Here is a 72,089-nt window from a genome sequence, read left to right as displayed (position 1 = left end):
TCTGAGGGATATTTGGAGGGATATGAACCCTAAGGTCTTAAAATACTCCTGCTATTCACATACACATAAATCATACTCGCGTATTGATTACTTTTTAGTTTCTGCCAATTTGAGCTATAAAATAAAGGACTGTCACTACGATAATATTTTAATATCTGACCACTCGCCAAACTCGTTAATATATGAAGATCTGAGACTGAAGAGAGATCCCCCTAGGTGGAGATTTAAACAAAAGTGGCTCCTAGACTCAGAATTTACACCTTTCATAGATAACCAAATAAACATTTTTTTTGATACTAATAGGGATGAAACATCACCCTGCTCAAGATGGGAAGCTTTTAAGGCCTACATAAGGGGTCAGATTATTAGCTTCACAAGTTATAGAGCAAAGCAAACTTATCAGAAAACAAAAAAGTTGGAGGCAGAGATTGAGGTGCTTGAGGGAGAATATTTTCAAAGTTTTTGTCCAAGAGTCCATCAAAAGCTTCTGTTACTAAGAACACAGTATAATGAACTTTCTGCTTCTAAGGCAGCCTCACATCTTTTGCGTCTTAAACAGACATTCTATGATCAAGGGGAAAAGCCCGGGAAATTATTAGCCTGGCGCCTCCGCCAATTACAGAATGAGAAAAACATTGCCTCAGTTGAAAACAGTGATGGACAGGTTATTGTCGACCCTCTAGGAATTAATGAAACTTTTAAGGTTTTTTTTGAAAAATTATATAACTCAGACATAACACACATGGGACAAGAGCAAGATCTCTTCTTGAATACCCTTCAGTTGCCCAGCATTTCAGGACTAATGAGCGCAGATCTTGATACACCTATAACAAAGGAGGAGATATCTATAGCAATAGACCATTTGAAAACAGGTAAAGCCCCAGGCCCAGATGGGCTGCCGATAGAAATTTACAGGGAATTTAAAACTAAACTGCTGTCCCCTCTTTTTGACATGTTTTCGGATTCATTTGAAAAGGGAATCCTTCCGGTTTCATTAAGAGGGGCCCTGATAACTTTATTGCCCAAACCTGGTAAACCATGCAATAAATGTGGTAACCTAAGACCAATAAGTCTTCTTAATGTGGATCTAAAGATACTTTGCAAAATTTTGGCTCGAAGACTGGAGAGATCTTTACCTGACCTAATTACCTGTGATCAGAATGGGTTTATTGCGGGCAGACAGGGATTTCACAATGTGAGGAGAGTGTTGGGTATTCTTCATAGTCAGGAGGGAAAACCAGACACTGCTCTACTATCATTAGATGCCGAAAAGGCCTTTGATAGAGTTGAGTGGCCCTATCTATTTGAAATATTAAAAAGATTTGGCTGTGGGGATAATTTCTGTCGGTGGATTAGACTTTTATATAATGAGCCTTATGCTGAAATACTGACAAATGGAATTATATCTAAGCCGTTTGAAATTAAACGGGGCTGTAGGCAAGGGTGCCCTTTTTCTCCTTTATTGTTTATTTTAGCAATTGAACAGTTTGCCATTGCGGTGCGGTCCCATAAGAGCATAACTGGCCTATCGGTAAACCAACAGGAACACAGAATTGCTTTGTTTGCAGATGATGTTATTCTTTTCTTGGAAAAGCTGAAGGAGTCTATCCCAGCCTTGTTGGATCTACTACACATATTTGGACGGATATCAGGATATAAAGTGAACAAAGAAAAATCTTCACTAATGATACTTAACTCAGGAGAGAGAGAGGGTGCTGGAAATCCCTTCCAATTCAAAATGGTAGACTGTTTTACTTATCTGGGGATTAAGATAGTGCCATGTTTGAGAGATATTGTTGGGGTTAACTACACCCCTATGGTAGACTCAATCACCTCATCCCTAGATAGATGGAAGCCCTTGCCCTTGTCACTTATAGCGAGAATTAATGTTCTCAAATTAAACATAATGCCCAAACTTTTGTACCTGTTCCAGAACATCCCATTGTCACCCCCTGCTAACCTATTTTTACACCTGAAGACAATTTTTGTACGTTTTTTGTGGAATGATAGACGACCAAGGCTCCGTTTATCACTCTTGTACTTACCGTATGACAGAGGAGGCCTCAAATGTCCCAATCCACTTTGGTACTATTGGGCAGCCCAATTGAGGACTATGATGTATTATTTTACAGATAAATCCCCCCCGCCTTGGACAAATATGGAAAACAGTTCAGTACCTCTTCCCCTTCCCCAGTATCTATACTCAGCGAAAGTCAAAATGTTGAAAAAAAAGACAAAAAATCCTATAGTCAGAAATATGATTATGGTCTGGTATCAGGTTAAAAAATACCTGGGTGAACCCACCTCCTTCGCACGCTTTAACCCAATATGGGGTAATCAATTTTTCCCTCCAGGCAGAGCAGACCCTGGTTTTAGGAAGTGGGCTGACAAAGGCTTAAAGACAATAGGGGATCTCGCGGGATCAGAGGGTGAGATTTTGATGTCATTTGAGGAGTTGATTTCCAAGTATGATATCCCATGCAAACATCGATTTAAATATCTACAAGTGAGAAACTTTATTAGATCATCTCAAAATCAGTGTTTGTCAATCCCTCCGTTTTCCATTTTGGAAACAGAAATGAAAAGAGATTGCTTTGGAAAAGGAATAATCTCCAAATTATATAATATGTTAGTAGAGGGTTCCCCTGAATCTTCTTTAGGAAAACTTAATGCTTGGAGGGAAGATTTACGGGAGGACTTACCCTCCGAAGACTGGGAGACGGCATGTGCTGAAGCGCAAACACAAACTACCAGTACTCATCTCAAAGTATTACAATATAATTGGCTAATGAGGACGTATGTGACTCCAGAAAAGCTTAATAAGTATAATGGTGATACCCCAGACCTGTGTTTCAGGTGCGGTGAGGAGAAAGGGACGTTTTTTCACTGTGTCTGGGAATGCAATAAAGTACAACGGTTTTGGAAAGAGATTAAACAAGCTCTGGATATTATATTGGGTACACAACTAGCTCTTGACCCTAAACTTTTTATTTTAGGGTTATATCCTGATGGACATCTTATGTCTAGAAAGGTAATTACCGCCCTGGACCTATGTCTACTGCTGGCAAAAAGAGTCATAGCACTCTCATGGAGGAAGACCAGTAAACCAAAATATATTAACTGGATTAAGGAATTGTCCACAACTTTGCCTATGGAAAAAATTACTTACATTATCAAGGGGAAACTACCACTTTTTCAAAACATATGGGGTCCCTTTATGCAATATATGAGAAATATGGATCTTGGTAGTATGGTGGATGGGGCAGATGGGGTGTAAATGTTGGTGGTCCTCTGCAGTTTCCTAAATTAATCTCTTTTATACTTGATCTTTAATGCTGTGTGACTTATACATTTGAGTCTGTAACTTTGAACCATGCACAATAGTGTAACCGAGTTGGTGTTGAGCAACCCTTGGAAATAGAGAAGCTTATTATTATTATTATTGTTATTATTATATGTTTTTTTTTTTCTTTCTTCTTTTTTGGGGGGGGTTTGTGTTTTCTTTTTTCTTTTTCCTTTGTTTGACTGAGTTATTATTTACGGGTCATATAGTTTGTACTTCCACTTAACTGTTGCTCTCTAACATCTTACAGGTGTCTGATTTGCAAGGGAGGGCGAGTGACTGTTGTACAATAACTTAGTTGCCCTGGATGTCTCCTTTGCTGTGGAAGTACTCCAATTTCTGTATGTAATTTTGAAATGCAATAAAGATATTGTTGGAAAAAAAAAAAAAAGAACCATTGGGTTTTCAGTTAATACAAATATTCAAAACGTTTGATTTTATTTTAAATCCAACTCTTTCTTTTTCAAAGTTCACTCTAAAAATGTGACTTTTGCTTTCAGTTTGCATATTTTCGATTTCAAATTTTTCTTTTAACTACACAAACATTATGGCCCTGATTTAACTCCATACTTTTCTAGGGCTTGTTGAGTTGGAGGGAGGAGATGCCAGATCTGAAAACTGAAACTGAACTGAAACTGATCTATAGCTCGTGTTGTTGTGGGTTTCCTTGAGAAGTGTTGTCTTAAAAAAGACAATCTCTTGGGGATAGGAACCGACAATGCATCTGTGATGACAGGGATTAACAATGGGTCCATAAAGTGCTGAAGGAGGAGTATGGCCTCAAAGATCTTGTTCTTATTCGCTGTGTATGCCACTCTCTGCGGCTTGCTGTAAGTCATGCTTCCAATGACACCATACCCCGTAGTGTGGAGTACTTGGTACGAGAGACTTACAACTGGTTTTCAGTGTCTCCAAAGCGCAGGGAGGCCTACAAGGCCATTTATGAGACTATCAACTGTGGGGAGAAACCTTTACAGATAACCAAGGTGTATGCCACATGTTGGCTCTCCATTGAGCCTGTGGTTTCACGCATTTTGGACCAGTGGGATGAGCTTAGGCTGCATTTTGCAGTCACCAAGTCCAGTGAACACTGCTACATGGCTGAAGTTTTATACTCCATGTACAATGACCCTCAAAATATCTTGTACATGACTTTTCTGAAGTCAGTGCTGGGAGAGGTACAGACCGCCATCAAGGCTTTTGAAGGAGAACAGGTAGATCCTCTTAAACTACTTTACAGCTTGGTTAGCCTGATCAAGTCTGTGAGCAGCAGGGTGCTGAATCCACTGGCAAATGTTGATGTACTCAAAGAGCCAATAGAGGGATACATCAGTTCCAAACCATACCTTGGTTACCTTTTTGAGTCAAAAGCAGCTGAGTTGCACCTTGCACCTGAGGATGAAAAAAATGTCAGAAAGCGGTGTGTAGCCTTTACCATATCCCTTACTAATGAGTTGAGGGTGAGACTGCCGGACAATATTGAAGCATTGCAGTACATGTCAGTTTTCAATGTGGAGGAAACTCTAAAGCACAACAAGAGCCCTGGAGAAATAGAAAAAATTGCTAAACTCCTTGGCTTCTCCCCTGAAGCGATAGATAAGATTGTCCACCAATGGCGTACCATCCATCTTAGTAAATGGAATGAGACAAAAAACACAATGGACTTCTGGAGTGAGATTTGGAAGTACAGGGATGCAGCTGATATCAACCCATTTCAAGAACTTGCCATGGCTGCTGTGTCTGTGTTGTCCTTGCCACACTCAAATGCTGAAGTTGAGAGAGTATTCAGCCAGATGAGTGTGGTAAAAAGCAAACTTAGAAATCAGATTTCCTTGCAGAGCCTTAACTCCATCCTGTACATCCGATATGGACTGAAGCTGTCTGGTGAGGCTTGCTATGAGCACCAGCTGCCTGACAATGTTTTGCAGCTTTTTGGCACATCAGCTGCGTACTCATTTAAGTCAAGTGCTACAGTTGCTGAACCTGCAGTAGAGAATCTTGACAAAAATGAGGATGACCCACTCTTTCTGTGAGCCAGCACAGCCTGGATCTGGAAAAACAAAAAAAACCAAACCCAATCAGCCTGAACTAGGACCAGACTAGTCCCCAGCATTTTTTCACATTGCCACTGTTTATTTCTACTGTCTGTTTTTGGGCCATTTAGATTGCTAATGTAGTTTGTTAACAACATTATGGTTAAAAATGTTCTTCTTTTACCCTTATTCTTGTGTGGTTAAAAAGGAAAAAAACAAAAAAAAGCCAAAAAAAAAAGCCAAAAAAAAAAAGGAAATCCGCCAGAGTGCCTATTTTGGGTCACTTTTGCCGGTCCCAAGCCCGGATAAAGGAGGAGGGTGGGAATTATGATATTAAAACAATAATTACTAAAAGAAATGTAACTTGTAGTTGTAAATATAAATGCCTAAATGCATTTAGGATGTTTTTTACTCACTTTATGTCTCGTCCATGGTGCTATTTCTCTCTCCTACAGCGTAGTTTACGAGCATGACCAATTATGCAAATTAGACAATGACGTCATTTAGCGACTTCTAGCGACTTTTAGGACAGCCAATAGCGATTTTCCTTACTGAGGAGTTGGCAACACTGTGTTGGAGTAGCATTCAGGTAGCTGCTCTTCTCTGTGTTGGTACAGGGCATTGAAGATGGTAACAGTGGGAGAATCTTATTCTTAAACTTTGTTACAGCACTTTCAGAAAGACATCTACTGTGATGAAGTCTACTCCCCACTGCTGTGTAATTCATTATTGTCCTTATTGGTGGCGCTGTCACTTGGTGTTTGCTTGCTCTGCGGTAGAGTATCACTTCCTGTTCCTGCTCAAACACAGTGGTGTTTCTGAGTAGCTTATCTGCTTAGCAATTTAATTAAAAACTTTTAAATACATTCTTTTTTCATAGTATAATCTTCACGTGCTTCATCCGAAGCACACTTTCTGTGTACTCACTACTGAATTTATAGCCAAAGTATTCACTCACTGTCTCTGTACTGTTTCGCTAGCTTAGCTTAGCTCGTAGCTGACTCGTTAGCACCATGGCTACTTCACCTGTCCCTCCTGCACTTTCCTGCTCATTGTGTCAGATGTTAAGCTACTCCTCGGCCTCCTTTAGCAGTAATGATACCTGTAACAAATGTAGCATATTTGCAGCTCTGGAGGCCAGGATTACTGAATTGGAGACTCGGCTTCGCACCCTTCATTCACCCATAGCTAGCCAGGCCCCTGTAGCTGCTGCAGCCAAAGATAGCGTAGGCCCCGTTAGCTGTTCCCCGGCAGACCCCAAGCAGCTGGGGAAAGAGGGTGGCTGGGTGACGGTGAGGAGGAAGCATAGTCCTAAACAGGAGTCCCAGGTACACCACCAACCTATTCATGTGTCTAACCGTTTTCCCCCACTCGACGACACATCCGCCGGGGGTCAAACTCTGGGAATTGGTGATTCTGTTCTCAGACATGTGAAGCGAGAGACACCGGCAACCATAGTCAATTGTCTTCCAGGGGCCAGAGCAGGTGACATTGAAGGAAATTTAAAACTGCTGGCTAAGGGTAAACGTAAATTCAGTAAAATCATAATTCACGTCGGCAGTAATGACATCCGGTTACGCCAATCGGAGGTCACTAAAATCAATATTGAATCGGTGTGTAACTTTGCCAAAACAATGTCAGACTCTGTAGTTTTCTCTGGTCCCCTCCCCAATCAGACCAGGAGTGGCATGTTTAGCTGCATGTTCTCCTTAAATTGCTGGCTGTCTGAGTGGTGTCCCAGAAACGATGTGGGCTTCATAGATAATTGGCAAACCTTCTGGAGGAAACCTGGTCTTGTTAGGAGAGACGGCATCCATCCCACTTTGGATGGAGCAGCTCTCATTTCTAGAAATATGGACCAATTTATTAAACCCCCCAAAATATGACTATCCAGAGTTGGGACCAGGAAGCAGAGTTGCAGTCTTACACGCCTCTCTGCAGCTTCTCTCCTCCTGCTACCCCCCCAAAAACCCATCTCCATTGAGACTGTGTCAGCTCCCAAACAGACAAAAAACAAACTAAAAACGAGCAATAAACAACTTAAACATAAAAAATCACAAAGAAAGAACAATACAGTATCCACATCTGAACCAAAGAGTAAAACAGTGAAATGTGGATTATTAAACATTAGGTCTCTATACTCCAAGTCTCTGTTAGTACATGACTTAATAATTGATCAACAAATCGATTTACTCTGCCTTACAGAAACCTGTTTGCAGCTGTTAAATGAATCAACACCCCCGAGTCATTCTAACTACCAGAAATCTCGAAGCACAGGCCGAGGGGGTGGTGTGGCAGCAATCTTTCACACCAGCCTATTAATTAACGAAAGACCAAGACAGACTTTTAATTTATTTGAAAGCCTGATGCTTAACCTTGTCCATCCCAGCTGTAAAACTCAGAAACCAGTCTTACTTGTTATCATATATCGTCCACCTGGGCCTTACACAGAGTTTCTCTCTGATTTCTCAGACTTTTTATCTGATTTAGTTCTCAGCTCAGATAAAATAATTATTGTGGGTGATTTTAACATCCATGTAGATGCTAAAAATGACAGCCTCAACATGGCATTTAATCTGTTATTAGACTCAATTGGCTTCTCTCAAAATGTAAAAGAACCCACCCACCACTTTAATCACACTCTAGATCAGGGGTAGGCAACCTTTCTGATGGCGAGTGCCATTTAAAATTTCCTCAGAATTCAGCGTGCCATATGATTGCATTAGCAATAAATTTAATAACGCTCTATATTAACAGTTACACATTATATAGAACCACTTTATAGAATTATATTTGTTTGCAAATGTTGGCAGCTATCAGCGAATAGTTATCAGCTATTTTGAAACAAAAAAAAGACACTTTTTATTCATAACAAGAACTCCATAACAGCAAATGAACTGTACAACAGAAAATACAAATGCTATTTATGGTCTCCTCACAACAATGATAAGAAAAATAAACTGGGCCAATATGGCATGTTTGTTAATACAGAGACACACATGTTAATGTGATCTCTGGTCTCCCACTCAGAGACACAGGTCTCCGAGTGTCCAGCATTCAGACGGCTACCTGAGGACACTCATGTGAGAGAAAATCTGCTCACACAGATATGTAGAGCCAAATACTGTCAATAAGGCCTCTGCAATGTTCTCAAGACAGTTAAACTTGTCAGGTAGTGATGTCCGGCCTGTGAAAATGCAAGCTCCATGAACACGCACAGCTGTGGATTCCAGCTGCTTCGATGTCACATTAACTGGCATTAACTCAGCCAGTTAACGCGAGACAAATCTAGCTGCTCATTAAAGATTTCTGGTTTAATCAGAAAATAAAACATTGGTCCATACACCTGAAAGTCCTAAAAATGCATTGTGTCTCGAGTCTCTGGATGCATTTTGACTAAAGACCGGCCCCCCAGATATTAAAGCCATAAAGCCTTTGAATGAAAACAAACGCTGTTGTGACAGTGATGAACACTGTCTTGTTGGTAAATGTATGATTTCTATTCATTTTACGTCAGATAAAAACTTTGGTTGTAAGCTTCAGATAATTATTTAATAACAGCCAGACATTTTAAATGAGAATAAGAAAGTATTTCTTTGTGCCCCCCTTTCCCTGTTAATGCCCTACCTGGCCCCCTGGCAAAACTTTGCTAGATCTGCCCCTGCACAGTTACCAGCTGTCAGCTACATAGAAAAGGATCCTGGTGTTATTTGTCTCTCAGAAACAGTTCATAACTTCCCTTCAACTCATTCATGTCACCTAAAAGGTAAACCTGTTTCTCCATCACCTGTTCAGCTCTGATGATTCAGTAAGGACATCTCCTGGTTTCATCTGCATGTTTCCCTCTCACCAGATATACAAACCATCATGACCAGCAGCTTTACAGCTGTGGCTCCAGAAAACCTCAGCTGATACTAGAAATTAATATGAAATAAATTCTAACAACAGCTGATCAAGCTTAAACGTGCTGCTGTTGTTTAGTGCGACATCCGGCGGTTTCCTCTTTGTGGCGCAAAGTGAGCGATAAACAAACAAGAGAGAAAAGCTGATCAGCTGATCATTGATCAGTTTCATGATTGAAGTAGCAACAGGAGAGGGAGGGGGGAGAATGAGAGGAGAAGAAGATGCAGCTGTGCAGCAAAGACACAGGATAACTCCAGCTTTGTGTCTTTTTCCATCCTGGCAGAAGTCCGGGACAAACTGTGTTCCTTCTCAGCTCAACACGAAACGCGTAATAATTTCTCTGAATGCCGGACGATTCCGTTTGTACTGGACGGTTGGCAACTCTACTAATAATGAATAAAATAAAATTCACTATCAATAAAATCATAGCACCCGCCCAGCAGTACATAAACTCCGTCATGCTAGCTAGCACGCAGTACGAGTTATTGTAACTGACTGTAAAACGTCAGCACAACGAAAATAAACTCCACCTAAACTTGGTTTATATCTGACCCAGATAGACTGCAGGTCATAACTTCTTACCTGAAGTTTAGTTCACCTGACGCTCCGACCGGCGGCTTCCTCGGGTCTCTCCTCCTCCTGTCTCCCCTTCCCTCATCCACCTGCTGGCCTCCTCCACTTGTTAATTTTACTGAATCTGTGGAAGCTCCGCCATGGCCAACACCAAACAACTGAGTTATTTTTACACACCGACCAGCGTCTGGCCAATCCACCACCAAAAAAAAAAAAAAAAAAAAAAAAAAAAAATCATCGGGCCACCGAGCAAATGTCCGGTATGCCCGATGGCCAGTCCAGCTATGGTCGTGCGTGCCATCAGTTAACCCTTCGCGTGCCAACGGTGGCACGCGTGCCTAGGGTTGCCGACCCCTGCTCTAGATCTTGTTTTAACATATGGCATAGAAACTGAACATTTAACAGTGTTTCCTGAAAACCCTCTCCTGTCTGATCATTTCCTGATAACATTTACATTTACAATAATTGATTACACAGCAGTGGAGAGTAGACTTTATCACAGTAGATGTCTTTCTGAAAGTGCTGTAACTAAGTTTAAGAATATAATCCACCCACTGTTATCATCTTCAATGGCCTGTACCAACATAGAGCAGAGCAGCTATCTGAACGCTACCCCAACCGAGGTCGATTATCTTGTCAATAATTTTACCTCCTCACTACGTATGACTCTGGATACTGTAGCTCCTGTGAAAACTAAGGTCTCAAATCCGAAGTACCTGACTCCGTGGTATAATTCTCAAACACGTAGCCTAAAGCAGATAACTCGTCAGCTGGAGAGGAAATGGCGTGTCACAAATTTAGAGGATCATCATTTAGCCTGGCGAAATAGTTTGCTGATTTATAAGAAAGCCCTCCGCAAAGCCAGAACATCTTACTATTTGTCACTGATTGAAGAAAATAAGAACAATATGGGCAGAAATCTGTGCCATCAGAAACTGAATTTGAATGAGTTAAATTTGAATTTGAATTGCTCGGATTGAATCTGAATTGTAACTTGAATAAATGCTTTTAAAAACTGAATATGAATGAGCCTAATTTGAAATTCAATTTATTGGTTTGAAAATGATCATCACTAAATTGAAATTGAATTTTATTTTTGAAAATGAATTCATTTGCTTTGAAACTGTATTTTGTCCTTTAAAAAATTAGCTCTCAAATAATTTCAGATTCACTTCTCACCATTCAATTTCAGTTCCAAAATTCAGTTTTTTGGGACTTACAGCTTTGACAAACAAATATGATCAACTGTTTCTAGTAGAATTCCAAAGTTGTCATCTTGTACCCTGTCAGAGCCCCGTATGCTTGCAGAGACCCCTACAGTAGGGAAACATGCAAAACAGTGTCCAAACCTTTGTATTTTAGCTTTATTTATGTCTTACACAGCATCCCAACTCTTTAGCTAACTTAATAACTTTAGCTAAAGTGAATAGTTAGTCTAATTCATTAGTGCAGCATTACTGGATCACCTCTGTTTGAAGTGATATAATATGATATACAACTATCACCGAAACAGCAAACTTTGTAAATAAACAAACAACACTTCTCATTCTCTAAACGTTTGGCCACAGCTGTAGATTACACTATCAGTGCTTGTTCACTCTTGACAATAATTACATTTCTAAATTCTCTTTGTGCATTTACAGGTAAACAATATCTAATATTTTATCTAAATGACTGCTTTGTCTTTGAAAAGGTGAAGAGCCTGAGACCGGTGACAGTCCAGTTCTACTCTAAGTACATCCTTACGGTGGCTCACAGGACAAGGCCACATTCCTGTCCTCCAAGAAGAGAAACTTCCGAGTCTTCATGCAGTTCAACCACACCTGTCATATTCCATATGACAGGGGTCTCAAACTCCAGTCCTCGAGGGCTGGTGTCATACAACTTTTTCATGTTTCCCTGGTGCAACACACCTGAATACAATTAGTAGGTCATTAGCAAGAGTATAGAACTTGACTGCATGCTGAGGTGGCAACCCCTAACCCTACCTACTCAAGTAAATTAAAGTAAATGTATGTATTTGGAAACATATACTTCTAAAAATACTTTTATTGCACCATGTTCATTCACTCATGAGCTGCTGTAACATGAATCAAATGGCTGAATTGCCAACTCAGCATGCAGTCAAGTTCTATAGTCTTGCTAATGACCTACTAGGTGTGTTGCAACAGGGACATATGGAAAAGTTGCAGGACAGCGGCCCTCGAGGACTGGAGTTTAAGACCCCTGCCGTATGGTGTTCATGCAGTTTTCTACCCCACAGTTACAGCATGTTCAGCATATGCAAAAATATATGAGTTTAAGCATGTGATGACAACGGCCTTCCATTATGGTGTTTGTCATCACATGTCACAGACATCTGGATGATCATTTGGAATAAACTAAAAACTAAAAACTTGTTACTTCATCTTTTATCTTTATTATTATTATTGTTCTTATTTTACATTTTTCATTGTTAGGCATTAGGTTTATTTGTAGTAGTCCTTTCCAACTTCTTTCCCTCTTCCATGTTACTGTGTCAGCATCTATTTGGGGTTGGGAGTGGAACAGAAAGTAAGGAAATCCAAAGTGCCATTAAAACCAGGAGAGGTTCTTATATTTCAGAAGAAGGGATTAATTCAAAAGAAATGACCTCAATGCCATATTTTATTTAGGAACCCTAGAGAGCACTTTGCAAAATAACACATTCTTATAATTTCACCGTCAGATGAGCCAAGGTATGACTGTCAGGGAAGGTGATGTAGGTACAGAGCATGTGAGAGTGGTTAAGTTAATGTCTCTGGTCTAGATGAAGGCACAAGAGGGATCAATGGCAAGGCGTAGAGATTCAGTATCTTCAGTCTTCAGTGGACACTCCATTTCTGGCACAAAACACCTATAAAGGTGGTCGATTTAGGAGGTGACCAGCAAACTTCAGCCTGTCAAACATAGCAATGGAACAGTATGTTAAAAAATAAAACTAATTAAGCATGCACTCAGTACCCTAAGAATTATTATGGCAGTTAAACACAGTGATAGTCACATATATCACTTCAAACAGAGGTGATCCAGTAATGCTGCACTAATGAATTAGACTAACTATTCACTTTAGCTAAAGTTATTAAGTTAGCTAAATAGTTGGGATGCTGTGTAAGACATAAATAAAGTTAAAATACAAAGGTTTGGACACTGTTTTGCATGTTTCCCTACTGTAGGGGTCTCTGCAAGCATACAGGGCTCTGACAGGGTACAAGATGACAACTTTGGAATTCTACTAGAAACAGTCGATCATATTTGTTTGTCAAAGCTAAATCCAGGGCAAACTAGGCTAAATTAGCGTTTTTAGCTAACAGCTACAATAAGCATAAAAGTTACTGTACGGCTATCATTTGTTAACATGACGCTTGTTCTTATACATGTAATACATTTATTACCAACCTGAGAGTTTATCCGCTGATCATTCGACATGACGAATGACTTCTGAAGTCTTATTCAGCTCAAGATGCTGTAGATTCCCGTCAGTAACACTTTCGGTCCGCTAGTAAAAAGTAGTTCTATTAATCTGCGCTCGATTACTCTTGAACCGGAACCGGATGTAAGTCCCAAAAAACTGAATTTTGGAACTGAAATTGAATTGTAGAACTGAAACTGAATGGTGAAGTGAATCTGAAATTATTCGAGAGTTAAATTTTTAAAGGATAAAATACAGTTTCAAAGCAAATGAATTCATTTTCAAAAATAAAATTCAAGTTCAATTTAGTGACGATCATTTTCAAACCAATAAATTGAATTTCAAATTAGACTAATTCATATTCAGTTTTTAAAAGCATTTATTCAAGTTACAATTCAGATTCAATCCGAGCAATTCAAATTCAAATTTAACTTATTCAAATTCAGTTTCTGATGGCACAGATTTCTGCCCATAGAACAACCTCAGGTTTCTCTTCAGCACTGTAGCCAGGCTGACAAAAAGTCAGAGCTCTTTTGAGCCAACCATCTCTTTAACGCTAACTAGTAATGACTTCATGAACTTCTTCACAAACAAAATTCTTATCATTACAGAAAAAATGACTCATAATCATCCCACAGATGTAATATCGTCTACAGCTACTCTTAGTACCATTGATGTTAAGTTAGACTCTTTTTCTCCAATTGATCTTTCTGAGTTAACTTCAATAATTACTTCCTCCAAACCATCAACGTGTCTTTTAGACCCCATTCCTACAAAACTGCTCAAAGAAGTCCTGCCATTAATTAATTCTTCGATCTTAAATATGATCAACCTATCTCTAATAATCGGCTATGTACCACAGGCCTTCAAGCTGGCTGTAGTTAAACCTTTACTCAAAAAGCCATCTCTAGACCCAGCAGTCTTAGCTAATTATAGGCCAATCTCCAACCTTCCTTTCATATCAAACATCCTTGAAAGAGTAGTTGTCAAACAGCTAACAGATCATCTGCAGAGGAATGGCTTATTTGAAGCGTTTCAGTCAGGTTTCAGAGCTCATCACAGCACAGAAACAGCTTTAGTGAAGGTTACAAATGATCTTCTTATGGCCTCTGACAGTGGACTCATCTCTGTGCTTGTCCTGCTAGACCTCAGTGCTGCGTTCGATACTGTTGACCATAAAATCCTATTAGAGCGATTAGAACATGCTGTAGGTATTACAGGTACTGCACTGCAGTGGTTTGTATCATATCTATCTAATAGACTCCAATTTGTGCATGTAAATGGAGAGTCTTCTTCACACACTAAGGTCAATTATGGTGTTCCACAGGGTTCAGTGCTAGGACCAATTCTGTTTACATTATACATGCTTCCCCTAGGCAGCATCATTAGAAGACATAGCATAAATTTTCACTGCTATGCAGATGACACGCAGCTCTATCTATCCATGAAGCCAGGTAACACACACCAATTAGTTAAACTGCAGGAATGTCTTAAAGACATAAAGACCTGGATGGCCGCTAACTTTCTGCTTCTTAATTCAGATCAAACTGAGGTTATTGTACTCGGCCCTGAAAATCTTAGAAATATGGTATCTAACCAGATTCTTACTCTGGATGGCATTACCTTGGCCTCCAGTAATGCTGTGAGGAACCTTGGAGTCATTTTTGACCAGGACATGTCCTTCAACGCACATATTAAATAAATATGTAGGACTGCTTTCTTCCATTTGCGCAACATCTCTAAAATTAGAAATATCCTGTCTCAGAGTGACGCTGAAAAACTAGTTCATGCATTTATTACTTCCAGGCTGGACTACTGTAATTCATTATTATCAGGATGTCCTAAAAACTCGCTGAAAAGCCTTCAGATAATCTAAAATGCTGCAGCAAGAGTAGTGACAGGGACTAGAAAGAGAGAGCAGATTTCTCCTGTTTTGGCTTCCCTTCATTGGCTTCCTGTTAAATACAGAATTGAATTCAAAATCCTGCTCCTCACATACAAGGTCTTAAATAATCAGGCCCCATCTTATCTTAATGACCTTGTAGTACCATATCACCCTATTAGAGCACTTCGCTCTCGCTCTGCAGGCCTACTTGTTGTTCCTAGAGTATTTAAAAGTAGAATGGGAGGAAGAGCCTTCAGATTTCAGGCCCCTCTTCTGTGGAACCAGCTTCCAGTTTGGATTCAGGAGACAGACACTATCTCTACTTTCAAGATTAGGCTTAAAACTTTCCTTTTTCCTAAAGCATATAGTTAGGGCTGGACCAGGTGACCCTGAATCCTCCCTTAGTTATGCTGCAATAGACGTAGGCTGCCGGGGATTCCCATGATGCATTGAGTTTTTCCTTTCCAGTCACCTTTCTCACTCACTATGTGTTAATAGACCTCTCTGCATTGAATCATATCTGTTATTAACCTCTGTCTCTCTTCCACAGCATGTCTTTCATGCTATTTTCCTTCTCTCACCCCAACCGGTCGCAGCAGATGGCCCCGCCCCTCACTGAGCCTGGTTCTGCCGGAGGTTTCTTCCTGTTAAAAGGGAGTTTTTCCTTCCCACTGTCGCCAAAGTGCTTGCTCATAGGGGGTCATATGATTGTTGGGTTTTTCTCTGTACCTATGAAGCACCTTGAGGCGACTTTTGTTGTGATTTGGCACTATATAAATAAAATTGAACTGAACTGAATTAAAAGTCAATTTATGAGGAAGCCACTGAATGCATTGGAGAAGCAATGGAGAGCGATAAAACAGGAGAGATCAACTGGATCTTTGCTGTCACATGAAATCCTGCCAGAAGGGGGCAATATTTCATGTGCACAAACACAGACTTTGCTATAAACAGAGTTTTGGCTCGGAATAGAACACAAACATTTGAAGAAGAAGAAACATAAGCTGACAGAGAAAGAGGCAGTCAGACAGTTTCTTGGAGAGTGGCCCTATTCACAGGCATATGCAACAAAAGACAAGTCAAGGAAAATTGCAGCCAAAAAACTCTTTGATGACTATATTATGCATTTTGATTTCCCCTTCAAGATACATCCCGATCAAGGAAAAGAGTTTGAAAATGCTCTGTTTCACAAATGCTGTGGCATTTGTCAGTCACTAAATTCCCCAGAGAGAGAGATATTATACCCCTTATGTCAAACTGAGTGATTTGTGGCCCCAATAAGTTATTCATGAGCTCAGGAAGTAAAGGAAGTAATAAAGGAAGTAATAAAAATATGATATTCATAAAAAATATGATATTAATAAAATTATGATTTTCATAAAATTATGATATTAATCCAAAATATGCTAGTTCATAGCTCATTGCTCCCCCCCCCCCCAAAAAAGAACTAATGATTATTTAAAAAAGTTTTTTATATCAAATAGCATTCTTTTATTTTTAAGCCATTAAAAAAAGTTTTATGCTTAAAAAACGCCATCTGGTGGTGGGTCAGCGCGTGAGCGCACACAGCACGCGCACCCCCCGCGCCTGTGTCTGTGCGCGCTGGACCGTGCACGGTCCAGTCTCGGGACCGTGCTTGTGTCTCGGGCTCTGTGTTTATGTATGAAAATGTGTTAAATCATAGTATAAGTGCTTAGTTAAACTTGTGCTTTTTGTAACGTTCAGTATGGCCAGACATACAGGGTGCATGCCTTGGGAGAAAACTTTGTTTCAATTTATATGCATTTGTTTAATCCGAACAAAGAAATTTAAAATCAAACTCAGAGTCACAAAAAACTCTTTCGATCCCCCCGAGCATAAACGCACCGCGGCTCCCAGCAAAAAAAACTTCCTGAAAAAAACTCTTTTCTCCAAAAACGCACCACAAAAAAACCCCCCTACAATAACTCGATAAAACTCTCTCTGCTCCCACCCAACCCTTAGGCAAATAAGCAGGGAAAAACTCCTGAAAAAACCCTCCGTATTTCTCCAAAAACGCACAACAAAAAACCCTAGAATAACTTGTAGGGACCCCTCTACCCCCAAGCCTTGGGTGCAATAACAGGGGAAATCCTGAAAAAATCCTTAGTCTTTTTTCTTCAGAAACCAGCCCTCTCACTAGCTCCGTCTAAAATTCAGCGCAGAGTCTAAGTTCTACCTCGCTCTTAATCGCACCGACCCGCAACCGCTGCCAGCGTACAATTTTTCCTTCTTGTTCGCTCCGTATCTGATCCTTAATGATTCGGGCTCTTCGTTCGAAATTTGCGCCGGAGACCAACTCCGCCTAACTTCGCCCCGCTGCCAATCACATAACATAGGGGGGCCGCCCCTCGCACCCCGGTTAGCCAATCGGCTGCAGGTCCGATGGAGGAGAGATTCAGGCTCAACACCGGTGGGTTTTGGGGCTATGCTTTCAGCCTTAGAGAAATCTATTTCTACCAGCTACAAGCAGGTGAAAGTTTTGGCCCGCTAACACCGCGGATCGCCTTTACTTCATCTGATTGGGGTGTTTTGAGCCTCATCGCTACGCCCGAAGTGCAGAAGAGCCTGCGGGGACGAGCTCGCAACAACCGCGAACCAGGGATCAACAACAACTCGCCTCGCTTTCCCTATGTGCATATCACTCGGTAAGTGTTAATCTTCCTCTCTAACTACATTTTTGCATTTTCCTTTTTACCATTCTGTCAATCCTTTCATTTAAAAAAATATCACAATGGTTTGTAACACGTACAATACACCATCCGTCCATCCATTCGCTTCCGCTTATCCTTTTTTCAGGCTCGCGCGGGGGCGCTGGAGCCTATCCCACGTACAATACACTTTAAAAATATATATAAGCTCGACTTTAACTCCCGTAAAAGTTTATACATTACATGTCTACATCACCTATCATGGCCTCATCAGGTATCTCATATCATCTTGTTATTGTTATGTTATGCTCCTTTGATATTTTGCTAGTTTGCGTGTTTTAAAACTCTTTTTGTTTTTCTTTATATTTTTAGACTCTGATTTAAGCCAGATGTGTTAACCTGATCGCTGCGAAACACCAGCTCTGCGTGGATTTTGACCGCGAGTGACCGGATGTTGTTTCCGGCCTGAGGTTGCCTGAAATGCCGTGAGGCTCGTTTGAAAGATTGCGCCCGAGACCAACTCCGCCTCCAAGGCGTGCCTACCTTTAGCTGCCACCAGTGAGATATCAGAGCCGGGCTCCACATATCCAATCGGGAGCACGAGCAAGACAGCTTTTGCAGACTCTCCAGAAATATACAAGTCCTTACCAACTGCTCTGCAACCCAGTGTTTCTGGTCCCCTCACTAACATCGCTTTTCGAGATATTTTTTATGAACCACCAAAAAGAGACATTTTACCCCCCAGTACAGAAGACTGGATCTGAGGGCAGTAGCGGGGACAAATGATCGTAATGAAGCGACGGACATTTCATGGCTGGTCTTAGATAATCATGAGTTATTGTGTCTTATGGTGAAAAGTACATAGTTTTGCGAGAGGCATACAAGCACTGTGGAAAAAGTCATCGTAAAACTGTCTTTGTGAACACTTTGCTCCCTACGTTATGCTTTAAAATATGTGATACATGTAATGTGATCATCAAAGAACATGATTTTTTTTAAAAAACTTTTATTCTTATGCTTTTAAAACTATGTCAGATTATCATAAAACACTTATTTGTATGTTATAATGTTTTTCTTACACCATGTGTAATTTTTATAGACACCTTGTTCATTGTATCAATGTGTAATTATGTATCTTTGATAAATAAATGAAACATTTAATCTTGTATTTGTGTACTTTCTGGTGATTCAATAAAAAAAATTAGTCACATATCGCTCTGATAAACACAGAAGTCACCATGGTTTAAATGAGAAAATGCCACTAGGAAACTAGCAGCCCTAAGTCTTTATGTAAAACATGAAAAACTCCATATCAGTGATATCTACAAAGGTGTACTCATTTCTTTGTTATGGTACTTTACTGGTCCAATGAAACAAAAACAAAATCTCCTTTTAAAGTACATTTTTCGGCCATCCTGACCTATTTTCAGGGGCAAGAATGTTGATGTTAGACTGTGTTTTAAATCAGGTTTTGATCTTAAACTAACTATCACAGCACTGATTTTACTGATTACAGTTGTAATCTCAATTAAAGCTGCAAGCAGCGTTATGAGGGCCCTCGCACCCCCGGCGTGTCGAGCCACGCCCAACTCCTACAACCAGCACGTCCAATCTGATGTCAGATTGATGGAATTCATGCATTTAACCACCAGCTAACATTTCATGTCATTCAGTCATGATTATAGTCGTCCCACTAGGTGGCGCTCTAACCATTACTGACAAATGGCATAACAAACATTTCCGAGCTCGAGTCTCATCATGCCTGCGACCTCTGGGAGAGATTGGACATTGTGTTTTTGAGTAGACAGCAGATTACTGCTTTTTGGCGAGTGATTGAAACTCCACGTGCCGCCATGACCACCTTGTTTCCCTGAACATAAAAAGCTTTGCAATTTAACATCACAAAGGTCTTTAAATTTCAAACACTGGAGATCGCGTAAATCTAATGAAATCCCTTGGAGGAGTTCGTCAAAGAACGGTGCCTGAAAGGAGGGGAAAATGGCGCCAAAATTACACATTAATTTTAAAATGGCTGACTTCCTGTTGGATTTGGGATATTGCTCCAAGAGACTTTTTTGTACATCTTCATATCTCCTATAAGCTTACCAGGTTTCAGACTCATAGATAAAAACACAGAGCAGGGGCTGTTGTTTTGAAATTTTGTAGGGGGCGCTGTGGAGCCATTTTGCACTATTCAAGGAAAGTGATTGCATAACAAGAAAGCGTTCATCACATTGGAGGTGTGGGCCAAATTTCAAGACATTTTAAACTTTCCAAGCCCCTCAAAAGTCACTTAATTTTTCATGGTGAACCGCCTTGCCACCAGGGTGCGCCGTTCAATTTAAAGTCACAATTTTCTCACTGAAGCATCATGAGGGACTGATGGTGACATTCACCGCTCTTCAGGTGGCCACGATGGACCCGTGAAAATCAGTACAACAAAGTGAAAGACATGACATTTCCTGTTGCCACTAGGTGGCGCTCTTCGTATTCTTGACAATGGGCACATCAATCTGTTCAGGGCGGGTCTGACATCATGCATTTAAAGTCTGGTACTGATCAGACTGAATTTCATTGAGTTATACTCATTTGTTTCTGCATGGCGAGACATCAATGTTCGCCATGCTGCTGGGGTCACACCCTTTCGCGAAAAGTCACAGTTTTCACTGTAACCCAAGACCAACTCCTTAAGGCTTTCCTGGAGAAATTTGAGGCTGCAGATGTCACCCATCACAATACTGTACCCCAAAGTGTAAAACATGACATTTCCTGTTCCCACTAGGTGGCGCTGTCCCTGGTGTCAAATATGGCAGTTGAAATATGTTCAGGGGTGTAGAGCCTTATCGTATGTGTGCTCTTTGGTCCACGTCGGACCATGTATGACAGAATGAGAGGCAATAATATTTTCATGGCGAGTCGTCCAAATTCGCCATGACGCCACGGCCTCACCGTATTGTGAAAACTCAAAAGCTCCACAATTTAACATGGCCCAGGTGTGTAGTTGACACTGACCAAATATGAATCTTATACGACCAAATCCCAAGGAGGAGTTTGAAAAAGTTCGAGGCATGGAAATGGCAAAATTAGAGCCAAAATGTCACCTTCACTTCGGAATGGCGGACTTCCTGTTGGGTCTGCGTCAATGGTCCCATTGACTTTTTTGTTCGTCTTGGCATGATACACATGTGTGCCAAATTTCATACATGTAGCTCAAAAGATGTGTTCGTAGGGCTGCATTTAAGATAAGATAAGATAAGATAAGATAACCTTTATTAGTCCCACATGTGGGAAATTTGTTTTGTCACAGCAGGAAGTGGACAGTGCAAAAGTTATGAAGCAAAAATTAGAATAAAATAAAATAAGAATAAATACAGTACACAACTGTACAGAATAGAATAAAATAAAATACTATATACAGTAGAATAAAATAGAATAGAATATACAATAAGATAAAAATAGAATACAAATGCTATATACAACTGAGTAAAAAATACAACGATGCCAGGAAGATTATTGCACTTAGTGTTATTGCACATGTGTGTGTTTGATCAGTTGAAGTCTTTGTTGTGGAGTCTGACAGCAGTGGGGAGGAAAGACCTGCAAAATCTCTCCGTCCCACATCGTGGGTACCACAGTCTCCCACTGAAGGAGCTGCTCAGTGCTGTCACAGTCTCATGCATGGGGTGGGAGATGTTGTCCAACAGGGATGACAGCTTAGCCGCCATTCTCCTGTCACTCACCACCTCCACTGGGTCCAGAGGGCATCCTAGAACAGAGCTGACCCTTCGGATCAGCCTGTTCAGTCTCTTCCTGTCCCCAGCAGAGATGCTGCCACCCCAGCAGACCACACCGTAAAAGATGGCTGAGGCCACCACAGAGTCATAGAAGGTCTTCAGGAGTGGGCCCTCTACTCCAAAACGACCTGAGTCTCCGCAGCAGGTACAGTCTGCTCAGCCCTTTCCTGTAGAGGGCGTCTGAGTTATGAGTCCAGTCCAGTTTGTTGTTCAGATGAACACCAAGGTACCTGTAGCTGTCCACAGCCTCAATGTCGATACCTTGGATGTTCAGTGGTTGCAGTGGAGGATGTTTGTGCCTGCGGAAGTCTACCACCAGCTCCTTGGTTTTACTGGCATTGATCTGGAGGTAGTTCAGCTGGCACCAGTCCACAAAGTCCTGAGTCAGTCCTCTGTACTCCTTGTCGTCCCCATCAGTGATGAGGCCGACTATTGCAGAGTCATCAGAGAACTTCTGCAGGAAGCACTGGGTGGAGTTGTGGGAGAAGTCTGCAGTGTAGATGGTGAAGAGGAACGGAGCCAGAACCATTCCCTGTGGGGCCCCCGTACTGCAGACGACCCTGTCCGACACACAGCCCTGAGTCCTCACATACTGTGGTCGGTCGGTGAGGTAGTCCAAAATCCAGGTAGTGAGGTGATGGTCCACTCCATTTAACAACGCATAGGTGGCGCTACAGAGCCATTTCCCAGTGCTCATATATAAAACCATTAAAATACAAAATTTTTCACCAGACCTGGCATGTGTGCAAAATTTCATGAGTTTTTGAGCATGTTAAAGCCCTCAAAAAGGCAATTCATTTCAATGAAAAATAATAATAATAATAATAATAATAATAATAATAAACAGAGCAGATACAATAGGGCCTTCGCACTCTCGGTGCTCGGGCCCTAATTAGATTCCCAAACTGGCTTTTCTCTAGTCGGTGTTATGGTAAAATTTAATTGTTCTTTTGTGTAATTGCACATGGCCCATCACAGGACCCCTTAGTAAGCTGTACAGCATAAGTTTTCAATTCACTTTTGTCAGAAAACTTCACAGTATGAGAAGTTACAGCACAGTTTCTCCAAATGTGTGCTTCTTTTTCAGTCACCGTGCTTTTAGAGCATCTACATTAGCTCATGCAGTAAAAGTACAATCAGTAAGTGTACTTTAACATTTGAGATTCCGAGTGACTCTTGCTTAGATCATGTGAACTATTTCATCAACCTTTTTTTTTGTATAATGCATCAAACCTGTTCAAATCAGTTTATTTTCAATTTATTTCAACTAATCTAGAGACAAGGAACTCCTTTTCAGCTTCTGTGATGCATTTACTTCTCACACCTTAATCTAGATGTTAGTGTTCTCAAAGTTAACATGTCTTATGTTACCATCATGTATTTCTAAAACCCAGCCTCAGTCTATGCCCTATAGACTCTCACAAGGAAACACCATTGATCTAGATATTCACAAATTTCATCAGGACATCTCTAACATCTAAAGTTTTTGTTGCTTTTATGTTTTACATAAAAAAAAACTTTAGATTTTCAAATGAAAGCAAAGTGGCATGCAAGGATATTTTTCTTTTGTGATGTTGCTTCAGCAATCTCAAACACTAATTATTCTGGGAATTTTTATGGTCAAACTATGTGATTTTCCAAAGGTGTGTGTGTGTGTGTGTGTGTGTGTGTGTGTGTGTGTGTGTGTGGAGTAAAATGACCTTCTTCTTATGATGTTGTCACCACGAATCATTCAGGATTAACAACACAAATTGTTTCGATAGCAGAAACAGTCTGTCTTATAGTTCTCAGACGTTACCGCTAGTTTTGCAAGCACAGTCTTCTTCAGGTCTGTTTATGTAGCTTTTATGAAACTGATTTTCCATAGTACAAGTAGCATTTAATTTTTCTTTGCTCTCCAGTATAAATGCAAGAATTTGCAGGCTTTATTGAAACTGTCACAAATGTAACACTCAATGCCAAAAACAGGGTTGATTAATGTTTCTATGAACACTGCTGCGTATATCAACAGCTCTGAAACCCCCCTTTACTTTTTTTTAAAGTAATGCAGGACAGGCTCTCTGTTACTCTCTGTGTCTCTAAAAATCCCAACAAAACTGGCAATCACCTTGTAGAGGAATTTCTTTCATTTATGTATTGATCACTGTGTTTATTGGTAATGCTTTTAGGTAACTGTTTTAGCATGTCTGCCTCATACTCCATTCAAACAGTTAGACAGATGGTGGGGGTCTGGTAAGGAAGTTGGGGGGAAGCAGACAACTCCACAGGAAGAGTCTTTTTGTCTTTTCTCCACTGTAAGAGATAGCAAGGGAGTGTGAAACTTTCTTTGGGGAAAGACCAAAGGTGTGAAAACAGCTGTGTACTGCCTTTTGTTCCTGTAGGAGGTATTTAACTGAGAGCCATGCTAGGCTCAGTGAGAGACTCTGCTCACCCTCTGCCCCAGCGATGGCAGTCCCTCACCAAGCTTGGTTTCTGTTCTTTGTCTTGATTAAAGAATGTTAGCTACCGCTCATCGCTTGTCTGCAGGCTTTATTAAATGGAAAACTTCCACAACAACCTCTAAACAATGGTTTATGGATTTTTATCATCTGCAACACCATGTAACACTTGGATGTTAGATTCTTTTACCAGTCAGTGTTGTTAGCCCCAACCCCCAGGCTCCAGGTGTCTGAGCTCTAACCCTGGCTGCCAAATGTCCCCCTGAGGCCTTTGTGCCTTTTACCACCACACTAAGTTTGTAGTCCTATCTACTAATATTTTTTTATTTTTTATTATAGCACAAGGTTCAGTTAGGTTACTACTTTGACTTTCTCACTTTGAGCACATTTCTGACCCGATACTTTATCAAACCTTTACTCGAGTGTTTTTGACACTATCAGCTGTACTTCTACTTAAGTAAAAATTGCCTGCACTTTTGCCACGTCAGTTGCCACTTTTCTGGAGTTTGTGCAGTTTTTATATTGACACTTTCAACATTTTACCTGTTATCCTTGATCACAGTTCTAAACGAATTAACTGTCTTGACATCAAAGTAACCCAAAAAAGACAACTATATGTCCAGTTCTCTTTACTCCAAACCTGGTTTAAGGCTATGCTGTTGTTGTGATATGGCCATACAAATAATATTAAGTTGAATTAATCTTAAGAAAAATATGGTTGCTTCATGGCTACCTGTTCAGAGAATTTGCAGGCTTTTATGGAAACTGTCACAATGTAACACTCACACTGTCAAAACAGGGTTGATCCATGTTTCTATGAGCACTGATTCATATATCAACAGCTCTGAAAATCCTTTTTTTTTAAGTAATGCAGAACAGGATCTCTGTGACTCTAAAACACCCCACCAAACCGGCAATCACCTCTAAACAAATGGAAGTAGTTTATGGCTCTTTATCACCTGCAACACCATGTAACACTTGGATGTTAGACTCTTTTACCAGTCAGTGTTGTTAGCCCCAACCCCCAGGCTCCAGGTGTCTGAGCTCTAACCCTGGCTGCCAAATGTCCCCCTGAGGCCTTTGTGCCTTTTACCACCACACTAAGTTTGTAGTCCTATCTACTAATATTATTTTATTTTTTTTATTATAGCACAAGGTGCAGTTAGGTTACTACTTTGACTTTCTCACTTTGAGCACATTTCTGACCCGATACTTTATCAAACTTTTTACTCAAGTGTTTTTGACACTAACAGCTGTACCTCTACTTAAGTAAAAAATTGCCTGCACTTTTGCCACGTCAGTTGCCACTTTTTCTGGAGTTTGTACAATTTTTACATTCACTTTTTCAAGGGTTTATGTATTATCCTTGATCACAGTTCTAAACAAGTTAACTTTCTGAATTTCCCGAATGTGGCATTAATAAAGTCTGTGTCTATGCCAAACCTGAAGTTTAAACTCCTTTTTTAAAGTTACCAACATTTCTCATTTACAGCTAAGACTGTGACATGTTTTCACCATTTGCAAGCCAGAATAGTGATCACTCTTGAAGCCTGGTTGCTGCACAATACTAGGACTAGTACTACTGCTACTGCACAAAGCATATTGTTCAGGAATTTCACAAATTTGCTTAAGTCTAATGTGTTGGCTTACAGGTAAACTTGTTTTGGAGGTGGATAGGATGAAAACTTCCAACATCACATAATGTTTTCCGATCAGTAGGTTTGGAGTAAAAAAGAACTGGACGTATATTTGTCTTTTTTGGGCTACTTTTATGTCAAGAAAGTTAACTTGTTTAGAACTGTGATCAAGGATAACAGGTAAAATGTTGAAAGTGTCAATATAAAAACTGCACAAACTCCAGAAAAGTGGCAACTGACGTGGCAAAAGTGCAGGCAATTTTTACTTAAGTAGAAGTACAGCTGATAGTGTCAAAAACACTCGAGTAAAGGTTTGATAAAGTATCGGGTCAGAAATGTGCTCAAAGTGAGAAAGTCAAAGTAGTAACCTAACTGAACCTTGTGCTATAATAAAAAATAAAAAAATATTAGTAGATAGGACTACAAACTTAGTGTGGTGGTAAAAGGCACAAAGGCCTCAGGGGGACATTTGGCAGCCAGGGTTAGAGCTCAGACACCTGGAGCCTGGGGGTTGGGGCTAACAACACTGACTGGTAAAAGAATCTAACATCCAAGTGTTACATGGTGTTGCAGATGATAAAAATCCATAAACCATTGTTTAGAGGTTGTTGTGGAAGTTTTCCATTTAATAAAGCCTGCAGACAAGCGATGAGCGGTAGCTAACATTCTTTAATCAAGACAAAGAACAGAAACCAAGCTTGGTGAGGGACTGCCATCGCTGGGGCAGAGGGTGAGCAGAGTCTCTCACTGAGCCTAGCATGGCTCTCAGTTAAATACCTCCTACAGGAACAAAAGGCAGTACACAGCTGTTTTCACACCTTTGGTCTTTCCCCCAAAGAAAGTTTCACACTCCCTTGCTATCTCTTACAGTGGAGAAAAGACAAAAAGACTCTTCCTGTGGAGTTGTCTGCTTCCCCCCAACTTCCTTACCAGACCCCCACCATCTGTCTAACTGTTTGAATGGAGTATGAGGCAGACATGCTAAAACAGTTACCTAAAAGCATTACCAATAAACACAGTGATCAATACATAAATGAAAGAAATTCCTCTACAAGGTGATTGCCAGTTTTGTTGGGATTTTTAGAGACACAGAGAGTAACAGAGAGCCTGTCCTGCATTACTTTAAAAAAAAGTAAAGGGGGGTTTCAGAGCTGTTGATATACGCAGCAGTGTTCATAGAAACATTAATCAACCCTGTTTTTGGCATTGAGTGTTACATTTGTGACAGTTTCAATAAAGCCTGCAAATTCTTGCATTTATACTGGAGAGCAAAGAAAAATTAAATGCTACTTGTACTATGGAAAATCAGTTTCATAAAAGCTACATAAACAGAGCTGAAGAAGACTGTGCTTGCAAAACTAGCGGTAACGTCTGAGAACTATAAGACAGACTGTTTCTGCTATCGAAACAATTTGTGTTGTTAATCCTGAATGATTCGTGGTGACAACATCATAAGAAGAAGGTCATTTTACTCCACACACACACACACACACACACACACACACACACACACCTTTGGAAAATCCATTGTTTGACCATAAAAATTCCCAGAATAATTAGTGTTTGAGATTGCTGAAGCAACATCACAAAAGAAAAATATCCTTGCATGCCACTTTGCTTTCATTTGAAAATCTAAAGTTTTTTTTATGTAAAACATAAAAGCAACAAAAACTTTAGATGTTAGAGATGTCCTGATGAAATTTGTGAATATCTAGATCAATGGTGTTTCCTTGTGAGAGTCTATAGGGCATAGACTGAGGCTGGGTTTTAGAAATACATGATGGTAACATAAGACATGTTAACTTTGAGAACACTAACATCTAGATTAAGGTGTGAGAAGTAAATGCATCACAGAAGCTGAAAAGGAGTTCCTTGTCTCTAGATTAGTTGAAATAAATTGAAAATAAACTGATTTGAACAGGTTTGATGCATTATACAAAAAAAAAAAAGGTTGATGAAATAGTTCACATGATCTAAGCAAGAGTCACTCGGAATCTCAAATGTTAAAGTACACTTACTGATTGTACTTTTACTGCATGAGCTAATGTAGATGCTCTAAAAGCACGCTGACTGAAAAAGAAGCACACATTTGGAGAAACTGTGCCGTAACTTCTCATACTGTGAAGTTTAATGACAAAAGTGAATTGAAAACTTATGCTGTACAGCTTACTAAGGGGTCCTGTGATGGGCCATGTGCAATTACACAAAAGAACAATTAAATTTAACCATAGCACTGACTGGAGAAAAGCCAGTTTGGGAATCTAATTGAGATTACAACTGTAATCAGTAAAATCAGTGCTGTGACAGTTAGTTTAAGATCAAAACCTGATTTAAAACACAGTCTAACATCAACATTCTTGCCCCTGAAAATAGGTCAGGATGGCCGAAAAATGTACTTTAAAAGGAGATTTTGTTTTTGTTTCATTGGACCAGTAAAGTACCATAACAAAGAAATGAGTACACCTTTGTAGATATCACTGATATGGAGTTTTTCATGTTTTACATAAAGACTTAGGGCTGCTAGTTTCCTAGTGGCATTTTCTCATTTAAACCATGGTGACTTCTGTGTTTATCAGAGCGATATGTGACTAATTTTTTTTATTGAATCACCAGAAAGTACACAAATACAAGATTAAATATTTCATTTATTTATCAAAGATACATAATTACACATTGATACAATGAACAAGGTGTCTATAAAAATTACACATGGTGTAAGAAAAACATTATAACATACAAATAAGTGTTTTATGATAATCTGACATAGTTTTAAAAGCATAAGAATAAAAGTTTTTTTAAAAAAATCATGTTCTTTGATGATCACATTACATGTATCACATATTTTAAAACATAACGTAGGGAGCAAAGTGTTCACAAAGACAGTTTTACGATGACTTTTTCCACAGTGCTTGTATGCCTCTCGCAAAACTATGTACTTTTCACCATAAGACACAATAACTCATGATTATCTAAGACCAGCCATGAAATGTCCGTCGCTTCATTACGATCATTTGTCCCCGCTACTGCCCTCAGATCCAGTCTTCTGTACTGGGGGGTAAAATGTCTCTTTTTGGTGGTTCATAAAAAATATCTCGAAAAGCGATGTTAGTGAGGGGACCAGAAACACTGGGTTGCAGAGCAGTTGGTAAGGACTTGTATATTTCTGGAGAGTCTGCAAAAGCTGTCTTGCTCGTGCTCCCGATTGGATATGTGGAGCCCGGCTCTGATATCTCACTGGTGGCAGCTAAAGGTAGGCACGCCTTGGAGGCGGAGTTGGTCTCGGGCGCAATCTTTCAAACGAGCCTCACGGCATTTCAGGCAACCTCAGGCCGGAAACAACATCCGGTCACTCGCGGTCAAAATCCACGCAGAGCTGGTGTTTCGCAGCGATCAGGTTAACACATCTGGCTTAAATCAGAGTCTAAAAATATAAAGAAAAACAAAAAGAGTTTTAAAACACGCAAACTAGCAAAATATCAAAGGAGCATAACATAACAATAACAAGATGATATGAGATACCTGATGAGGCCATGATAGGTGATGTAGACATGTAATGTATAAACTTTTACGGGAGTTAAAGTCGAGCTTATATATATTTTTAAAGTGTATTGTACGTGGGATAGGCTCCAGCGCCCCCGCGCGAGCCTGAAAAAAGGATAAGCGGAAGCGAATGGATGGACGGATGGTGTATTGTACGTGTTACAAACCATTGTGATATTTTTTTAAATGAAAGGATTGACAGAATGGTAAAAAGGAAAATGCAAAAATGTAGTTAGAGAGGAAGATTAACACTTACCGAGTGATATGCACATAGGGAAAGCGAGGCGAGTTGTTGTTGATCCCTGGTTCGCGGTTGTTGCGAGCTCGTCCCCGCAGGCTCTTCTGCACTTCGGACGTAGCGATGAGGCTCAAAACACCCCAATCAGACGAAGTAAAGGCGATCCGCGGTGTTAGCGGGCCAAAACTTTCACCTGCTTGTAGCTGGTAGAAATAGATTTCTCTAAGGCTGAAAGCATAGCCCCAAAACCCACCGGTGTTGAGCCTGAATCTCTCCTCCATCGGACCTGCAGCCGATTGGCTAACCGGGGTGCGAGGGGCGGCCCCCTATGTTATGTGATTGGCAGCGGGGCGAAGTTAGGCGGAGTTGGTCTCCGGCGCAAATTTCGAACGAAGAGCCCGAATCATTAAGGATCAGATACGGAGCGAACAAGAAGGAAAAATTGTGCGCTGGCAGCGGTTGCGGGTCGGTGCGATTAAGAGCGAGGTAGAACTTAGACTCTGGGCTGAATTTTAGACGGAGCTAGTGAGAGGGCTGGTTTCTGAAGAAAAAAGACTAAGGATTTTTTCAGGATTTCCCCTGTTATCGCACCCAAGGCTTGGGGGTAGAGGGGTCCCTACAAGTTATTCTAGGGTTTTTTGTTGTGCGTTTTTGGAGAAATACGGAGGGTTTTTTCAGGAGTTTTTCCCTGCTTATTTGCCTAAGGGTTGGGTGGGAGCAGAGAGAGTTTTATCGAGTTATTGTAGGGGGTTTTTTTTGTGGTGCGTTTTTTGGAGAAAAGAGTTTTTTTCAGGAAGTTTTTTTTGCTGGGAGCCGCGGTGCGTTTATGCTCGGGGGGATCAAAAGAGTTTTTTGTGACTCTGAGTTTGATTTTAAATTTCTTTGTTCGGATTAAACAAATGCATATAAATTGAAATAAAGTTTTCTCCCAAGGCATGCACCCTGTATGTCTGGCCATACTGAACGTTACAAAAAGCACAAGTTTAACTAAGCACTTATACTATGATTTAACACATTTTCATACATAAACACAGAGCCCGAGATGCAAGCACGGTCCCGAGACTGGACCGTGCACGGTCCAGCGCGCACAGACACAGGCGCGGGGGGCGCGCGTGCTGTGTGCGCTCACGCGCTGACCCACCACCAGATGGCGTTTTTTAAGCATAAAATTTAGGCTTTGATGTGGACGCCATTTTGCAATGTTACAATTTCGATTTCCACCTGTCCAGCATCCAAGCTGAACATTGAACTTAGTTGCTCAGCAGTGCATGTTGTGTTCACATTCATGAAAGGGTTGGAAACGAATGAGACACATGGCTCATGCTGATCAAGGTCACAAAACCTGTTCTCAAACTCTTGACCAAGTCGGTTTATGACTTGAGTGTACTTTTCTGCAACTTTGTCAAAAGTCTCAGATGCAGAAGCATTGTCTTTCAGCACCATCTGCACAGAGGGAAAGTGCAGCACCCTTTTTCTCTGTAAATGCACAGAGAAGATGCTCATCTGGGCTTTAAATCCATTTAAAGCACTTATCATGTCAGCAACAGTCTTACCTTTGCCTTGCAGCTCACAGTTCAAATGGTTCAATTTCCCAGTAATGTCCGTTAAAAACGCAAGGTCAAGTGTCCACTCAGTGTCCTCCAGCAGAGATGTGTCTTCCCCTTTGGATTGCATGAACTCTTTGATTTCACCCAAAAGTGACAAAAAACGAAGCAAAATCCGTCCCCTGCTGACCCATCGGATTTCCGTATGTAGTAGCAGGTCACCATATTCAGCTGGCAGCTCCTCCAATAGCACCTTGAATGTTCTGTGCTGTTTAGCTCTCGAGCGGATGCTGTTTATGATCTTCACGACGGGAGTCATGACGTGCTCGAAGCCGATCACCTTTGCGCATAGCGCCTGCTGGTGAATGATGTAGTGGTAATGCATGAAGTTTGGGAACTCTGTGTCACCTTTACAGTGAGCGATGAATCCTGTATGTCAGCCGATCATAGCAGGAGCCCCGTCAGTAGTCACTGATACCAGCTTTTCCAACGGTACCTTTTTCTTCGCGAAAAACTCCTTCACCACGTTATAGATGTCAACTCCCTTCGTAGTTGTCTTTAGCGGCAGTAGTGTCAGAAGTTCTTCTTTTGTGGAGAAACCATCAAATACCATCCGGATAAAGACCATCAGCTGTGCTGTACTGCTGCTGTCCACGGACTCGTCACACTGGATGCTAAACCACCTGCACTTTGCCAGATCCTGATCCAACTGATCGGCCAAGTTCCCAGACATAGCCGACACTCTTCTAACAATTGTAGTTGCCCCCAGCTGGACATCGGAGAGAGTGGAGATTACATCGTTTCCATATTTCTCATCTTTAAGCACAGTTTTTGCAATTATCATCATTGCTTCTTTGAAAACCTCTCCGTCTAAAAATGCCTTCTTTTTCTTAATCATGAAATGTGTAGCTCTAAATGAGGCTTCGGTTGCTTTTTGGGAGTTTTTCACCGGTCTCGTGAAAAAAGACTGCTGTTTGCTCAAACCTGCCTTTAACTCGCGGGCCTTTTCCGCTCGCAGTGTGCTGCCCTTTGGGTAGTTAGCATGGTAGCTTGTGTGACACGTTCGGAAATGTCTCTCCACGTTGTGCCGCTTTGCCGTTGCCACAGTCGCCCCGCAAATGAGACACACGCATGAATCTTTCACAGTGGTAAAAAAGAACTCTTCCTTCCATTCACTGTGAAAATGATATGTTTTCTTTCTTTTTTCTGCCATGTCTTCCTCATCTCCTCACCTTTGCTGGTCTTCACGGCAACTGTTTCCGTGGAGACCAGCTAATGCTGATCTAATATTTAATAATATTTTTTTTTATATATAAATTATCTCTAACAAATTGACACCAATGCAATTGTGATTTAAAAAAAATAGCAAGAAAAAATAAAAATAGATGCAGCTTACTGGTAAGTTGTTATGGTGAGCTATTTTTAGAACAGGCCCGCGGGCGACTCATGTGGTCCTTGTGGGCGACCTGGTGCCCGCGGGCACCATGTTGGTGACCTCTGCAGACCCCTAGTTTATGAGTAGTAGAAATGCAAATAATCATGTTATTATCAGTGATAGGAATAACAGACGTTAATTTTTTCAGTAACTAGTAATCTGAATAATTACTGTTTGTATTGTTACAACGCCATTACTAACAAGAAAATGCATTGTGGACTTGTTACTATTTTTTAACACACAGACGGTTGAAGCTGCACAAGTGCTGCTGTTTAGCTGAGGTAGAATAAAGTAGTCATGGTAAACCAATGGCATGACCAATTTAAGATGACAAAGCAACAAGATGTTATGTCAGCCCAAGACAACCCAGATTCTCGATTTTTGTTTTAAAAGTGTGGACTTCAAACTATATTCCAGTTTTTAAATTGTGTTGATAGACCATTTAAAACCAGAGTGATGATAAAAAAATCTATGCAATGTTTTTTCCTCACTACTATCATTGTTTATATTTACTGCGCGAAGAAACAGTAAAAAAGGCGTTTTCTAAGGAAAGCGCTAAAAAGCACTCTCCGCTTGTAAGCAAAAGCAACCCCCCCCCCCCCCACACACACACACACACACACATACACGTTCCTGTTGGTGGAAAAATGTACCATGTCAACAAATAAAAAAATGATACGGCAACATAGAATTTGGTTGTTTATCAAGAAGGGGAAGTTTTAGGAGTGACGGCGGCGAGAGAGCGAAAGAGAGAGAGAGAGTTTTGAGATGTGAGAGATTTGTGACGTTTAGCGTGTTTGGAGTCTAAAGTTAGTGTGTTGTGTTGTGTAGTTAGTGTGTGGTGTCAGAACAATGAGGCGACTCTTGAATGTCACAGTTGCTGCCAAAAAGCCACCAAAGGCAGGTTACAAAGTAAACTCTGTCTCCAGGTGGAAAACAGGAGGAGTGATACACCTCCTGTTGTCAGGCCTGCAGGTATCAGGCTTGTGATGTGCTCCTTTATCTTATAGCAGTGGTCCCCAACCATTTTTGCGTCACGCACCGATTTATGTCCGACAGTATTTTCACAGACCGGCCTTTAAGGTGTCGCGGATGAATACAACAAAATAAAACCAGCCCTGGTACCATAAAAAAAAGAAGTAAACACACGGGAAAAGACCCAAAAAAACCAAGTTAATGATAAAAATGATTTAAAAAAAAGAATAACGCTAAAAACAATAAAAACCCTGAATTTCACACCCGAGGCTCAACTCTCGCGGCCCGGTACCAAACAACTCCGTACCGGTCTGTGGCCCGGGGGTTGGGGACCGCTGTCTTATAGTGGACAGAAATTATTTTTTGGAGTGGCACAAATAATTTGTGTGGCATCTTATTTGATGCAGAACACCTGATTGTAAATAGTTTGAAATGTTTATTAAATTAAAAAAAAAGCCTTGGCTGCATTTTTAGATGAATAGCTGCATATACCTTTTTTGTTTGCAAAACTCAATTACCTTTTTGAGGAAATAACTAATAGCTATAATTAATTATTTTTTCAAAGTAACTTGCCCAACATTGGTCAACCCCTCTATTTTGCAGACAAAGAGTTACAGGACTCCCTCCCAGACCACAGTCAGGAGCTCGGTGCACAGCAGGAGTTTCACACAGACCCTCATAATACAAGTCAGAGCTTTATAAAAAAAAATTTAATGTTTTATTTTAATGTTTTGTTAATGTTAATGTTTTCAAAATTGGAGTTCAAGTTATTTTTAATTCCAATAGTGTTAACATACTACACAAGTCATGAACGATAAATTCGATGCTGGTGTGACCAGAGTGCACACGTCTGCTGTTGCTCACAGTTGTCCAAGGGACAGCTCAGGGAGTTTATGTGTTCGCTCAGACACATGAAAAATTATTCAGTTCAATTCAGTTTTACTTATATAGCACCAAATCACAACAACAGTCGCCTCAAGGCGCTTTATATTGTAAGGTAGACCCTACAATAATACATACAGAGAAAAACCCAACAATCATATGACCCCCTATGAGCAAGCACTTTCGCGACAGTGGGAAGGAAAAACTCCCTTTTAACAGGAAGAAACCTCCGGCAGAACCAGGCTCAGGGAGGGGCGGGGCCATCTGCTGCGACCGGTTGGGGTGAGAGAAGGAAGACAGGATGAGAGACGAAGAGACACAGAGATTAATAACAAGTGTGATTCAGCAGAGAGGTCTATTAACACATGTTGAGTGAGAAAGGTGACTGAAAAGCAAATACTCAGTGCATCATGGGAATCCCCCAGCAGCATAACTAAGGGAGGATTCAGGGTCACCTCATCCAGCCCTAACTATATACTTTAGCAAAAATGAAAGTTTGAAGCCTAATCTTGAAAGTAGAGATAGTGTCTGTCTCCTAAATCCAAACTGGAAGCTGGTTCCACAGAAGAGGAGCCTGAAAACTGAAGGCTCTGCCTCCCATTCTACTTTTAAATACTCTAGGAACAACAAGTAGGCCTGCAGTGTGAGAGCGAAGTGCTCTAATAGGGTGATATGGTACTATAAGGTCATTAAGATAAGATAGGGCCTGATTATTTAAGACCTTGTATGTGAGGAGCAGGATTTTGAATTCAATTCTGTATTTAACAGGAAGCCAATGAAGGGAAGCCAAAACAGGAGAAATCTGCTCTCTCTTTCTAGTCCCTGTCAGTACCCTTGCTGCAGCATTTTGGATTAACTGAAGGCTTTTCAGGGAGTTTTTAGGACATCCTGATAATAATGAATTACAGTAGTCCAGCCTGGATGTAATAAATGCATGAACTAGTTTTTCAGCGTCACTCTGAGACAGGATATTTCTAATTTTAGAGATGTTGCACAAATGGGAGAAAGCAGTCCTACATATTTGTTTAATATGTGCATTGAAGGGCATATCCTGGTCAAAAATGACTCCAAGGTTCCTCACAGTGTTACTGGAGGCCAAGGTAATGCCATCCAGAGTAAGAATCTGGTTAGATACCATATTTCTAAGATTTTCAGGGCCAAGTACAATAACCTCAGTTTGATCTGAATTAAGAAGCAGAAAGTTCCATCCAGGTCTTTATGTCTTTAAGACATTCCTGCAGTTTAACTAATGGGTGTGTGTTATCTGGCTTCATGGACAGATAGAGCTGGGTGTCATCTACATAGCAGTGAAAATTTATGCTATGTCTTCTAATGATGCTGCCTAGGGGAAGCATGTATAATGTAAACAGAATTGGTCCTAGCACTGAACCCTGTGGAACACCATAATTGACCTTAGTGTGTGAAGAAGACTCTCCATTTACATGCACAAATTGGAGTCTATTAGATAGATATGATACAAACCACTGCAGTGCAGTACCTGTAATACCTACAGCATGTTCTAATCGCTCTAATAGGATTTTATGGTCAACAGTATCGAACGCAGCACTGAGGTCTAGCAGGACAAGCACAGAGATGAGTCCACTGTCAGAGGCCATAAGAAGATCATTTGTAACCTTCACTAAAGCTGTTTCTGTGCTGTGATGAGCTCTGAAACCTGACTGAAACGCTTCAAATAAGCCATTCCTCTGCAGATGATCTGTTAGCTGTTTGACAACTACTCTTTCAAGGATTTTTGATATGAAAGGAAGGTTGGAGCTTGGCCTATAATTAGCTAAGACAGCTGAGTCTAGAGATGTTTTTTAACTAACGGTTTAACTACAGCCAGCTTGAACAGTTTTGTAAGAATGGGGTCTAAAAGACACGTTGTTGGTTTGGAGGAAGTAATTACTGAAGTGAACTCCGAAAGATCAATTGGAGAAAAAGATTCTAAATGAATATCAATGGTTCTAAAAGTAGCTGTAGATAATGTTACATCTGTGAGATGATTTTTAGTAATTTTTTCTTTAATGGTTAAAATTTTATTTTAAATAAGTTCATGAAGTCATTACTAGTTGACATTAAAGGAATGGTTGGCTCAACAGAGCTCTGACTTTTTGTCAGCCTGGCTACAGTGCTGAAGAGAAACCTGGGGTTGTTCTTATTTTCTTCAATCAGTGATGAATAGTAAGATGTTCTAGCTTTGCAGAGGGCTTTCTTATAAAGCAACAAACTATTTCTCCAGGCTAAATGATGATCTAAATTTGTGACACGCCATTTCCTCTCCAGCTGACGAGTTATCTGCTTTAGGCTATGTGTTTGAGAATTATACCACGGAGTCAAATACTTCTGATTTGAGGCCTTAGTTTTCACAGGAGCTACAGTATCCAGAGTCATACGTAGTGAGGAGACAAAATTATTAACAAGATAATCAACCTCTGTTGGAGTAGCGTTCAGGTAGCTGCTCTGCTCTATGTTGGTACAGGCCATTGAAGATGATAACAGTGGGTGGATTATATTCTTAAACTTAGTTAAAGCACTTTCAGAAAGACATCTACTGTGATAAAGTCTACTCTCCACTGCTGTGTAATCAATTATTGTAAATGTAAATGTTATCAGGAAATGATCAGACAGCAGAGGGTTTTCAGGAAACACTGTTAAATGTTCAGTTTCTGTGCCATATGTTAAAACAAGATCTAGAGTGTGATTAAAGTGGTGGGTGGGTTCTTTTACATTTTGAGAGAAGCCAATTGAGTCTAATAACAGATTAAATGCCATGTTGAGGCTGTCATTTTTAGCATCTACATGGATGTTAAAATCACCCACAATAATTATTTTATCTGAGCTGAGCACTAAATCAGATAAAAAGTCTGAGAAATCAGAGAGAAACTCTGTGTAAGGCCCAGGTGGACGATAGATGGTAAGAAGTAAGACTGGTTTCTGAGTTTTACAGCTGGGGTGGACGAGGCTAAGCATCAGGCTTTCAAATGAATTAAAAGTCTGTCTTGGTCTTTGGTTGATTAATAAGCTGGTGTGCAAAATTGCTGCCACACCGCCCCCTCGGCCTGTGCTTCGAGGTTTCTGATGATTAGAATAACTCGGGGGTGTTGATTCATTTAATCTAACATAATGATCCTGCTGCAACCAGGTTTCTGTAAGGCAGAGTAAATCGATTTGTTGATCAATTATTAAGTCATGTACTAACAGAGACTTGGAGGATAGAGACCTAATGTTTAATAATCCACATTTCACTGTTTTACTCTTTGGTTCAGATGTGAATGCTGTATTGTTCTTTCTTTGTGATTTTTTTTATATTTAAGTCATTTTTTTACTGGTTTTTAGGGGTTTTTTTGTCTGTGTGGGAGCTGACACAGTCTCTACAGAGATGAGGTTTTGGGGGGATAACTTGAGGAGAGAAGCTGCAGAGAGGCGTGTAAGACTGCAACTCTGCTTCCTGGTCCCAACTCTGGATAGTCACATTTTGGGGGGTTTAATAAATTTGGCCAGATATCTAGAAATTAGAGCTGCTCCATCCAAAGTGGGATGGATGCCGTCTCTCCTAACAAGACCAGGTTTCCTCCAGAAAGTTTCCCAATTGTCTAAAATTAGAGGGAACATTGGTCGCAGTAAGCAAGTCTCAGTTTCAACTGGGAAGAGAAGATTTGTGACAAGAATTGCAGCAAGAAAGCCAATGGTAAGGCGTCAGAATAAGACAAAGAGGCTTGCCTGGGCCATGAAACACCACCATTAGACTACTAAAGACTGGAAGAAGGTAGTATGGATTGATGAATAAAAATTTGAAATCTTTGCTTCATCATGCAGGATCTTTGAATGCTGGATGGTTCCACAGTGTGTGGCGGTGTGATGGTCTGGGGCTGTTTTACTGGATCCAGAGTCAGTTATTCGTACAGAGTGAGAGGCACCCTGAACCAAAACAGCTACCACAGCATACTGCAGCACCATGCAGTACCCACTGGTATGCACCTAGTTGGTCAGGGGTTCATCCTACAGCAAGATAATGACCCAAAACGTGAGTCCAAGCTTTGCCAGAGCTACCTCAGGAGAAAAGAACAAGATGGTAAGCTTGAAAACATGGAGTGTCCAGCACAGTCTCCAGACTTAAACCCCATCGAACTGGTTTGGAATGAACTGGACAGAAGAATGAAAGCAAAGCAGCCTACAAGGTCCACATTTATGGGAACTTCTGCTACAGATATAGGAAGAACTTTCTGAAAAATATTTGATTTCTGTTGTAGAACGAATGCCATGGCTTCAGTGTTGGTGGTCAGACCAATGCAGAGTCACAAACTGTGGTCTACCTGTCAGGTCGCTGCTGATCCAATCAAACAACTGTGGTGTTGGGTCTATTGGAGGAGAAAGCTCTCTTAGCAGATATGTAAGTGCATCATCCACTTCCAAGTGGGGCTTGTATGCAAACTCCAGAGGGTCTTCTGATGCACTCACTAAGGGTCTGAGGTGTCCCAGGATAAGTCTCTCCATAACCTTCATTGAATTCAGAGTCCGCTTCAAGATTCTGGTACTGACTTATAGAGCTCTTCATGAACAAGCACCTGCCTACATCATTGTACTTCTACAGCCCTATGTCCCTAGCAGGTCTCTTAGGCCATGTGACCAGGGTCTACTTGTCATTCATCATACAAGGCTGAGAACTAAGGGAGTTCTTAAGATCTCTGGACTCAGTAGCTTCTTAGAGTAGCATTTGGTTAACTGTTGTCTGTTTTGTTTTATACTTTGTTATCCTTGCGTGAAGCACTTTGTGTTGTGCAAGAAGAAGAACCATCATGGCAGGACAGGCTCCTGCATGGTATGTACTGCATGGTATGTACCATCGGCAGATAGAGAAAGTGGCTGACATCCAGAAATCCTACCAGTGGGTGAACAAAGCACGACTGAAAGACAGCGCAGAGGCACTAATTATAGCAGCAGAGGAACAAGTTTTGGACACAAGACCCATAGAGGCAGGGGTCTAACCCACCAGGAGACCCCATGGTGCAGGCTGTGCAAAGATGTTCCTGAGACAATACAACACATAACAGGAGGGTGCAAGATAACTGTGCTAAGATACAGACGGACAAACTGGCGGCTAATGGCTAATGGCTAACCACCTGGACATAGTAGTGGTAGACAAGCAGAGGAGGACGGTCATAGTGGTAGATGCAAGTATACCAAATGAAAGCAGCATCAGGAAGAAAGAAAACTCAAGATTATGTAGAGGGTGAAGGTAACAGTGGTCCCAGTGGTAATCTGAGCACTCGGTGCAGTGACCCCCAAGCTAGGCGAGTGGCACCAGCACATCTCAGGAACAACATCGGACCCTCAAGCTCCCAGGCCTCGTCAATGCGTTAACGAGCTAACCGCTCGTTAAGTATATATATATATAAAATTTATTTATATATATATAGCTGTGAAAGTAAATCTGACAGCTTGCTACTATCATACATATTTGAAAAAACTTGAAACAATTTCATTGAATACACTAATGCAATGCTTAACAGCAATTAGGAAAGTGAGAGAGTGAGACTTCTGACTGAGAAAAGTTTAAAGTGCTGTTGTGATATAATAGTGTGTATAAAAACAATGAGAAAGGCTGAGTTGCTAAAATGCATTACTGATTTGAGAACTGGACTGCAAGAGTGAGAAAGATGTTTCTTATGTGTGAATTGGACCAAAGCGACCCAGAGAAACTGTAAATACATGACACAGTGCCACCTTTAGTGGTTTTTAACTGTTTTTGGGCTACAGAAATTTTACAGTCAAAATGACAAAACAAATCCATCAGGCCTGTATAAATTTTGGTCAGAATTGTTTTTTGGTTTATTTGGTTTCAGTTTAATTGTTGGTGAGCTAGGTACACATATCTCTATGAAGGTTCTCGGTCATCCATCGTAGTCTATGGAGCTTGGTAAGAAAAGCGTCTGGACTTCTTTAAGTTGCTTGAAGTTGTTTCATCTCTCATCTGAGAAGCTTTTTCAGTTTTAGGATCAAATGGTGGAGAGTCTGAGATTTAAGCCCTATAAGAGTGTCACCCCAAGAGGGACATGGACCCCCTAATGATCTTCTACCTAACGACATGAGCCAAGGGGTGCAACTTTAAGTACATTTTCAAAATGGTATTGTCTTTAAATAGTAATAATTAAAATTTCAACATGAATTGTAATTTTTCTTCTTATTAAAATAAGGCAGGAACATAAAAGCCTTTGCCAACATTATTTTGTACATTAGGCTAAAACTGTGTGATCATCAAACATTTTAGTGCAAAATAATAACAAACCCATTGGACTCACAATACCTCCATGCTTATTTACTGTCAATCTCTTGCAGCCAGTTACTGACAAACTAGCCTGTTCACATTTTCAGAGATCAAGGCAGCTTTCTTTTTTGTTACTATGTGACCTGCAAGTGAGAACAGTCTCTCACATGGGACAGAAGCGGCAGGACTAATCAAATACTTGCAGGCCAGAACAAACAGCTGTGGGTGGGTCCCTGCTCGACTGGACCACCACTGCAGCGGGCAATCTGTCTTGCTGGTGGTGGATTCTGCTCTGTACAAACTCAGGGTCCTGTTACACAGGGCTTCCTTATCTGAGGCTACGTCCACACTAGCCCGGATAGATTTGAAAACGGCGTTTTCATCTGAAAACGCTCCGCGTCCACACTAGCGTTTTCAGTCGTTTTCACAGAGTTGTGCGTCCACATTGAAACGGCTGAAAACGCTTATGTTCCAGTCCTGCGCATGCGCAAAAGCGAGTGAGAATTAAAGAATTTGAAGAAAAGCTATCTGGAGCATGTACAAACTGATATTAATCTTTTTTAGGGTTGTCAAAATTGATTGAAATTTATCGAGGCTTCCGTCGGGTAGTCTTTTGAACTGAGATTTTCCTCCGATCAGACCTAGCAACATGCTTTCTTCTAATTCTTCCATTTTTGTAGCTGTGTGCATCAGTGTAATTGGGATACCAGGAAATCGTGCATTGACAAAAGTTCCCCTTTGCTTGGAATGCAAAGTGCGATTAAATGCGTTATTTTTTTTACGCGCTATTTTTTTCAAATTAATTAATCGCAATAACGTGTTAAATCCTCACCCCTAGTAATTTCACAGCTGAGTTTTTGTTGCTGAAGTTCTCAGGACTGGTCAACAATAGAAAGAGTATGAAAAACCCTTAAAGCCTAATAATGTGCCCATAAAATGTGCCTGGCACTGTTCTGACCACAGTTTCCACACTGGTACCATTAACTAATAACAGAGTACAGATTTAATTTACTTCAGTTAGATATGACATTGTGTTTGAGTAGTGAATATTTTTTCCAAATTTTCTCCTTACTCCTCATATCCAGATACATAAAAGTCATAGTTGAAAATGGCAAAAATGCTCAAAGCAGGCTAAAACTGTAACTGTATCTATAAAATAACCAGCAACATTATGGTTATAAAATCCACCTGTGGGACCTGGTGACCATGATCACTCAAAATTCTTCCGTTTCACAGCTCTTGAGTAAATAGGCGATTCGGCTGGAAAATGTTCAATGCTGTGTAATGTTCAACCACATTTATTTTCCACATCACTCTAACATTCTTCTTAGATTGGTGGTTCTTCTTCACATACTTTTGCACTTTCCTTTTACACTACCATCACACAGAGATTATGGTTTATGAAGCATTTCACAGCAGCAAAGTCTAAGTCTAGTCTAAGTTATGTGACACTGATCAGCAGTTTTGGAAAGGTCACCTATGAAATGTAATAGCTCACAATTTTCTAATTTCCCTGATCAAAATATAATTATTAAGACAAAAAATAATTTCATAAAAGTAAAAGTGAAATATTGTGGACTCTTCAGCACTGAAGGTCTCTTTCTTGAAGTTATGACCTCCCAGTTTGGTTGTGTTGACTGCTTACAGGCATGACAAACTAATAGTAATATACATTTGACTGGCTGAACTCAGCAGCAGCGACGACGGTGTTACCCTCTGATTTGTCTAATCATTTGGTTTGATGACCTATTTTTTCTGAAAGAATCCCAAAAGAAGACATTCCTGTATGAAAAAATGTACACAATGAATGGTATATTTTATATATCCTAAAAATTATAGACAGACTTTATTTTAGTGAGGGAGGATGTAATAATGGAGGAATAAAAAAATTACCTACAGCAATCTGCTCTTCTTTCTCTTTTCTGTATTGCCACTAATAAGCTGTATGTTGGTGAAGCAAATGCAGCAATGCAAAACATAGTAGCATATATATGTTTACACAGCATGGTAATGTTTATGTAATACGCGTATTGAAACGTTGCTGTAATATCCGTGTGTTTTTTTATGAGCAGTGTATTATGCAAAGTTATACTTTGTATCTTGTAGCAACAGATTATGTTTAAAGTAACAAATGAGTTAAATAATTAAATGAACTTATGAAATGAACAGTAATTTTAAAATAAAGATGGGTTTTTAAAAAAAACTGCATCAGATGTGATCAATTTAATTTAGAAAAAAACATGTGAGAAAAGCTGCCTCAGTCCTGAGGCACAGGTTACCTAATAAGGTTAATAATAATGACAAAACCTTCTAAAGAAAATAAAGCTTTGAAGGTTCTTGAGCTTCCGTTGTGCCTCAGTGGCATTCTGTTAGGTTAGATGACCTTTGACAACACAAAAAAAATAACCTCAGAATGAGCTGTTTACACCTGTTAGAATGTCATACAGCATGTTACTGGGCTTTCCCCCCGCTTACTGCTTTAATACTTCCTCTTCAAAAAAAATCTATTCGTGTACCATTTGAGGTTGTTGATACTGAAATGATTACAGATTTACACAGAACAAGCATTCTGACACCAGGAAATAATATTTCCGAGCAGTTTAAAAACAATAAGTAATTATTCATTACTAAATGAATTTTCATATAAACAGACTGGCACAGCCACCCAAACAGCTCCTTTACATTCTAATGCCAAACGAGTTCTTTTTAACTCCGTCATCCAAAAAAGGAGCTTAGACACAGATCAGGAACACTGAGCGGTTGATTATGACCGATTCAGCTGCTGACAACCAAAAAGCACGGAACAGAAACAGTCACGCAGCCAGAAGTAGAAAATACTTAAATATATCACACCATGAGCGCTGTATTTGTAGGATTACTGTAAGTCCACTGAAAAGATTTATGGAAGAAAAATGTTTAATTAAGACTTTGTTCTTTATAACGTTGATTTAATCACTTGGTTGTGTCATTAAAGTTAAAATCTGTTTTGCAAAAAAAATGTTGTGTTTATTTCTTTTGCAATTCATCTCTGTGATGATGTCCTTTTGTCTTTTCTCATACAACATATATTGATCAGCAGGGTTTTTTGTTTTGTAGGCCAACTTCAGTCTACATCAAGCTCTGTTAAGGTCTAATGAACAGTGTTAATATACAAGACAAATGCATGCTCACAGACACAGTTTGCTATCTAACTAAACAAATTCTATTACAGCAACATTATGTGTATGGATGACAAGAAGATGGTCTGTTAGAATCTGTGTTCACTCCAAAGGAAACCAAAAAATACTAAAAATTGATAAATGATGCCTACTAGATATGTTAGTAATAATGACTGTATACTAGCTAAAGTTCTAAGATGACAGCTGAGAAAATCTAGTCTGTCCTATCCTGCTAACATTATTTATCCCGTTCAACCTTTTTTATCAAGTTACCTAGTTACAATTAAGTTGAGCTCATCTGCCACAGAAATTAGTAAGAAAACTGAAAACAGTTTGGCTTCATTTATAGATGGCCTCCTAGTTCTCTTATCTTATTTGTTCAAATCCAGAAAAATCCACATTTTATTCAGTCAAAAATTGTATTTTATTTGGCTTTAATCCCGTCGACCACCAAGTTAATGCACACAGTAACACAATAACAGTCCAACAATGCTGCCAATAGAATTAAATAAGATAATATGAAAGTATGTGGGTAAATGTAACATGACTAACTGTTACCTCATATGACTGTATTTGAACTCTGACTTACATAATATATTACTTTGTATGAGTATATGATTCCTGCTTGAGTCAGATCAAATCCAGATAAAATTTCAGCGAAGAACCATGACTGCACTTTGACTTCCTGACATCATAAATGGAAGATTATATTATTGTGTTTACAATATTACTTTCATTAATTAAGATGCCAAGTGAAAAAAAATGGTATATAGTGCACTTAAGGCAGTGATCCTAATTTACGGTACTTTGACTGACATACATTTTGCATTTCTTATTTTTAGCTCAACCAAGCAGATCATAGATCTGCTGTCAGGGTGGATGCTCAATCAGGGACTCTGCATGACCCTTACATGCCCAAAAAGTCCTACTGCTCTATAAGCCACAAGTATTATCACACACACACGCGCGCGCAGGGTTAGGGTTACCTGGGTTACGCCAAGAAAATAAGGTGCTGACTGGTTCTGCATATTAAAGGTGCCATGTCCAAATGAGCATTAATATTGCTGGTTAGAGTGGATATTCTAGATGTGAAGGTTTAAACACTGTCATTGTCAACACACTGGTACTGTACCTGAATTATGAAAAAAAGTAATGCAGCAGTGTTTTATATTCTATTTGGCAGTCTCTCAAAAGGTTTTCTGTTTGGAAATCAAACTGAAATTAAGGGATCACAAAATATGACATATGAGTGTAATTTGCTGGGAACAAAATGATGTGAAAATAGATAACTCAAAATCATCAGTGTTTGAGGGCTGGATTTAAAATCAGACCTAAAGATTAAAAGGTCAAAATGCTTTTCTTTTTCTAGTAAAGAACCGGAGAGAGCGAATACTTCATATATTCATGCATTTTGTTCTTCCATAAGTACTTCCATAAGTCTATAGAGTAAAACCTTGAACTACAGGAGATAATATGCCAAATCTAATTTCTTTGAAATTCTGAATTCAGGACTTTCACTATAAAATGTCAGCTTCACACTGGTAGGATTTGACCTCGATTGAAACACATAGTCAGCCCCATTCTGCACTGAATCAGCTGAATCAGCCTTAAAATCCAACACATTTGTGAAGGAAGAACTGAATCACTAACACATACTAACAATATTTTTATGTTTTCGCTCTGAATCATACAGACACATCATCAGTAACAGTACTCAGAACAAAAGCTTGTCAGCAAAAAAAAACAACAAAAAAAAAAACGAATTTTCACCTCATCACAATGACATGTGTGGAATGAGAAAGTACAGTCATCAAAGCTTTTCTCACTCTGCCAATATTCACACGAGAACATTACTCACACAGTAAGAGATGGTACTAACTCATATTTGAGCTCAGGTATAACTGCAGCATCAGGTGTACGTGCAAAGCCATAGCTTCCAGCAGATATCTGTATCACTGAGGAAGGACAAGTAAGCCAGTTCCTTCAGGTGTTCAGACCTGAAGGAACTGCTGAGCCCTTTCATTGCTGTCATCTGGCTACACTTTCTTTTTTAAAATGAAAGACCTCAAATTAAGTGTGAAAATCGATGGAAACAAGAAAAACCCGTCAAGCAGAAATGGTCTGCTTTGGAACCTTAACTGCTTTACTTTCGCGATAGACAGAGGAATGTACACAGCATGTACCAGGAAAAAAGCCTGTGGTCTTCCGGCTCTGAGACAATAAACAGACATAGCAGCTCAGAGAAACCAGTAATTCCAGGTAGTGATCAACAACGTGCTGGATAGATTAGAGTAAGCTGTCAAATAAAGCATGGACGGCCTTCCCATGCTGCACATATATTTACTATTACTGGAAGGAAACACATTTTCTAGTCACACATCATTAACTTATAGTCTGATGTAAATTGAAATGTCAATTTTCAATTTTCAATTTCATAAGCCCTACTTTTAGTTTTTTAACTTAAATTTGAAGAAATATTTTAAAAATTCTGCATTCTTCTTGTGTTACTTTTAAGACATAAACAAGGAATGTAGTCTTGATTCCATGTAGAAACTAATCTAATAAATGCAAATCTCTGACATTTTGCAGGACGTATTTGCTTTTTCTAAACTTCACCCAAAACCCTGTCCCAAGTGTTATAGATACACTGTCCACAGAGCCCTGTAGGCTTCAAGAATATCACACCAACCTGAACCAGTGAAGAACTGATTCACACTCACAAAATAGGAATTATTACTTCTCTAGCTGTATTTTCGCATTGTGTGACATGCTTCTGTGTGATGAAACAATTTTAGATTTCTTTCTTTCTGTTTTTTAATAACATTTTTTAATTGAATTCTGCTCTTTGGCATTTTGCTGCAAAGACCCAATGTGGTTTAGATTTCTGCCTCACAGATGGGCCGTTAGTCTGCCTTCCAGACTCAGTGGATGCCCAGAAGGCAGTTATAAAGCTGGGGTTTGATTCATTGAAATTGTCCATTAAGAAGAAGAGAGGTGCTTCCTTGGAAAAGCAGTTTTTCACTTTTTTCCTGTTTCATTCGTGCCTCATAGATTTAGATTGAAAAACACTTTTAAATGTCACTTTTTAAAATGTGCACACTTGTATTGCAGTTCTGGTGCAAGCCTAAATTGAAAGACGTGTCATGCTGATGTGCTGTTGACTGGTGAATAAAGACATAACCTGTGTGAAATAATGGACAGAAGAAGGTGAGCTATGTGGGAAGACGGAAAAAGTTGTTATTTTGTCTTCTTGCTCAGGTGTAAAACGGTTTACTTTCCAACAAACACATTTTTTTTAGGTTGTCAGAGCAGAGTTTGGAAATGTTTTTGTTGCAGTTTCTTGTTGTGTTTTGATTTGCTGACTACATGAGCTTTACATTCCCCCATCTCCTGCTCTGGGTATAAATATAAGTTGATGTCGTGCTGCTTTGATGTGTCCTCGTGCTCTCAGATAGTCAGGTGAGTGCTAAACATGTATCTTTTTATTCTGGTGTTTGTACATAAAGCAGTACCAGAAACATTTATTTCAGGTCAAGATGACCAAGACTGATTCTGATATTTAACATTTGATTATATTTTCCTTTAAAACAAAAAAGTACATTGCTGCTGAATAAAATTAAACATTAAGCTGAAAATTGTATGTGCTGTTTTTGTTGTTGGGTTGTTTGCGGTTTTTTGTGAAATATAAATTTATTTATTTTTTTTACTTTTTTCTTGTGTTGCCAACCGCACTTTGCAGTCTTCCTCAAAACAAGGTCTGTCTGTCATACATCTTGAAGTCGTAGTTGCTGAAAACCATATTTCCTGTGGAATTACTCCCCCCTTGAATCATTTCTCCCTCGAAGTACCTGAGAAAAGGAAGACTGTGGCAAGGAGGAGGTTCTGCATACGCTTCTCCGGTAAGCACAAATCTTACTGTTTTACAATAAATTTTCAAAAGTTATTTAATTGGACTCAATGCAGAGTGAAATGTTCAGAGCATATTTTAAAAGCTTTACGATGATGGCAACACTCAGTCAACGAGGATGTACAGTCAGTCCAAATATTTCAAATCAAAATTTTATCAAAAGCAGCATATACACAGATACACGGACACCGAAAACAGAGAGGGCGTCTCGTTAGGATGAGGGCCCAAAAATCTTTGGGAAGCTTTTTAAGATGATAATTTTGAGATTTATCAAAGGTGACGATTTCATACTACAGTGCATTTAACATTGATATGTTAATATATGCATGCGGTTTAAAAACACACACACTAAAACATTTGGCACTATTAAAGCTTACGATCATGATGAGGTCAATCAAATAGTGACAGAGAGGTCCTGTTGCACAGTGGGACGTGTGTGGCCGAGCTCTCTCTTTTTATAGACCTGAGCCCATTTCAGTTTCACAGATTTGAACAGTTTAGAGTAATCTCACTCATCCATTTCCCCCAAACTGCAGTATCTTTTAACTTTTTTTTTCATCTACAGAATGTTTCTGGAAAGAGTTTATGGTCATTTTACTGTTCAGATTCTCAGCCATAGGTGAAATAGTGAATGGAAAAGCATTTTATATTCACATTTGTAGGGTCAATACATAAAATATAAAATATTCATGTTTTTTTAATGTATTTAAATGTATTTAACATTTATTTATTTAAAAGTATACAAAAGCAGATTGAAAAAATCTTGTTCTTTACTTTTTGAAGTGAGGACTCTTCAGGCCATTATAATGACTCAGTTTTTTAAAACAATTGTGCCCTCAGGGACTGAAGCATTCCGTTGGACTTTTTTGTCCTAGTGTTCATGGATTAAATGATTAAAGTTCATTTCTACCACAGTCTCAGTCTTTTAGCGTCAGAATGACATCCTCCGTCATTTACTGCACGTTAGTGGCACCAAGTACCTCGAGACGTTCATAATGTTTATTAAACATGTTTTATTTATGTGTTGGCTAAATGTGTGTGTGTGTGTGTGTGTGTGTGTGTGTGTGTGTGTTAAGGTAATGATTTTGGCGTGTTGTATTAGATGCATTAGATGTCTGTTTTTTTTAATGACTAACATAACCCAGAGCATGTTCTTTGTTCTGTCAATATGAGGTGTGTTGTTGTGGAACTTGTAGACTTGTATACAGTGTTGGACGTATGGATGAGGAGAGTTACAAGAGTTGTTAATAAAAAAAGGCAGAAAAGTGAAAACTCCTCTCCAGACTTTTGTAAAAGCTGCAGCCATCTTGTTAGCTGAAACCAGGAAATAACAGTGCAGTGGTAAAGAGTGTATTACCGCTGTGAAAGGCTTAGAGCATCTGTCTAATAACACATTTCATTCTGCTCTTCTATCTTTGTCTGATTTATTGCTAACTGACCAATAGAACTGCTGAAATGACAAGTTATATGCTAGCTAGCAAAACTGGAGGAACAACTTAAAAGCTCTGTGTTAACTGAACATGAAATCACATGAAATTTACAGTCGATGTTTAAAATGTAGTGCAGTTTCTATAAAACAGGGTATGCCTCATACAAATATTCTCTTCAAGGCATTAATATTTTAAAAAATAGTCATATTTACATCTTACATATGCAATTTACTGGTTTCTGCATGCTAAATCATGTATTAATCTTGTAATCATTATATAATAATCTAATAATTGCTGAGCTATGGAATAGTGTCAGAAAAGTGAAACGTACAAATATCACATTTGGTGAAACTATAGCACTGGGGAAGGTTGCTGTGGGGCTCGAGCCATTCTTTGCTGTTGCTGGGAAAGAGGCTGATTCTATACTGGTGAGGTGGGCTGCTCACAGCGCAATTTCAAAGTCAGTTGGCAGGAATCAGGAACACAAACACTTCAGCATCTGCGATTTTCCACATCTGTAATATACATATATGTGTGTGTGTGTGTGTGTGTGTGCTATCTAGTGCCGTGATGAGGCTATCAGTGCTATTGTGCAAAAACTAGAGCTTTAGTCATGACAATAATATTCTGTGTAGGCCTACTTCCTTTTCCTCCGTTCATTTTAAATCTGTTTATCTGCATCACACCTCTTGGTCTGAAGGTTGAGAGGAACAAGAAAACCCACTCTGATAGAAAACTGAAGTAAAGATGATTGATGTCTTGAGATAACGAGTCTGTTATAATAGAATCTGACTTTCTGATGATATGTGAAAGGGTTGACTAAAATTTTGACCAGTTAGTCATTTATTGTTAAAAAGACCTGACTTTAGATTTTATTAGTGTTGTTTTTTTTTAAATTCAGCCTGCTGTATGAGGCAGGCAGAGAATAAAAACGCACTGGATTTATTTCCAGTCTCCCATTTACATATTAAAACATCATCTGACATTCAGTTATTAAGTCTGTTTTTACTGTCAAGTGTGTTTCAGGCAAATTCACGTGAATGTGAAGATGGGAAAATTGCCATTTTAATGAATTAAATAAAACAATGCTTACTGATACTAATACAAATGATTAACCCTTCACCAGTCTCGCTGATTTCAATGTATCAATGTAATTGAGAAGTTTTATTTCAGATATGGGAGTATGAGAGTAGTAAACCCACACATTCATAGTAGTACCAGTATGAGGCATCTGCAACTTTCCATGCTATAATGTGGCCGAATGAAATATCCAGACAGGAAATAGCAAATATGAAGCATCATATCTCTTATGTTTAGTGTGGGGTTATGACTAAAATTCTCCTCACTTTGACAAAACAGATGCAGACTTTCATGGTCCTCTCCAGGTAAGATGAAGCTGAAAAAGAAAACAAGAATGAAAGGTGACACTGAGAAGCCACAAACCTGCTGCTCTTACTTTCTACTGAATTCCTGTTGTTGTGGGTGTGCATTTGCATCAGACATTCAGTATGTGTGCTGTTTTGGCTCATTGTACAGACGCTTCCCTTCAGTCTGATACAATAACTGAAAGAAAGGATCAGACCCCCCAAAAATGTGCATACTTTATTTCTGTGTTGATTATAAACATTACTTGCTTCACTGACAAATATGTCATTTCGACAAGAGTCTTGTGCCAACGTAATTTATTAAGATTTATTCCAGCGGTAAATCTGGAAGTATGGAAGAAATTTAAACCAAACATATGTCTTAGAAATTTGAATACCGAGGCACTGACTGTATTAAACTGAAACTGTATTAAATTGAAAGCTTGTGAAAAATCAAGCATGCCTAAAATGACTGACTTGTTTTCCCAATAACTTATCATGATACTGTCTTTTGACCCAAACTGAAGTTGCAGAACTTGCAGAAGGGGAAAGAATATATATATCTATATCTATCTAGCTATGTATATATATATATATATGTATATATATATATATATGTGTGTGTGTGTGTGTGTGTATATATATATATACATATATATATATATATATATACATATATATATACACACATATATTCAAGTTCACCCACTTGAAAGGAGTACAGAGAAGAAGAGAAAGACAGAAGATGTCAAAACTCAAGCATGCTGCTTCTAGGTTGTAGAGTAACTTAATTGCCTGATGAGTTTGGCGTGTGGCTTTCATCCCAACTTAAATAGACAACATATCTGTGACTTGGTATGTATATCCTGGTGGTTCATTTCCCAGCCCCTCTTGTCCAAGTATCCTTGGGTTAAGTACTGAACCCCGAATTGTCCCCAGTGCAGCTGCATGAGTGTGCGTGACTGTTACCTTAAAAGTGCTTAGGCCTAAAAAAGAGTGTGTGAAAGAGGCTTGACTAAAAAGATACCAGTCTATTCACTGGTATCAGGACTGTCCTACATGGTCCATAAACTGGACAAGTGTCTGAATTTTGCCACTTAGTGTGTCCACTATATGTAAAAATAAAACCACACTGATTTATTTTTACACATGTCATAAGAAACAACAACACACATCCATCCATTATACTTAGTAAAAGTGAACACTGGCGGGCCAGTACTACATAGCAAGTCATTTTATTCTTAGTCAGCAAATTCCATTAAAATGCTCCAAAAAGCACCAACAACACAAAAGAATAGGTTCAGTGACTCAAATTTAGCTCTTACTTTAATTTTTAACAAAACCAGATGAAGTACAGTTCCATAACAACTTCTGTACCCGTCTATTTAATGTTGTTTACATAGGCTATGGTGATTGACTCACTTTCACACAGAAACACTGACACAGAACTGTCAGTGTTTCTGTGTTTTTCTCCACTTACCAGATTTGTATACACATTCAGCTATAGGGCATAGTGATATAACACGCAAAAGCCAGATATGTTGGTTGTTCATACAACAGGCAAAAAATCAATTCTAGAGTTGACAGAAAATAACAAGAGAGAGGGGGTGAAAACCATCAACACTGAACTTTAAAGGGTAGACCAATATTCAATATTTCCAGGTGTGTGTTATTGTAACCATGACCATGTAACCAAGGTACGGACTTTAAAAAGGTTTAAATTAAATAAACGAAGGGTGAAATGAATGACGGTATGTTGAAAAATACCGATTTGAAACAGTTTAAAAAAACTTTCAGACATTTGCTGAGTATCACATAGTGAAGTGCTGCTCCAGGAAAAATATTGTCTGATTTGAAAAAAGCAGGTCCCATTGCTTGCAGGTGATATGTCACCATGCAGCATGAAAGTAGAACAGCTTCCCACTCGTTCTGTAGACTTCTTTGTTGATGCTATCTGTGTGTGTGTGTGTGTGTGTGTGTGAGAGAGAGAGAGAGAGAGAAAGAGAGAGAGAGCGAGAGAGAGAGCACCTGCGAACAACCACAGCCTGCTGCAGGAAAGACTTTACGTACTTGAGCCTTTAATGTGTTCATGGCTGTATTAAATGCTTGATTCTCATTGCCTGGAGACTTTTCACACAATCACATGCTTCTGAGATTACATTCAAACTTTTTTGCTTTTCTGTGTCTTCCTACTTAATGCAGGAGCAAAAGGTAGAAATACAAGAAAAATGTATAATTTTTGTGGCACAAAGGGTATAAATGTGGTTAAAAGGTTTAACAACATCTGTCACTGATTGTTTTGCAGTCACATCTGCAGTAGTACAGTATGTAGAAAGTAAAACATAGTTTTAAAAATAACCAAATATGCAAAGTTATGTTGCTTGACAAAGTCATTCTAATAGTGTTATGTCTGAAACTAAACTATTATTAAACTATGCTGTTATAACAGGATACTATTGCATGAAAAATAGCCGGAACATAAATGTGATTAAGTCCGTGTAAATGAGTCACCTCCCCCAATTGATGATACAAACTGTCAAAATCCCTGAAGTATTGTCCAAGTAGGAAGATTGTCAGCAATCTTTTACTCTGACTTGTTTATTCCAGGGTTTTTAGCAAACAGTTGAATAACCTTGAGACAGGATTTGTCGTAATATTATTAATTGAATTTAACTTCATTATTTTTAACAGTCTCTGTGAAATATAACTGAGCACAGGCACGTACACACAGTGTGTTTATGTGTGGGTCCTCCTAAAGCCATCTCATGTCCTCTACCAGAGGTCTGACATTTTTCTCTTTAAAATCAAGTCTAATAAAAATGGAACTTATTCATGAAGTAGCTTAGCTGTTTTGAGGATTGCTATAATTACTTTTTTTTTTTTTTACTTTCATCAAAACCTTACTGACTTTTGACTGTGGTTACTCAAGATATGTAAATGATACTTGTAACACTAAATGTATCAAACTATCTCAGAAATTCAAAGCATTTCGACATGTAGTCATGTTCAAGACAGTCTACTGAAGTTCAGTCAGAATGAAATGTGATTGAAAGCAGCCTGGTTGTTGATGCCTGATGGCTGGTCTGAGTATTTTATCTGATCCAGTTCTTTACCTGCAGCAGTTTTGGTTAAAATGACTCTTCACCTCACAGTGGAGCTTTAGAACAAAAGCGATATCTGCAGTCTAAGACAGTGGAGTCTGTCAATGGGGGAAGAGACTGTGGCATGTGTCTCTGAAAATACAAGACTGGCAGGTTGTACTTCCTCCAGCAAGGAAGTTGCCGACTTCCAACACTCACCTGGGATACAGGTGAAATTCTTCTGAATGTCAGAGTTAAAGAGCCTATGGACAGGGGACTCTGTCAGACCTCAGTACTTTACAGGTCTGACTGGCAGCTGTGCCTGCCAATTGGATGCAACTCAGTTGAAAGTTCTGCTCCTCTCTTTAGCTGAGTGTCCAAGATATAAGACCTCATATAACAAAGTCAGTGACTGATACAGGAACTTTTTACCAACTCATCCCACCGCACCTACAATAATTTGACATTTAAGCTTCTTAGTGTATCATATCATATTTTGATTTATTGAGGTGTCATTTTTGTATTTTATATTTAATGGGCTGCTGCAACACAATACCTTCCTAACTTCTGAGATAAATTCCCTATCCTAAACCCATTCCAGGATCTGACACAAAGACTCCAAAGGTATTCTGAACTGCTTTTTGGTGCATAAGCACAGGCAGACATTAGAGGCTTTCCCTCTGGAAGTTGAAGTCACATTGAAGTAATCCTCTTGCTGACTGTGCTCAGCTGGCTGCTTGTAAGAATGCCCACACATAGGAACAACCCTTTCTTTGGGAGTTTGATTTGTTAAATTTAGAGGTGAGAGCAGCATAATCTTCAATCATTCATTTTCATTACTGCCTGTTTTGGTACTTTGACCTACTTATTCTCTTCTATTTCACATTTTTGCTTGTGCTACTCATCTTTACTATTGCTTTGAAGAATTGCACAAATATGTGCACATATTAAACTGGACAATCAGCTGTAGGCCTCCTGGACCAAAAATATCAGAGCCAATTTTTTGCCCCAGTCCAGACCTGTCCCACTGCTGTGTGCTAAAAGGTCTCCAGGGCACCTTTGCACAGTCTGCAACTTGGGTCCTGTTAGCTTGGGGTGACTCCTGCCTCTGTGGAAATGGTGCTTATGTTTTGACATCATGGGCATCTGTCTCCTGATGCTGCTGATCCAGCTGAGTATATAGATGTGTAATTGGCTTCTAAGCACCTGTCTTACCTTTTGGAGGTATTCTTTCATCTGGATTGTTGTTAAAGGGGAATGTGTGATAATTGGATGCTTGAAGCTCTACTGTATGCCTGATTTCCTGTCTTCTAGGAACTTTGTCATTGAGTTGAGCAAGGCTTATCCTTGGTTGTGTAGTGATCTTGTGTCAACCAACCAGCGGTTGGTCACACTGCTCTCTTTTACCAGGATCGGCTCATTACAGCCATACTGCTCAGTTTTGTTCCCACTTTGGTGTAGTCTCTGTATTTCTAGTGTTGATATTATATTTCCTTTGTTGATGTTATAGCACTCACCTTCCATGTGCTACTTGGTCAGTGTGGACGTTGGTATTCTGCTCATCCAAAGTTCCTATATACTTTGCATGTAACCTCTCCCGTTGTGCACGGTCCTTATAGTAGGACTCCATCAATTCCGTGTTCTCTGTCCTTGTCAGTGTTTCTTATTCCAGTAGTCTCTTTTAATTAATATGACCTGGTACCCCAACATTTGTTGCAGAACTTGTTAAGCTGGGCATTGCCCAAGCCAGAATGGTGTAAGTCATATGACTGCCGTTAGAATCATGTCACATTCTAAAAATGATTAAATAATAAATAATGTTTTACATAGCTATTAATAAACTTTGGTGGTGCATAGTTCTGAAGAAGTTCTAAGCACTTTGACTCTTTGATCACTCAAACAATTTAGCTTCTTAGCATCTTATTAGGACACTTGCAACTAAAGAAAAGAATCCACACCTAATACTTAATATATATTATATATATATATCTATATATATCTATATATATCTATATATATATATATATATATACATATATATATATGTATGTATATATATATATGTATGTGTATATATATATATATACATATATATATATATATATGTATATATATATATATATATATATATATATATATATGTACATTAAATTAAATTAAAGTAACACACCTTACTTACTTGGAGTAGAAGATGGAGTAGAAAATGACAAAACTTCCATGATAAAATTTGGTTTCTAGTGAAGCATTAATGTGTCTTCTGTGTCTTAAGAAATGCCAGAGACTTCTGATGAGTACATGAAATTTGGACAACAAAAAGTCGAACGCCAACTTGACAGCATCAAACAGATGGAAGAGCCACCCATGTCTGTGTCAGGAAGTCAGGTATGTAACAAATAACATCACTTAATTGGAATAAACTTGTTTCCTTAACAAAGATTCTACTAAAACGTGTTCGTAGTACAAAGTCCATTTTCATCAAAATTCAGATGCAGTGTGGATGTAAATGAAACCATATTCAGTGACTTCAGTTACTAAACATTTAAAGCCTACGTAACATAAACAATACAAAGATGACATTTCAAATGTTGAAACTAGCAAATGTGTTTTTTGTAAAATATACAGTAAGGTCATTTTGAATCTGACTCCAGTGAAATGTCTTGCGTCAGTGTTTAAATTCTGCACAGCATCAAAGCTTTTTGGAAAGAAGGATTTATGAAATCTATTATTATAGTGTCTGTCAAAATAAGCTTAAAATAAACAAGAGAAAGTTTAATGATGTTTTATTATTATCAAAAATGGGAGTTTTTTATGTTCTAGTTGGGAGCTGTAGTAGTTGGTTAAACTGTATACACTGGATATAATGTTAGATAATGTTTATTTTTAAAAGTTATATATGTGTCTTTATTATAATTATTTTTAAATTATTGTTGCATGAATTTTCAGAAAAAAGCAGAAAAAATGGTAATGCACATGTATGATTAATTTCTGACATCTCAGACAAGTCCAGACTGCCAGCTAAAATTTGGATCTAAAACTGTGAGTTGAGTTTGTTATTTGCCTATTAAATAACTTTTAGTTTAAACTCATTTTTGACAAATTACTATTTGTGTTTTCTTGTTTTTATGACAGTTGGTCTAATAAATGTATTAAGCACTGTAGTGCTAACTAACATTTATAGTAATACACACAAATTTCAGTCAGTAAAGTTGAAGGACTGACTTCTTAGACAGTTTGTAAAATTAGCAAAAAAGGAAGCTCTACGATTTCTCAGATAATTACAGAAGCCACCAACAGCAGCACAATACAACAAATCAGGTTCAGCGAGTCTAGTTAGCTGAGATGAAGCAAAGTGATGGCACCCAGTCATCACAGAAAGTAGGGAAACCTCAAAAACCTGATGATTTAAAGTCAGCTGATGAGGGTACAGGGATGCTTGGACCTAATCTAGTTGCAAACTTCACGCCCAGCTGGATACTGCCCCTTCATGCTGGTCAGGGAAATTAGTTACAGAAAATAACAATGGAAATAAACACATTTTACTAGTCTGTACACGTGATTATTTCTACTGTAAAATCCCAGATTTGTCCAGTTGGACAATTCCGATTCCAGAGCTGGGATTCATTGGAATAAACCTAAAACCCCTATATGAAAAGAATGGTGCAAACCTAATGAGAATTTTATTTTTCATTAAAAATATAACATTTACATATATATTTACAATTTTAAGAGTGTTGACTGTACAAATGATGATATCTCAGAAAGTACTTGTCCTGATACATGACACACAAAAAAAGAGGATTTAACTAAATTTTTTATGTGATGTGAGTAAATAGTGTATGGAGGATATTGTCATTCGCTGTAATTCACAGAAACAAATGGCAAACAGTTTGTCACATATAGCTATCAGTAAACTATCAAATGTTAAACATCACTTTTTCCTAAAAAATGGGGGGAAAAAATCCAAATAAAAAATGTTTTTGAATGAGGCCTAGTGATTAAAAAGAAACTATATTATGTTACAGCCAAAACAATATCAATCCTTTTTTCTTTCCAGTGCTGGAGCAGTATGGAAGGCATTAGACAGAAGCAGCAGAGACCATCAGTTCTGCGTCACATTTCCCCAGTCGCTTACAGGCAACGACGTGGTATACAGATATTTAAATGTCTTTTGCTTTACTTTAGGAGAAGACGATTTGCATTTAATGCATACAAATCGTCTTACAATCATTCTCTAAAATAAAAGATAACCTTATAGAGACAAATATAAAATGTATTGAAATGCAGAACTTGTAAGCTCCATATTTAAAAAAAAAACAACATATGAAATACTGAAACTAAGGATTTTGTTTGTTTGTTTTTTTATAAGTTTAAGTGTTATATGCTAATTCTTTTAATTAATTGTAGGATTTTTTCTGTGCTTGTAATGACATTATGACAAATGTGTTAGTTCTATGATTTGCTGAGTGTAAGATGCTGGTGCTCTATTTTAGGTCTTAAGAATTTTTTTTAGTATAGTAATATAGCAGTTAGGTAGTGTAGCACCAGCAGCATATAGTATTAGGTTTCACTTTGTATGGCAAGAACCTACATCAATCTTTTCTTCCCCTGGTGCATCCAGAAAGCAGTGCAGCAGTCTCCATTTGCAAGGAAGAGGTGGATGCATGCCATATTCTTCAGGAACCTTCGCCTCACATGGGCTCTTCTCCCACATCGAGCCATCATTTCCTCTCCTTGAGGAGGGGAGACATTCAAAAGCAGACCTCTCTTGAGGCCCGGCTTCATGACGGGTAACAATTACGCTGTCTACTGTACAATATAAAGCACCTTGAGGCGACTTTTGTTGTGATTTGGCGCTATATAAATAAAATTGAATTGAATTGGAATTGAATTAATTCAGTTCAATTCAATTTTATTTATATTGTGCCAAATCTCATAGGTGCTTTAGACTGTAAAAATAAAGACCCTACAATTTAAGAGAGAAAACTCCAACTATCCGACAGTTACCCATGAGAAGTATTTTACAATAAAGGGAAAGAAAAACTCGCCTTTATCAGGAAGAAATTTCTAGCAGGAGCAGGCTCAGGAAGAGGCAGTCATCTGCTGCAACCAGTTGGGGTAAGGAGAAAGAAAAGAGACCAGGGAAGCATAAAGAGACAGGTCAGGAAATCAACAATGGGAAAAAGAAGACAATATTTAATGACATGCAGTAGTGGTGTATAGTGGAAAGAGGTGAGTGTCCCCCAGCTGCAGGCGACTAAATTTACCTGATCCAGCCTTAACTGTAAGCTTCAAAAAGCTATTTTAAGCCTAATCTTAAAAGCAGAGAGGGTGTCTGTCTCTTAAATCCAAACTGGGAGCTGGTTCCACAGAAGAGGGGCCTGGAAACTGAAGGCTCCCATTCTACTGTTAAATACACACAGGTAAGCCTGCAGTCTGAGAACAGCATGCTCTACTGTAAGATAAGATGGGGCATGATTATTCTTGTATGTAAGGAGCAAGGATTTTAAATTTGATTTTTGATTTAATAGAGACAGACTGCGACAGACTGGCGACCTGTCCAGGGTGTACCCTGCCTCTCGCCCTATGACAGCTGGGATAGGCTCCAGCGCCCCCCGCAACCCTGAAAAGGATAAGCGGAAGCGAATGGATGGATGGATTTAATAGAGAGCCAGTGAAGAGAAGCCAGTATGGGAAACATACAATGTTTCATACAAGTATTGAACACATCACCAATTTTCTAAGTAAGTATATTTCTTAAGGTGCTATTGACATAAAATTCTTACCAGATGTTGGTAACAATCCATCCAATCCACACATGCAAATCGAACCATAGATGTAATTAAATTAACTTATGTGTAATAATGAGAAATGACAAAAAGGAAAAAGGTATTGAACACATGAAGAAAACAGCATGGAATGAGATCAGCTGAAATCTATGAGTAATTAGTCATGAGCCACTACAAATTAATATCAGCGCTGGTTCGGCCCCAAATGATGGCCTATAAAAAGGTGTCTCATTACCAAGGTGTCATACAAGAAACATCTCATGATGGGTAAAACCATTGAGCTTCACAACCACATTGTTGCAGCATATGATGCCACTGACTACAGAAGAATTTCTAAACTACTGAATGTTCCTGTGAGCACTGTGGGGCCATAATTCAGGAGTGAAAAGAACATCATTCATCATAAACTGGCCACAAACAAGTGCTTCCTGCAAGATTTCAGACAGAGGAGTGAAAAGAGTTATCAGCAGAGTTGTGCAAGAGTCAACGAAAGACCTGGAATCAGCAGGTACTATTGTTTCAAAGAAAACAATAAGTAATGCACTCAACTGCCATGGCCGTATGCCATGTATGCATGCTCACCACTGCTGACTGCCACTGCTACGGTTTAACAATAATAATGATAATACATGCAATGTCTGGAGGTCAAAACGCACTGAAAAGCTCCCCAAAAACACCATACTAAAAATGAAGCTTGGTGGTGGGAACATCATGGGGTGGGGCTATTTTTCTGCATATAGCACTGGCACGCTTCGTATAATTCAAAGAAAAATAAATAGAGGAAAACTTAACAAAAATCTGCTGCCATCCACCAGGATGATGAAGATGAAGCAAGGGTGGACATTTCAGCAAGCCGGTGATCCCAAACACACAGCCAAGGAAGCTCTCAATTGGTTTCAGACAAAAAAAATAAAGCTGCTATAATGGCCCAGTCAATCACCTGACCTGAATCCAACTGAAAATCTATGGAAACAACTAAAGCTCATAGACGTAACCATAAGGATTTAAAGACTGTTGGTGTGGAAGAATGGCCCAAAATCACACCTGAGCAATGCATGTGACTAGTTTCTCCATACATGCAGCATCTTGAAAAAAAAAAAATGCTCTTCTATGAAGTATTAAATACATTTCACTGTGTTTCATACTCATGTTTCATTTCTCATTATTACATATATCTTCATTTATGGACATCTACTGACATATGGTTTTATTTCATTGCATGTTTTTGGAATGGTTGTTACTGACATCTGATGAGAATGTCATCTCAATAGCACCTTTAGAAATTATTTTGTGAAGTGTTCAGTACTTACTTTACTTGCTGTATGCTCTCTCTAGTTCCTGTCAGCACTTTTTCTGGAGCAATTTAGATTAAAGGCTTTTCACTGAGCTTTCACTGAGGATTAGTAACAGGGAACTACAGTAGTCCAGCCTAGAAGTAACAAATGCGTGAACTAGTTTTTTAGTTTTACTTTGTCTGTGGCTCATCTTCTGGGCCAAGCCGTTCCTCTGCAGGACACACTGTTGTTAAACAAAGATCTTAGATCTTTGTTTAGTGTTCATATCGAAAGGTATATCGTGATCAAAAATAACTCTAAGATGAGTCGCTGTCTTCCAGGAAGACTGGAGACTTCTAGGTCCAAGTACAATAACTTCAATTTGTTTTAATTTAGAAATAAAAAATTAGAGGTCATCTAGGCCTTTATGTCTTTACGACTTGACTATTGTTTAACTAACTGATTCTGGGTTCATAGATAAATAAAACTGGGAATAAGCTCCATTTTCTATAATAATGTGAGAGACTGTTGAAGTCGTACAGAAAACAATTACTCAGTTACTGCAAGTTACTACTGCTAAAGGTGATTGTAGAAGCTGTGGAATTGTCCCATTATTTGACAAATCAACAGTATCTCATACCCCAGGTCTGAGAGTGAGTGGGTTCCACTTGCACAGCAACCATGCACAGTTGTTGTTATCCATCCATCGTCTTCTGCTTATCCAGTTTATGGGTCACAGGGAGCAGGAGCCTATGGCAGCTGTTGCAGCATGATTTTACATCATAAAATGAAAATCACATACACTACCGGTCAAAGGTTTTAGAACACCCCAATTTTTCCAGTTATTTATTGCAGTTCAAGTCATTCAAGTACAATGAATAGCTTGAAATGATACAAAGCTGGTGAACTGCCAGAGGTTAAAAAAAAAAAGGTAAGGTTACCCTGAACTGAAAAATTAACATCTGAATTATGCAAAAAGGCCTTTTTCAGGGAACGCAAAATGTATTAACAATTTAAAGCTGTTCTGCAAAAATGGAGGTTGATCAAGCCTTGAAAGCTGGTGCTACTAATTCCTACAGGTGTTCCAACTTTTTTGGATTACTTCCAACCTCCTCTGTCTGCATAAAAGAAGTGTTGGAACACACTGTGGTACCATACCCTCGTCAGCATCAGTTGAACAGTATTGTACTGCAGAAAGTAGTGTGATGCTACAAAAATGGTGAGAAAACGGGAATTAACAATGGAAGAGAGACAGATCATCATAACACTTATAAATGTAGGTCTGTCCTACAGAGAAACTGCAAAGAAAGTCAAAGTGTCAGTGAGCACAGTTTCCTTCACCATCCAAAGGCTCAGAAACAAACTGTGACAGGAAGAGGTCTGCAGACCCAAAGACACACCTGAATCAGACGACAAGTTTCTGAGAGTTAACAGCTTGTGTGATCGGCGGCTCACAGGACAACAGCTTCAAGCACAGCTCAGTAGGGGTCGTAGTAAGAAAGTCTCAGTTTCTACTGTGAAGAGAAGACTTTGAGCTGCAGGTTTGACAGGACGAATTGCAGCAAGAAAGCCAGACGTCAGAATAAGACAAAGAGGCTTGACTGTGTCATGAAACACCGCCATTGGACTACTGAAGACTGGAAGAAGGTATTATGGACTGATGGATCAACGTTTGAAATCTTTGGTTCATCACACAGGATCTTTGTACACCGTTGAATAGGCAAAAGGATGGGTCCACAGTGAGATGACGGTCTGGGGCTGTTTTACTGGATCCAGAGTCAGTTATTCGTACAGAGTGAGAGGCACTCTGAACCAAAACAACTACCACAGCATTCTGCAGCACCATGCAGTACCCACTGGTATGCACCTAGTTGGTCAGGGGTTCATCCTACAGCAAGATAATGACCCAAAACGTGAGTCCAAGCTGTGCCAGAACTACCTCAGGAACAAAGAACTAGAGGATGAGCTTGGAAACATGGAGTGTCCAGCACAGTGGACAGAAGAATGAAAGCAAAGCAACCTACAAGGTCCACATTTATGGGAACTTCTGCTACAGATATGGGAGAATATTTGTTTCTATTGTAGAAACAATGCTGCAGGTGTGTTCAGCTGTTATATCAGGTGCTACTTTGATGAGTCAAAAGTTTAGAATAAATTTTGCTCTATAAATTGATTTTGGCTGTAATTGCTTTTTTGTACTATGCTTTAATTTCAGAGTGCAATGAGACATTAAACTGCATAATTTTCAATAAAAACTGAAAAACTGGGGTGTTCTAAAACTTCTGACTGGTAGTGTATGTTGATGAAAAGCCAGCACATTAAAAAAAAATTGACTTTTGGTTCACTAAAATGAGCACTTGGCTATGGTGAGAATGAGCCCAAAGACTGGGGGTAAGGTGAGCTGGTGGTTCATATTACACCAAGAGAAACATGTGATCTCTTTTGACTGACATTATATTTCATTTTTTAGATGTGGCATAAGAGCTGTTGTAAATTTGTATCTAATTTTAGTGGGTGGAGCCTGGTCTTTAACTCTGTCATTATGTAACAGCTATTTTTTCAATAATCATGATTCTAATTTTTATTATTTTGTTTTCATTTCCCATAGATATGGCCAAACTTTATGCCACTGGCTACAAAGTTTGTGATTTTCAAAATATTCACAGCATTTTAGGACAGTTGAAAGAGTAGATTGAAAAAGTAAAAAGCAAATCATCCCTGGATGTTCATGAATAAAGAATAAAGTGTTCATTTATGTAGGTTTGCAGTGTCCATTTCTTAAATGACTTGTGATAGCATTTTAATCTTTCAAACTGCTAAACAACTTAATTATATGTATTTATATATATTTGTGATCACCAAAGTCAGGGCTTTAATAACGATTAATTTTTTCTTAATTTAAAATTTGGTTCATAGACTTGTTAATAAATTAGTTGTCTCTAATTGCTCATCACACCCTGTCACCCTTACTAGTACTTGGAAGAAGTTGGTCCACAAGAATTATTTTTTGAACCTCATATTAAGATGTCGGTTTATAGCTATCATTTTTGAGTTCTGTCTATCTCACTTTTATTTCTGTCTCATATTTCTTTACCTATAGGACAGCTTAAGAAAAAAATGGCTCATACCCTGCTCCAAAAACAACAGACCTTTGTATCTGCATATTGCAGTTAGCATATTTTATGCATCACATAGCAGTGCAATGCATAAATCCTGAATATATGGGTTAGGAAACTTTTCATATCAAAACTCAGATTGGCAGAAAATGGTTTGTAAGTCTTGGTTTTGGTGCGTTATGTTTTTACACTCTTGACTCATAAGTGTCACACTTACATCACTGAGACATTTCTGTTTCCTCCAGCATCCCACAGGGGACCAGTGTTCTGCTCATGAGTGGGCTCTGCCGATGGCCTGGCTGTGAAGCAGTATTTGAAGACTTCTCTAGTTTCTTGAAGTAAGAACTGTGCATTGATTCAATGAATACATTTTGTGTGTGTGTGTGTGGCGTGGCATGGTTGGAAAAGGCTATTTTCTCATTTCTGGACACAACAAAACCAGTAGCATTTATTAATTCAATCCATTTCAGTTCAGTTAAATTTATATAGCACCCATTCACAACAACAGTCAATGATTTATTCATTGATTGGCATTACTGTGGGCTCACTGCAGGTCTGCACGGGCCCCACAACAGGCCCCTATGTGCTTAGTGTTGGCGGTTCACTCTCAGCCCACACCAGGGGCAGCCCATGGTGGGGTCATTGGGCCTGAAATATCATGCTAGTACAGGTGCCCCACAGTGAGTTGCCCACTGTGGACCGTGTGGGTTCTATTTTCCAGGATATTCTACTGGATATTTGCATTGTTTTAAAAAGGAGTCGGACTAAAGGTCTGGAGACCATTTCAATCTTCTAAATTTGAGCTCTATTGACAAAAAATAAGAGACATTCTTAAATGAACAGTGGTAGTGTTCACCGAGACAAACCAGTCAAAATATCACTCTTTGTTTTAATTGCACATATATTAAAATATATTTTTTTAATTGTGTAGTTTTTGTTTTAATGTTATTTTTAATGTTACAAATATTTGATTTTAATTTTTATACTTTTTGTTTGGATACCTTTCTGCATTACTTTTAGTTTCGTTTGACAATAAATTTGGTTTCACGTAGTATTGTTTGTGTTTTCAAAAGTCTTTCTTTGTCTTTACACAACCAATTATTAGATTTTGATCCCTTTTTACACAGGGCAGGTAGCTCTGGATATTTTTTAAACCCTGTATTAACCCTGAATATACCTTGTGATAATTTGTCTTTTAGGCATCTTCATTCTGAACACGGACATGGTGACAGAAGTATTGCTCAATGGAGGGTCCAGCAGGATATTGTTCAGTACATGGAAAGTCAGGTAGAACCCAGAGAAACGAGGCTACAGCAGCACTATGCTATATGAATGCTCATGTGTAAATGTGTCCAAAAATAGATACACGTTTCTTTTTCTTTCAGACTTACTCAATCTCACACTAGCTATAAGCTTAAAAGGAAAGTTTTAGTTAAAGTTGAAGTTTCAGCTAGATAACTGAGGGCTCTGCATCCCATTCTGCTTTTCGAAACTTCCAGAATCATAAGTGAGCCAGCATTCTGATAGTGAAGTCTTCTGTTATGTTCTATATTTTACTATGTTACTATGAGATCAGTCTAAATGAATCTGAGAAGAAGCATTTTAACAAGGAAGCAATGAAGAGTAGACACATGAACTTGGTTATCCAGACTCCTGAAAATAGGAGTAATCCAGTGATATATGGGAATTCTCTTTTTTCAGCTCATTCTGGAAAAACAGAAACTCATTGCAATGCAACTTCATCTCTCAGAGGACAAATACTCTGATTCGGTATGTCTACACGCTAACACAGTAAAAACAAGAATTTCCTTGAAATATTGCTTTATTTTTCTTCCGGAGAGAAAATAAATGGCTGTGTCTGTTCACATCCACCTTCATCATTATATGCAGAAGGCAGCTTCTGAGTGGCAATACAGCCTTCCTCTGTTCCTGCCGCAGCCTCAGGTTACCACTGGAGACAGAGTGCAACAGTGGGCCACCAAACATCTGGAAGAGCTGGTTCAGCATGGCAACAGACCTACTGCTTCTGATCATCTCCTCCCAGGTAACAGTGAAATTCACTAGGATTCACACACAAATGGACTTTTTTACTATTTTATGCACATTACGTTTTCACCATAACATATGTTCTTTCAGATAAAATGCTATTAGAGCTTATTAGCTAATACAAATGATTACATTTGACAGCTGAAATGTGCAGTACCTGTATATTTGTTGCATGTTGTGTTTTATCTCTAAATATGTTTCAAAAGCACATTATCCAAAGAAGTGTGTTTGATGGGACAAACTGATGAGAAACACCCACTGTTCCTTTATAGATTTGGTTCCCAGTATTGAGTGTTACAAATACAACAACATCAGGCCTCCTTACACCTATGCGTACTTGATAAGATGGGTGAGTTTGTCTAATGTTTCATTTTCATTTGTGAAATTGGTCTGATCTGAACTGGTCCGTGATTTCTCAAGGCTCTAAAGTATACACTTCTATACACACTCTCTGGATGTGTTTTTTTTTTTCAAGTCACTGCAACATATTCAGATACTTTACAAAAGACCTTGGAAAGAAAAAAAGGTTTCATGCTTTTAAATTGTATCTTTAGACACTTTATTTGTAGCCTGTCACAAAATCATCGTTTGTTTCCATTTCTTTAGTTGCATCAATAGTTGCAACACACTTTGACAGGCTTAAAATTATATTTTGCGCAAACAAAAGCCAGCCAACATCCAAAGAAGAGCTTTGAATGTCTTACCTATTTCCCATTTTCCTACCAAATATAAATAAAATGAAGGGTGGCTCAAGGCTTTGTAAGTCTTCCTCAAAGGTTTACAGTGGGAGTTGGGTTTTATCTGCAAACTGTAGCTATTTATGACTAATTTGCCAAATATTGCCACTGCTTACCCTTCCGTGTGTGACTGGTTGCAGTCTATCCTGGAGTCTCCAGACAAACAGCGTACTCTGAATGAGATTTACAACTGGTTCACTACCATGTTCTTCTACTTCAGACATAACACTGCCACCTGGAAGGTTTGTACTATTTGGATGAAATATTAATTGTGATGCCTACTTGTGTACAGAATACAAGTGCTTCTTATTGTAATAAACTGAACATTTGGACACAGTTTAACATAGAAGAAAAAACTGTGCCAACCAGAACATCTCACTATACTGTACTGTTTTTAATAACATGGCTTCTATGTCGATAGAATTGTTTCCTTGTATCTTTATCCTCTCTCCAGAATGCAGTGCGTCACAACCTCAGCCTTCACAAATGTTTTGTGCGAGTGGAGGGAGGAAAGGGAGCTGTGTGGACAGTAGATGAAATGGAGTACCAAAGGAGGAAGGGTCAGAAGTATCAGCGGTACAAACATCTTCGACACGAACACACAGTACAGCAGAAGTGTACAATAGGAAGCAAATTAACAAACTCTTGATAACTTTCTGTTATCTTGTTTCATTTACCCCAACATCAGCAATCAGGCTATGTGGTCAGCTTTGTAACTCAACCAGGGTTTCACAGTGTACAGTCACTGTAAAGAGAAAGGACAGCCTGAACATATCAGGATATAATAACAATCAGGGGGTCATTAGCAGTTCTTCAAATGATAATTACAACTGCAGATGAACAACACATGACATGTTACACCATGTAATTATATATTAAAAAAAAAAAAACTAAGCCAAAATCCAGAAGCAGTGTCAAATCCATTTCATTAATGAATCATCTGTAAGCGTGAACACATATATAAAAGAAGAGGATAGGAAGGTTTGCAGGTCTGGAGATTTCATCTGTGTACTAGAATATTACGAGTGATCCTAAAAAAACAATTCTTGTTGCCCTTTAATCTGGCAAGGGTTAAAAGGCCAATTTCAAATATTTTGCACTGAGAAAGATTATTCACAAGTAGAAAACATTCAGTACTGCTGTAAACTTTCCCTAGGAGTGAATATCCCATCACGCAAGTTTGGTCTACTACACAAGTTACCGTACCGATGTGTGGATATAAGAAGTGAAACCACCTTGGATTTACTGAATAATCCCAAATCTTGCTTTATACTACAGACCTCTGTTCTCTGCTCTGCTGAGGAATTAAAAAAATATGAGGTATTCTTTAGAAAACGTCCTAACTGTTGAGATCTGTGAAGATAAGACCAAGACTCCAGCAGACATGATCAAAATCAAGCATTTCATGGAGTTAAAAGCAAAGACCAATAAAAAAAATCCCAAAAGTGAGAAATTCAAAATAATCACACAGACCCAAGACAGGCCTGCCTGCACAAAGTCAGGATTTATAGATAAGTGCAGACAGGTGGGGAAAACGACGCAGCTAAACATAACGAACACAAGTGCGAACAATCAGGAAATTAAGGTCAAACATGAAAGTAAAACACACTGACACGGAGCCAAGAACATTCACATCGGACATGAAGACAGAGAAAAGGGGACACCAGATGATAAACACAGAAAGACCACTTTGACTTTGAAAGTGGTCTTTCTGGACAATTTCCTAGACTTTGAAACAAAATGTGGAATTGTCCAGGAAACTTGAGAGTTATTCCTGGGCTTTCAATATTACAGAACTAATATTGATACTGGCAGCTTTTGCTGCAGATCTAACCTGTTCAACAGGAGCTGATGTTTGAGATTAAAGATCATCATGTACTACACCACTTCCAACTTAATGATAGAGCTGTGATGTTGAAAAGTCTGTTAACTTGCATGGTTGCAATTTCTACAGCTTTCTTTCCTAGTAACTTGCTTCACAGTACAGAGCACAAGCAGAGAAAGCTGAGAAAACTAATTACTATGAAGTACCTAGAGCTAGACACTAGACGGTAAACCATCTTGAAAGGCTTAAACAATTCCAAATCCTACAGATAGAGCAGGTATTAAGGGAAAGACATGTAAAAATATATTTAAGTCAAAAGAAAGAAAAAGAAAGTGGGACGATAGAAAACAAAAGGGAGTTGGAGAAATCCCTACTGGCAAACATAAAGTGAGTGGCTGGTGTTAGTGTTACTCCACTGTGCTTGTGAATCACACTAACTGTGTTTGATTTTAGGGATTGCCCCGTGAAGTGGCTCACAGCCTACTCCCATTACTCTCCTGGAAACCCCTGAGCACCAGCGCTGAGCTGCTCACATCCAGATATCATCAGATAACGAGCAGCAGGAAGAACATCTGCTGGATGAAGAATCTTTGAAGTTTATCTAGTTTGTGCTCAGATTGAAGACTTGATTATGATTTGTAGGTTATTACATTATGATATTTGTGCCCATGTCTGACAAATGTTTTTGTGCTCACTCATTCTAAAAATAAATGAATCTGACCTTTGTGGGTGTCTCATCATTGTTCTCATTTTATCCATTCATGAATTAGTTTCATGAGTTTCCTCCAGTCAGTAGGTAAGAGTTCAGACATCTCTTGCAGAGACTCTTTACATTGTTTCATACACGTTTCTGTCTTCATGTTAAACAGACATGTAATTAAGATGAGGTAATCTAGCAAAGGCAGTGTGAGGATGTTCAGGATGGCGAATTGTCAATTACTGATGATGTAATGATGATGAGAGATCTACCAAATATCACTAAAACTCGGGAGTAAATTAATGTATCTAACAAGTGTATTGATGAGATTAGAGTTACACTTTATCTCCCAAACAGCATCAGGTCCCATCATAAAAGACATTTGACAGTCCTGTCTGAGGAAGCATAGTTGTGAGATAGGCGAATCAGTTGTGTCAGATATGGTGACACAGTTTTGTGAGGGCAAACCTCACATCTTTACCTCTATCCTGAGTGGGGGTGGTCCACTTTGTTCTACCTACAAGAGAAGGGCATATTTTAAGGACCAGTTTTCTGTACTGGAACCAGTGGAGTATGCATTTAGTAGGGAGGAAGACAGAAGCTTCCAGTTCCTAGTCTGAAGTCATTGTTTCAGGCTATGACAAGGAATGCGATCCAGGATTTGATCTTGCATGATGGATTCTGTTACAACCCTCTGGTCTAGGGGGCACAGGATGCAATAAAAAATGTACTAATTCTAGCATTCCATTAATTAAAACCACTGAACAAAACCTGGCTCAGCATTAAAGTAATTTATTTTCACAATTTCAGTGTTCCACATGTAACTTAAAAAGAAGAAAACCAAAGCTATAGCTAGACTTCAAGGTAATGATGTTATGTCTGCCCCGAGGCCTGTGCCAATGAAATGGGGCGTGTCCAAATGAAGCCCGTGTCCAGGCCAGTATCGTTCTTCAGAATATCATGTGATCAAAGATAAACGAGGCCTCGTTTCTCTGAAATGATGTGCCTTAGTACGTGATTCGAGTTGGTGAGAAAATGCGGGAATCAGCTTTTTGTGTGAACTGGGTGATCTGAGGTGATTCTGAAGATTATCACCAGCTTGCAAGGAGATTGTAAGCACATTATGGAGCCTCCAAAAAGGTGAAAAATATCAGCAGTTAGGGAGCATTTTGACATGCTAGCACCCAGTAATGACCAGCAGATATCAGTATAGATCAGGGGTCGGCAACCCTGGGCACGTGTGCCACAGCTGGCACGCGAAGGGTTAACTGATGGCACGACACACAGTGAATTAATCTGAGAAGGTGCATTAAAAAATAAATGGCCGGGCCAGTGGTACACATCGCAAATTAGCTTGCATAGACACATTAGTTGCCGCTTCTTAATGACGGTATCTTAGCTAACAACCCCAACTACCAGATTCAACTTGTAATTGGCTAAAAATAACTTAGCCTACCGGTGAGAGGGACGTTGCTAGGTGGCAGTTTTTTCAAGCGATGTTGAAATTTCCACATTCCAACACTTCAAATGCTTCAGGAGCTGCCCGCTCAGCGCAGCATCAGCACCACGGAAATACACGGATACATCCGTAGACTCGAGACAGAATTCACAATGCGTTTTAGGGACTTTCAGGTGTATGGACCAATGTTTTCTTTTCTGATCAAACCAGAAAGCTTTAATGAGCAGCTGGGTTTGTCTCACATTAACTGGCTGGACACAGAGGACATCGAAATGCAGCTGATGGAACTGAAAATCTCAACTCTGTGGGGTCAAAGTTTGCAGAACAACAGATGCAGATGGAATCCACAGCTGTGCATGTTCATGGAGCTTGCATTTTCACCTGCTGGACATCACTACCTGGCAAGTTTAACTGTCTTCAGAACATTGCAGAGGCCTTATTGACAGTTTTTGGCTCTACATATCTGTGTGAGCAGATTTTCTCTCACATGAGTATCCTCAGGTAGCTGTCTGAATGCTGGACACTCGGAGACCTGTGTCTCTGAGTGGGAGACCAGAGATCACATTAACATGTGTGTCCCTGTATTAACAAACATGCCATATTGTACAGTTTATTTTTCTTATCATTGTTGTGAGGAGACCATAAATAGCATTTGCATTTTCTGTTGTACAGTTCATTTGCTGTTATGGAGTTCTTGTTATGGATAAAAAGTCTTTTTTTGTTTTAAAATAGCTGATAACGTTTCACTGATAGCTGCCAACATCTGCGAACAAATATAATTCTATAAAGTTGTTCTATATAGTGTGTAACTGTTCATATAGAGCATTATTAAATTTATTGCCAATGCAATTATATGGCACATTGACTTCTGAGGAAACTTTAGATGGCACTCATCATCAGAAAGGTTGCCTACCCCTGGTATAGATAAATATCAGATATCAGGCTTTGTGTAGTCTGCCTTCTGACGAAGCAATTGGCTGCAAAGATTCAACACAGTCATTGGGCTTCAAGACACCATAAGTACTCCAGGGTCTCCAAGGTCAAAATAACAAACCCCTTCTGATGTAAAAAAAAGAAAAAACCCTACCAAATATCCCATCTAAAACAAGTTAGATTAACCCAGTTCACCAATGCAAAAAAGATCTAACCACAGAATTCCTACTAACACAGGATTAAAGTTCCTCCACTGATGAAGAGGAAGTGACTCCAGCTGTGCATCCAGGTGTGACAGCAAACCTGCAAACAAACAAGAGTAGAAAAGAAAAAAGGTCAGTGGATGTAACAGATTCATTTGGGAAAAAGTCTAACCTATAAACCACCAACCTAATTTTTTAAAATTTTTTATAAGGACACAGAGCAATTTGAGGCCAAACTTGAAAAGCAGGTGATGAAAATTGCCATCATTGGTGAACAGTACAAACCTTGATCTGACAGGATTTCCCAAGGTGCTGTGCTGTGCTCTCAATCTGAGCTATTGCAAAGACCTGAAGTGTACTTTTTTCAGAAGCTGTTCCTTGACCTTGATGGACTGAGAGCCAATGCAAAAGTAAGAAGTCTTAAGATATGATGATGATGATAATTATCATACCAATACACACATTTTAGACTGATAGAATGACATAA

General features: G+C 39.1%; 1 protein-coding gene across 4 annotated transcripts; it reads left to right on the top strand.

The window, feature by feature from the left end:
* The first annotated feature begins 47,139 nt into the window (after nucleotides 1–47,139).
* foxp3b (forkhead box P3b) lies at nucleotides 47,140–69,036 on the top strand. 4 transcript variants are annotated; one of them, XM_019349243.2, is made up of 14 exons: nucleotides 47,140–47,204; nucleotides 47,485–47,644; nucleotides 55,796–55,908; nucleotides 56,524–56,562; nucleotides 57,581–57,671; nucleotides 58,145–58,313; nucleotides 63,948–64,040; nucleotides 64,902–64,989; nucleotides 65,404–65,472; nucleotides 65,593–65,746; nucleotides 66,021–66,097; nucleotides 66,626–66,727; nucleotides 66,940–67,061; nucleotides 68,764–69,036. In XM_019349243.2, exons 3-14 carry the CDS (start codon nucleotides 55,798–55,800, stop codon nucleotides 68,819–68,821), a joined length of 1,173 nt encoding a protein of 390 aa, XP_019204788.1. In that variant the 5' UTR covers nucleotides 47,140–47,204; nucleotides 47,485–47,644; nucleotides 55,796–55,797; the 3' UTR covers nucleotides 68,822–69,036.
* Nucleotides 69,037–72,089: the final 3,053 nt, after the last annotated feature.

Source organism: Oreochromis niloticus, linkage group LG20 (assembly GCF_001858045.2).
Source record: "Oreochromis niloticus isolate F11D_XX linkage group LG20, O_niloticus_UMD_NMBU, whole genome shotgun sequence".
Lineage (NCBI taxonomy): Eukaryota > Metazoa > Chordata > Actinopteri > Cichliformes > Cichlidae > Oreochromis > Oreochromis niloticus.
Note: the sequence above shows the minus strand (reverse complement) of the source record. Positions and strands in the feature narration are given on the sequence as shown.

What these genes read in the sequence shown, in the direction of transcription:
- foxp3b (XM_019349242.2), top strand. Translation starts at nt 55,798, where the DNA reads ATGCCAGAGACTTCTGATGAGTACATGAAATTTGGACAACAAAAAGTC. An exon ending in TTCAGTACATGGAAAGTCAG is followed by an intron (nt 64,990 to 65,403) that starts GTAGAACCCAGA and finishes CTCTTTTTTCAG; the next exon opens with CTCATTCTGGAAAAACAGAA. An exon ending in ATAACACTGCCACCTGGAAG is followed by an intron (nt 66,728 to 66,939) that starts GTTTGTACTATT and finishes TCCTCTCTCCAG; the next exon opens with AATGCAGTGCGTCACAACCT.